Source organism: Pristiophorus japonicus, chromosome 19 (assembly GCF_044704955.1).
Source record: "Pristiophorus japonicus isolate sPriJap1 chromosome 19, sPriJap1.hap1, whole genome shotgun sequence".
In the NCBI taxonomy this organism is placed as follows: Eukaryota; Metazoa; Chordata; class Chondrichthyes; family Pristiophoridae; genus Pristiophorus; species Pristiophorus japonicus.
Window position 1 is genome coordinate 1070429 of NC_091995.1, and position 71514 is coordinate 1141942.

The 71514-nt window shown below is 48.9% G+C and overlaps 2 protein-coding genes and 1 non-coding gene across 4 annotated transcripts in view; all 3 read right to left on the reverse strand.

Moving 5' to 3' along the window:
• Nucleotides 1-8234, reverse strand: part of LOC139230324 (zinc-binding protein A33-like) — a 15388-nt gene extending 7154 nt beyond the window's left edge. The window contains exons 1-3 of one of the 2 annotated variants that reach the window (XM_070862151.1): nt 7762-8234; nt 5131-5226; nt 4805-5038 (exon numbers count right to left, since the gene is read on the reverse strand). In XM_070862151.1, the coding sequence (XP_070718252.1) occupies nt 4805-5038; nt 5131-5226; nt 7762-8172 (741 nt within the window). In that variant the 5' untranslated portion in view covers nt 8173-8234. The remainder of the gene's footprint in view (nt 1-4804; nt 5039-5130; nt 5227-7761) is intronic. The other variant, XM_070862152.1, reaches the window with a different exon arrangement.
• Nucleotides 6813-6885, reverse strand: trnak-cuu (transfer RNA lysine (anticodon CUU)). The gene has a single exon. It is a non-coding gene; the product is annotated as a tRNA-Lys (tRNA).
• Nucleotides 8235-25252: 17018 nt separating the features above from the next.
• On the reverse strand, nt 25253-51647 carry LOC139229607 (cytochrome P450 2K1-like). Its single transcript, XM_070861114.1, has 9 exons — nt 51453-51647; nt 46796-46958; nt 40663-40812; nt 32713-32873; nt 31968-32141; nt 30660-30801; nt 28575-28762; nt 26594-26735; nt 25253-25431 (listed from the first exon to the last, which is right to left on the reverse strand). The coding sequence occupies exons 1-9, from the start codon at nt 51645-51647 to the stop codon at nt 25253-25255; spliced, it is 1494 nt and encodes a 497-aa protein (XP_070717215.1).
• Between the last annotated feature and the right edge of the window lie 19867 nt (nt 51648-71514).

Sequence of the window (71514 nt, forward strand, 5' to 3'; positions counted from 1 at the left end):
ATTCACTGCCTCAGAGAGCTGTGGAAGCCGGGACATTGAATAAATTTAAGACAGAAATAGACAGCTTCTTAACCGATAAGGAAATAAGGGGTTATGGGGAGTGGAAAGTGGAGCTGAGTCCATGATCAGATCAGCCATGATCGTACTGACTGGCGGAGCAGGCTCGAGGGGGCCGTATGGCGTACTCCTGCTCCTATTTCTTATGTTCTCCGCAGAGTCTGGGGGGCTGAAATTTCCCCCCTACTGCCCCGCCCCCCCAGGTCTCTGGCCGCCTGAAAGCAGCGGCCAGGGGGGTGGCACGGAATGGCTGCCGATTCTCCTCGGAGGGGCCGCCATTTTTGAAAGTGCCCTTACTGAGTTTTGGAGCGGTGCCCGGGACCACTCCGCCGGTTTTTCCACGGCGGCGTGCCACGCGCTGACCCCTCTCCGACTGGCGAGGATCCCCTTGCGAAATTGTCCCCACGGCCAGCCGGTGCCCCCGACAGCTTTTTGTGTCGGTGCGCTCTCTGTGGCTTGGCGGCCCGGCCTCCCTTAATGGGGAATGCGCACTGCTGCGGCCACCATGATAATTGTTTTTGTGTTGGCCGACAATTATTGCCCCGGGTTCAGCCGGGCCGCCAACAGGCTGCCTGGCACACCCCCCCCCCCCATTGGGTGCCAGGCCGCTGGTCGTGCCAAAAGCCTCCCTGGTGGCCCAGTGTTTGCCACTGAAGTAGCTGCAGAGTTCGCAGCGGCCCTCCCCTTTAACTGAAGATGCCCCTGGTTTCCGACGGTGGGCACGCTCGGCCCCTTGATGTCCCATGATCCCCAAGGTTGAACAGGAGTTAACAGGACCACCATCCCTTGCATCTTACAACCAACACTGCAACATCCCCATTTGAGCTGTGCAACTGATAAAATATCGCTTCAAGCCATCTATCACAAGATCCCACTGGTTATGCACCATTCAGAAACGGTGCATAGAGTGCACATACCCCAGAGCTGAATTCAGCAAGAGCACAACATTGTCTGAAATTGTTTCCCAAATGCCAGAACACCTACTCAGATGATGCCATTGTTAAAGGTGTTGAATAAGGGCAGTAATAGTTGACCTTTCCTCAAGAGGTCACCCATTGACTTGTACAGTGATACTCATACTGTAGCATCTGAATGATAAGTATTAGCTGTCTATTTGACCAGAGGGCATCACAGAGAACACACAATATGTTCAACGGGGATCACGGCACAGTTACCCCAGTAGATGCACAGAGTAGCATTTACATTTAAATCAAAGTCGCACCAGTAAGTGCATTTCATTTTAGAAGATATCTTTATTTTCAAATTAGATTTTAATCTGAATATTGGTACACAAGTTCCCTGATTCTAAATCCATATTAAAAATGCAAATTGAAAAAATAATAAAATTATTAATTATTCAGGTTGCCTGTGACATGGAGGTATCCAGGTCCCACAGTGTGAATTAGTATTAGACAGTCCCTCGTATCAAGGATGACTTGCCTCCACACCAAAAAGGGATGAGTTCACAGGTGTTTCAATGAGGGATCTGACATTCTAGGAACGAACTACATATTGAAGGGTGGAAGATGGCTATGTGTGGATTCTTTTAATGTGGGGTGGCCGTTGCACACCAGCCACCACACGGGCTTGACAGAGCGAGGTCTTGATCCAGTGGCAAGGGTTAGCCAAGACGACTGGAGACCATACACACACACACACACACATACACAAACACAAACTCTCTCCCACACACGCTCACTCGCGCACAGACACACACACGCTCACTCTTTCTCACACACACACACTCTCTCTCTCACACACACACACTCTCTCTCACACACACACACACTCTCTCTCACACAGCCCTACCTCTCCATCACTTCTCTCGACCCCTCCATGGTCTCTAAATTGTCAGACTCCTTGTCCGACATCCAGTACCGGATGAGCAGAAATATTCTCCAATGAAGTATTAGGAAGCCATTGTGTTTGGTCCCCGCCACAAACTGCGTTTCCTAGCCACTGACTCCATCCCTCTCCTGAACATCTATCTGAGGCTAAACCAGACTGTTCATATTTGTCATATTTGACCCTGAAATAAGCTCCTGGCCACGTATCCACGGCATAGCTAAAACCGCCTATTTCCACCTACATAACATCGCCCATCTCCGCCCCTGCCTCAGCTCATCCGCTGCTGAAACCCTCACCCGTGCCTTTGTTACCTCTAGACTTGACTATTCCAACGCACTCCTGGCTGGCCTCCCACATTCTACCCTACATAAACTACAGGTGATCCAAAACTCGGCTTCCCCGTGTCCTAACTCGCACCAAGTCCCGCTCACCCATCACTCCCTGTGCTCGCTGACCTACTTTGGCTCCTAATTAAGCAACGCCTTAATTTCAAAATTCTCCTCCTTGTTTACAAATCCCTCCATTGCCCCGCCCCTCCTTATTGCTGTAATCTTTTTCAGTCTCAACCCCACCTCCCCACCCCTGCCCGAGATGTCTGCACTCCTCTAATTCTGCCCTCCTGACCATCCCTGATTATAATCGCTCCACCATCGGTGGCCGTGCCTTCAGCTGCCTGGGCCCCAAGCTCTGGAACTCCCTCCATAAACCATTCTTTCCTCCTTCAAGACGCTCCTTAAAACCTACCTCTTTAACCAAGCTTTTGGACATCTGCCGTAATTTCTTCTTATTTAGCTCGGTGTCAAATTTATCTGTTTTGTCTTATAACACTGCTGTGAAGTGCCTTGGGACATTTTACTACGTTAAAGGAGCTATATAGATAAAAGTTGTTGTTGTGGCATAGTATTCAAGAGCAGGGGGGGTTATGCGTGAACTGTATAAAACACTGGTTAGGCCACAGCTGGAGTACTGCGTGCAGTTCTGGTCACCACATTACAGGAAGGATGTGATTGCACTGGAGAGGGTACAGAGGAGATTTACGAGGATGTTGCCCGGACTGGAGAATTTTAGCTATGAGGAAAGATTGGATAGACTGGGGTTGTTTTCTTTGGAACAGAGGAGGCTGAGGGGAGATTTAATTGAGGTGTATAAAATTCTGAGGAGCCTAGATGGAGTGGATAGGAAGGACCTATTTCCCTTAGCAGAGGTGTCAACAACCAGGGTGCATAGATTTAAAGTTTTAAAGTAATTGGTAGAAGAATTGGGAGAGGGGGGAGCAGGAGTTGAGGAGAACTTTTTTCACCCTGATAGGGTGGTACAGGCAGAAACCCTCATCACATTTAAAAAGTACCTGGATGTGCACTTGAAGTGCCGTAACCTACAGGGCTACGGACCGAGAGCTGGAAAGTGGGATTAGGCTGGGTAGCTCTTTTTTGGCTGGCACAGACACAATGGGCCGAATGGCCTCCTTCTGTGCCGTAAATTTCGATGATTCTATGGTATATTGACCGAGATCTGGTAATTCCACCCAGACTCACCATCATCATAGGCAGTCCCTGAGATCGAGGAAGACTTGCTTCCACTCTAAAAATGAGTTCTTAGGTGACTGAACAGTCCAATACAGCGTTAAAGGGTGGAAGATGCCTATGTGAGAGTTCTTTTAACGTGGGGTGGCCATTGCACACCGGCCACCACACAGGCTTAGCTGAGCAAGGTCTTGGTCCAGTGGCTCGGGGGTCCAAGATGACTGGAGACCAGGCACTGCTGTATGAGCCTAGTTGCCTACGGCGATATGTTGGCCGTAAGCTCGGCACTGAGCAGTGCCCTTCGGTGAGAAGGTAGGTGATCCGAGACTTGGCTGGGGGCAGGCATTGGCAAGATCAGAGGTCCATTTTGTGGGGTGGAGGTCGGGGTGTTCAGAGTGAAAGGAGGAGAGGTCAGGGTGGAAGGAGGAGAGGTCAGGGTGTTCAGAGTGGAGGGAGGAGAGATCAGGGTGTTCAGTATGGAGGGAGGAGAGGTCAGGGTGATCAGAGTGGAAGGAGGAGAGGTCAGAGTGGAGGGAGGAGAGATCAGAGTGGAAGGAGGAGAGGTCAGAGTGGAGGGAGGAGAGGTCAGAGTGGAGGGAGGAGAGGTCAGAGTGGAGGGAGGAGAGGTCAGGGTGGAGGGAGGAGAGGTCAGAGTGGAAGGTGGAGAGGTCAGAGTGGAAGGAGGAGGTCAGAGTGGAGGGAGGAGAGGTCAGAGTGGAGGGAAGAGAGGTCAGAGTGGAGGGAGGAGAGGTCAGGGTGGAGGGAGGAGAGGTCAGGGTGGAGAGGTCAGAGTGGAAGGTGGAGAGGTCAGAGTGGAGGGAGGAGAGGTCAGGTTGATCAGAGTGGAAGGAGGAGAGGTCAGAGTGGAGGGAGAGGTCAGGGTGATCAGAGTGGAGGGAGGAGAGGTCAGGATGGAAGGAGGAGAGGTCAGAGTGGAGGGAGGAGAGGTCAGAGTGAGGGAGGAGAGGTCAGAGTGGAGGGAGGAGAGGTCAGAGTGGAGGGAGGAGAGGTCAGAGTGGAGGGAGGAGAGGTCAGAGTGGAGGGAGGAGAGGTCAGGGTGGAGGGAGGAGAAGTCAGGGTGGAGGGAGGAGAGGTCAAAGTGGAAGGAGGAGAGGTCAGGATGATCAGAGTGGAGGGAGGAGAGGTCAGAGTGGAGGGAGGAGAGGTCAGGGTGTTCACACACATTGTGCTCACTGAGGGCTGGAACTTTAGACATTCTTGAAATTTATGGCCCATGAACATAGTACATGTGGGTCAAGCATAAATATATTCTTCGTCATTAGTTCAGCAAAATCAGAGCTCAGCTATTACATGGTTTATCAATGATTATTCTGCCAATGCGTGCCACTGCATTAACATTAAAGGTCGTGTTTTACCTTGAGAAAAGCCAATACATCCTGTTGATCCATCCGCGTGCGAAACTCGGACAGCATCCGCTCAATGGAATCAAGAATATCTTGAATCCTTCGCAGGTTTTTGTGCATTTCTTCCAAAATTCTCTCCTCGCGGCCCTGGAGGTCTCTGCTCAGGTGTTGCTCTTTCTCATTCAGAATCCGGTGCATTTTAGCAAACTCGTACCGAATGTGGGTCTGCAGGCTGCTAGACTGTTCCTGCAGAATGAAATGTGAAACGCAATTAACGCACCACGCCATCAAGGGAACAGAACTAACCCAGATCCCTGGAAATCAGCATCAGATCTTACCCGCACTTCCAAAATCTGCTGTTTCTGCTTAAATTTGGCCTTGAGAACACTGGCCTTCTGTTTGGATGCCGAATCCAGGGATAATTTCAGCTTATCCTAGAATTAACAACACCATGTATTTATATAGCGCCTTTAACGTAGCGAAACGTCCCAAGGAACTTCACAGGAGGGTTAGGAGATTAAAAATGTGACACCAAGCCGCATAAGTCGAAATTAGCGCAGGTGACCAAAAGCTTGGACACAGAGGGAGGTTTTAAGGAGCGTCTTGTAGGGGGAAAGAGAGGGAGAGAGGTTTAGGGAGTTCCAGAGCTTGGGGCCCAGGCAGCTGAAGGCACGGCCACCGATGGAGCGATTATAATCAGGGATGGTCAGCAGGGCAGAATTAGAGGAGCGCAGAGATCTCGGGGGGGGGGGGGGGTTGTGGGGCTGGAGGATGTTACAGAGATAGGGAGGGGCGAGGGGCTGGAGGAGATTACAGAGATAGGGAGGGGTGTAGGGCTGGAGGAGATTACAGAGATAGGGAGGGGCGAGGGGCTGGAGGAGGTTAGAGAGATAGGGAGGAGTGTAGGGCTGGAGGAGATTACAGAGATAGGGAGGGGCGAGGGGCTGGAGGAGATTACAGAGATAGGGAGGGGTGTAGGGCTGGAGGAGATTACAGAGATAGGGAGGGGTGTAGGGCTGGAGGAGATTACAGAGATAGGGAGGGGAGAGGGGCTGGAGGAGATTACAGAGATAGGGAGGGGTGTAGGGCTGGAGGGGGTTACAGAGATAGGGAGGGGAGAGGGGCTGGAGGAGATTACAGAGATAGGGAGGGGTGTAGGGCTGGAGGAGATTACAGAGATAGGGAGGGGTGTAGGGGCTAGAGGAGATTACAGAGATAGGGATGGGCGAGGGGCTGGGGGAGATTACAGAGATAGGGAGGGGCGAGGACCATGGAGGGATTTGTAAACAAGGATAAGAATTTTGAAATAGAAGGGTTGCTTAACCGGGAGACAATGTAGGTCGGCGAGCACAGGGGGTGAGGGGTGAGTGGAACTCGGTGTGAGTTAGGACACGGGGCAGTGAGCACAGGGGGTGATGGGTGAGCGGGACTTGGTGCGAGTTAGGACACGGGGCAGTGAGCACAGGGGGTGAAGGGTGTGTGGGACTCAGTGCGAGTTAGGACATGGAGACAGCAACATTTTGGACCTCTTCTAGTTTGCGTGGTAATGAGTGAACATAAGAAATAGGAGCAGGAGTCGGCCATACGGCCCCTTGAGCCTGCTCCGCCATTTAATAACATCATGGCCTCAGGTCCATTTCCCTGCCCGCTCCCCATAACCCTTTATCGATTATGAAACTGTCTATCTCTGTCTTAAATTTATTCAATGTCCCAGCTTCCACAGCTCTCTGGGGCAGCGAATTCCACAGATTTACAACCCTCTGAGAGAAGAAATTCCTCCTCATCTCAGTTTTAAATGGGCGGCCCCTTATTCTAAGATTATGCCCCTAGGAATTTAGATAGGTTAAGCGAATGGGCTAAAGTTTGACAGATGGAATACAATGTCGGAAAGTGTGAGGTCATCCACCTTGGGAAAAAAAACAGTAAAAGGGAATATTATTTGAATGGGGAGAAATTACAACATGCTGCGGTGCAGAGGGACATGGGGGTCCTTGTGAATGAAACTCTTTTAGGAAGAAATAGACAAACGTGGGGCTCGAACCCACGACCCTGAGATTAAGAGTCTCACGCTCTACCGACTGAGCTAGCCAGGCTTTAAATTTCAGGCAGCGAGCTAATTGACCGCAGCAGGACTCGAACATGTAATCTTCTGATAACTTTGTGGTTATAATCGAAGTCAGACGCCTTAACCATTAGGCCACGCGGCCCCAAAAAGTTAGTGTACAGGTGCAGCAGGTAATCAGGAAGGCGAATCGAATGTTGGCCTTCATTGCGAGAGGGATGGAGTACAAAAGCAGGGAGGTCCTGCTGCAACTGTACAGGGTATTGGTGAGGCCGCACCTGGAGTACTGCGTGCAGTTTTGGTCACCTTACTTGAGGAAGGATATACTGGCTTTGGAGTGGGTACAGAGACGATTCATGAGGGGGTTACCTTATGATGATAGATTGAGTAGACTGGGTCTTTACTCGTTGGAGTTCAGAAGGATGAGGGGTGATCTTATAGAAACATTTAAAATCATGAAAGGGACAGACAAGATAGAGGCAGAGAGGTTGTTTCCACTGGTCGGGGAGACTAGAACTAGGGGGCACAGCCTCAAAATACGGGGGAGCCAATTTAAAACCCAGTTGAGAAGGAATTTCTTCTCCCAGAGGGTTGTGAATCTGTGGAATTCTCTGCCCAAGGAAGCAGTTGAGGCTAGCTCATTGAATGTATTCAAATCACAGAAAGATAGATTTTTAACCAATAAGGGAATTAAGGGTTACGGGGAGCGGGCGGGTAAGTGGAGCTGAGTCCACGCCCAGATCAGCCATGATCTTGTTGAATGGCGGAGCAGGCTCGAGGGGCTAGATGGCCTACTCCTGTTCCTAATGCTTATGTTATTATGAGTTAAAGTGGAAGTTCACAGAGGTTTAACATTTAGAAAGGATCGGGGGTGAGATAAAGTGACTCCGGGCTGGTTAGCTGTTACCTTGTAAAGCTCCACGGCCTCGTTGAGCGGAATGAAGTCGTGATATTTGTGTTCCCGCCCGTCTCGACAAATGCCACAAATCAATTGCTTGTCGGTTTCACAGAACAGCTTGAGTTCTTCCTGGTGCAGGTCACAGCGGAGTTTGCTCGCTTTCTTCCTGCGGTTTCGGTTCAGGTTGCGGGCCCGATCGGCCAGGTTGGCCAGAGCCCGGTTGCGTTTGAGGTTGGTTTCTGGAAACACGTCCAGACACTCTGGGCAGAAGTTTGACTCCTGCGAGTCCCAGCAGCTGACGATACAGGAGCGGCAGTAGTTGTGGCCACAGTTCAGGGTGACCGGGTCCTCGAATATTTCCAGGCACACCGCGCAAATTAACTCGTCTTTCCAATTCTCGCTTTGCTGCCTGGAACCCATCTCCTGCCAACCAGTTTTTAACTGGGGGCTGAATGTATATCGTTCAGGGCGGACTGGGCTGCTTTCCAATTACTTCCTGTTCAGGATGTGTCCTCTCCGTCAACACACAACGTAGGGACGTACAAGGAGGTGTGTTTCGAAACCAAACCCCATGCACACTGTAATTTGATCCAGTCAGACTGCAGGCTGGCAGAGCAAGCTTTCAACCTGTGCTTGACTATTGAGCATCTTCAAAGCCTCCCTGATAAAGTGCAACATCCCCACCGACACCTGGGAGTCCCTGGCCAAAGACTGCCCTAAGTGGAGGAAGTGCATCCGGGAGGGCGCTGAGCACCTCGAGTCTCGTGGCCGAGAGCATGCAGAAACCAAGCGCAGGCAGCGGAAGGAGCGTGCGGCAAACCAGACTCCCCACCCACATAAAAGGTTACTGCACAAGATAAAAGTTCACAGGGTTGGGGGTAATATATTCGCATGGATGGAGGATAGGCTAACTAACAGAGAACAGAGAGTCGGGATAAAATGTTCATTCTCTGGTTGGCAATCAGTAACTAGTGGGATGCCGCAGGGATCAGTGCTGGGACCCCAACTATTTACAATCTATATTAACGACTTGGAAGAAGGGACTGAGTGTAACGTAGCCAAGTTTGCTGACGATACAAAGATGGGAGGAAAAGCAATGTGTGAGGAGGACACAAAAAATCTGCAAAAGGACATAGACAGGCTAAGTGAGTGGGCAAAAATTTGGCAGATGGAGTATAAAGTTGGAAAGTGTGAGGTCATGCACTTTGACAGAAAAAAATCAAAGAGCAAGTTATTATTTAAATGGAGAAAGATTGCAAAGTGCCGCAGTACAGCGGGACCTGGGGATACTTGTGCATGAAACATCATCATCATCATAGGCGATCCCTCGAAACAAGGATGACTTGCTTCCAAGGATCAGTTCACAGGTGTTTCAATGAAGGACCCAAACTACATCCTGAAGGGTGGAAGATGCCTGTGCGTGGATTTTTTTAACGTGTGGTGACCGTTGCACACCAGCCACCACCCGGGCTTGACAGAGCTCGGCCTTTATCCAGTGGCAAGAATTACCCAAGACAACTGGAGACCTGCTCTGTTGCATGGACCGAGTGTGCACACATATCACAATGTGGGCTGGTCCGTGCTGCCCCTGGGCCCCGATTCCATTTGCCTTCCTGATCACTTGCTGTACCTGCATGAAACACAAACGGTTAGTGTGCAGGTACAGTAAGTGATCAGGACGGCAAATGGAATCTTGGCCTTTATTGCAAAGGGGATGGAGTATAAAAGCAGGGAAGTATTGCTACAGTTATACAGGGTATTGGTGAGGCCACACCTGGAATACTGCGTGCAGTTTTGGTTTCCATTTTTATGAAAGGATATACTTGCTTTGGAGGCAGTTCAGAGAAGGTTCACTAGGTTGATTCCGGGGATGAGGGGGTTGACTTATGAGGAAAGGTTGAGTAGGTTGGGCCTCAACTCATTGGAATTCAGAAGAATGAGAGGTGATCTTATCGAAATGTATAAGATTATTAGGGGCTTGACAAGGTGGATGCAGAGAGGATGTTTCCACTGATGGGGGAGACTAGAACTAGGGGGCATAATCTTAGAATAAGGGGCCGCCCATTTAAAACTGAGATGAGGAGGAATTTCTTCTCTCAGAGGGTTGTCAATCTGTGGAATTCGCTGCCTCAGAGAGCTGTGGGAGCTGGGACATTGAATAAATTTAAGACAGAGATAGACAGTTTCTTATCCGATAAGGGAATAAGGGGGCGGGCAGGGAAGTGGAGCCAAGTCCATGATTGGATCAGCCATGATCGTATTAAATGGCGGGGCAGGCTCGAGGGACCATATGGCCTACTCCTGCTCCTATTTCTTATGTTCTTACGTTTTCCTCCAACAATTGTCTGACCCACCTGTGACAGAGACTGTAATTCCCGTATTGGACTGTTCCGTCACCTGAGAAGTCACTTTTAGAGTGGAAGCAAGTCTTCCTCGATTGTGAGGGACTGCCTATGATGATGATTATGACTATTCAGCAATGCCAGTGGAACTCAGAGTTCAGATAACGCACAGCGCTATAGTCTGGACTGCCGCTTGAGGACATTTCTGAGGTCAACCGTTTCTGCACCATCGGAGGTGCCATCCTTTGGATCAGACTTTAAACGGAGGATCCGTGTGCCTGCTCGAGTGGATGTAAAAGATCCCATCGTACAATAGGAAGAAGAGCAGGAGCACTGTCCCGATGTCCTGGCCAACATTTATCCCCAACCACTGCCACCAACAAACAGATAAATGACCCGTTAATCTCACTGCTGTCTGGGACCTTCCCACATGTCCATTGGCTGCTGTGTTTGCTTGTATATAACAATGGCGACACTTCCAAAGTAACTCGTTGGCCGTGAAGTGATTGTGGCTGTCCAGAGGATGTGAAAGGTGCTATATAAATGCACACAAGGGGTTGTGTGAGGTGCTGCAAAGGTAGACATTAACGCAGTCAGAATACGCGTGGAAGTTTTTCCTAACGTAGCTGAGGAAGAGGAGGCTGAGGAAATGGATTCTTAGCAGAGCTTCACAACTTACCATTCTTGCACTATCATTTAAAGTAGATACCTAGGGACCAAAATTCAGCCTCCCAATAAGGCCTGTTACCACCGAAAAACTACAGTGGTAGAGGCAGAAACCCTCACCACATTTTAAAAGTATGAAGTGCTTGAAGTGCTGTAACCCACAGGGCTACGGACCTCGAGCTGGAAAGTGGGATTAGGCTGGATAGCTCTTGGTCGGCCGGCGCAGACACGAAGGGCCGAAATGGCCTCCTTCCGTGCTGTAAATTTCTGTGATTCTAGGTTCTCATCCAAGTTTCACACACCATCCTTACTCGGAAATATATCGGTCGTTCCTTCATCGTCGCTGGGTCACAATCCTGGAACTCCCTCCCTAACAGCACTGTGGGAGCACCTTCACCACACGGACTGCAGCGGTTTAAGAAGGCAGCTCATCCCCTCCCCTCCTTCTCAAGGGGCAATTTGGGATGGCCTTGTCAGTGACACCCACATCCCATGAACAAATAAAAAAAGAGGAACAGATTATTCACTGTCAACTGTCAGCTTTCCTTGAACATTTTTACTGGCTAGTTTCACAGCAATAAGACTGATCCTCCAATCACAGCTCTCCCTGATTCTCCAATCACAGCTCTCCCCCTCTCACTGATCCTCCAATCACAGCTCTCCCTGATTCTCCAATCACAGCTCACCTTGATTTTCCAATCACAGCTCGCCCCCCTCTCGCTGATCCTCCAATCACAGCTCTCCCTGATTCTCCAATCACAGCTCGCCCCCTCTCGCTGATCTTCCAATCACAGCTCTCCCTGATTCTCCAATTACAGCTCGCTCCCACTCGCTAATCCTCCAATCACAGCTCGCCCATCGCTGATCCTCCAATCACAGCTCGCCCTTCACTGATCCTCCAATCACAGCTCTCGCTGATCCTCCAATCACAGCTCTCACTGATCCTCCAATCACAGCTCTCCCCTCTCACTGATCCTCCAATCACAGCTCACCCTTCGCTGATCCTCCAATCACAGCTCACCACCTCTCGCTGATCCTCCAATCACAGCTCTCCCTGATCCTCCAATCACAGCTCTCCCCCTCTCGCTGATCCTCCAATCACAGCTCGCTCCCTCTCGCTGATCCTCCAATCACAGCTCTTGCTGATGCTCCAATCACAGCTCACCCCCTCTTGCTGATCCTCCAATCACAGCTCATCTCCTCTCGCAGATCCTCCAATCACAGCTCGCTCTCTCCCTGATCCTCCAATCAAAGCTTGCTCTCTCCCCGATCCTCCAATCACAGCTCGCCCTCTTGCTGATCCTCCAATAGGAACAGTTTCTTCCTTTTTAACCTATCAAAAGTCCTCATTATTTTGGGCCCCTCGATCAAATCTCCTCTCAACCCTCTCTACTCTGAGGAGAACTCCAGCGTCTCCAGTCTTTCCATGTAACTGAAGTCCCTCATCCCTGGGACCATTCTCGTCAATCTTCACATCCTTCCTAAAGTGCAGTGCCCAGAATTGGACACAATACTCCAGTTGAGGCCGAACCAATGTTTTATACAGGTTCATCATAACATCCTTGCTTTTATACTCAATGATTATGAAGCCCAGGATCCCGTAAGCTTTTTTAACCATTTTCTCAACCTCCCCTGCCACCTTCAATGACATGTGCATATATACCCCCCAGGTCTCTCTGTTCATGCAGCCCCTTTAGAATTCTACCCTTTGGTTTATATTTCCTCTCCTCATTCTTCCTACTGAAATGTATCACATCGCACCTTACTGCGTTAAATTTCATCTGCCAAATGTCCACCCACTCACTCCATCAGCCTGTCTGTGTCCTCTCCTCCTCACTGTTCACTATCCTTCCAAGCTTCGTGTCATCTGCAAATTTTGAAATTGTGTCCGATAAACCAAATCTAAGCCATTAATATATATCAAGAAAAGCAGTGGTCCCAGTACTGACCCCTGGGGAACACCACTGTATACCTCTCTCCAGTTCACCACTACTCTGTTTCCTCTCACTCAGCCGATTCCATATCCATGCTGCCCCTGTCCCTTGTATTCCACGGGCTTCAACTTTGCTGGCAAGCCTATTATGTGGTAGTTTATCAAACGCCTTTTCGAAGACCATGTACACCACATCAACCACATAGCCCTCATCAACCCTCTGGGAGGACAGACGCACCAACATTAGCGTCCTCGACCAGGCCAACATCCCCAGCATCGAAGCAATGACCACACTCGACCAACTCCGCTGGGCGGGCCACATTGTCCGTATGTCAGACACGAGACTCCCAAAACAAGCGCTCTACTCGGAACTCCTTCACGGCAAACGAGCCGAAGGTGGGCAGAGGAAACGTTACAGGGACACCTTCAAAGCCTCCCTGATAAAGTGCAACATCTCCACCGACACCTGGGAGTCCCTGGCCAAAGACCGCCCTAAGTGGAGGAAATGCATCCGGGAGGGCGCTGAGCACCTCGAGTCTCGTCGCCGAGAGCATGCAGAAACCAAGCGCAGGCAGCGGAAGGAGCGTGCGGCAAACCAGTCCCATCCACCCCTTCCCTCAACGACTATCTGTCCCACCTGTGACAGGGACTGTGGTTCTCGTATTGGACTGTTCAGTCTCACCTGAGAACTCATTTTAAGAGTGGAAGCAAGTCTTCCTCGATTCCGAGGGACTGCCTATGATGATGACGATGATGATCAACCCTCTCTGTTACCTCATCAAAAAAACTCAATCAGGTTAGGTAAACACGATTTGCTTTTAACAAACCCATGTTGACTTTCCTTAATTACTCCACACTTGTCCAAGTGAGTGCTAATTTCTAAATGCTTCCCCAATACTGAGGTTAAACGGACTGGTCTGTAGTTGCTGGTTTTATCCTATTGTGTGCAGTTTTGGTCTTCTTACCTAAGAAAGGATATACTTGCCACAGAGGGGAGTGCAGCGAAGGTTCACCAGACTGATTCCCGGGATGGCAGGACTGTGGTATGAGGAGAGATTGTGTTGACTAAGCTGTGGAGAAGGGTACAACATTTGTAATTCTCCAGTCCTCTGGCTCCACCCAGTATCCTTACGTGACAATTGTTATTGCAAACTTTCTGCCTGCTCTCCAAATGATTCTGGAAAAACACCAGGAAGCAGATCGAACCTCCCGTGTGTCTGACAGCTCAACAGAGCAAAGTGTAGAGAGGGCGGAGGTGGCAGCGAACGTGCCGAGAGTGAGAGAGTGGCCATGGGGTCGGGGAGGGTGTGGCTGACCCGGAGCTGCTCCAGTCCGGTTCCTGGTTTGTGAGGAAGGGGCCCCATCCCGGCTGATCCTTCCCCTCCCCGAGGCCCGCACTCCCCTCTCCCATTCCCCACCCATTCCATTCGCTCCATGCATTGGCAGCACCATCCTGTCTGCGCCCAAACCTTCCGCCCCACCAACTGGCCCGACTGAAAATCGCTGCCCCAAAGTCTGCCCTTGGGGTGGGCGCGGCACTGAATTGGAGCGACTCACTAATAAATTCCTCTGCTTTCTGCGGGACAAGTGGGTACACAATGCCAGGAAGCAGGCAAGGACATGGTCAGGGTCTGTGCCATTTTAATCCCTGGCACATTTACTCCCCATTGGGAACATTCAAAATATCTTCATTTTTGGTTGGGATTTTCTCCGTGGCCTGGCCCTTTCTATCTTCGGTATGTCATTCTGTCCGGTGTGTTAGCATGTATGCAACACTGTTATCACGTGGTGATCGCTGTTATCACTCCAGCCTCCTTTACATAGAAACATAGAAAATAGGAGCAGTAGTAGGCCATTCGGCCCTTCGAGTCTGCACCGCCATTCAATATAATCATGGCTGATCCTCTATCTCAACACCATATTCCTGCTTTTTCCCCATACCCCTTGATGTCTTTTATATCTGGAAATCTATCTATTGCCCTCTTAAATATATTCAGTGACTTGGCCTCCACAGCCTAGTCAACCCAAACTCTCCTCATACGACAGTCCTGCCATCCCGGGAATCAGTCTGGTGAACCTTCGCTGCACTCCCTCTGTGGCAAGTATATCCTTTCTTAGGTAAGGAGACCAAAACTGCACACAATACTCCAGGTGCAGTCTCACCCAGGCCCTGTATAACTGTAGTAAGACATCCTTGCTCCTGTACTCAAACACTCTTGCAATGAAGGCCAACATACCATTTGCCCCTAACTGCTTGCTGCACCTGCAGGTTTGCTTTCAATGACTGGTGTACAAGGACACCCAGGTCCCTCTGTACATCGACACTTCCTAAGTCATCACCATTTAAATAATACTTTGTTCTTGTGTTTTTCCTACCAAAGTGGATAACTTCACATTTATCCACGTTATACTGAATCTGCCATGTTTGCCCACTCATTCAACCTATCTAAATCGCCTTGCAGCATCTTTGCATCCTCCTCACAACTCACAATCCCACCTAGTTTTGTATCGTCAGCAAACTTGGAAATATTAAATTTGGTTCCCTCTTCCAAATCATTTATATATTTAGTGAATAGCTGGGGCCCCAGCACTGATCCCTGTGGTACCCCACTAGTCACTGCCCGCCACCCTGAAAAAGACCCGTTTATTCCTACTCTCTGTTTCCTGTCAGTTAACCAGTTTTCAATCCATGCCAATACATTACCCCCAATCCTATGTGCTTTAACTTTGCAGACTAACCTCTTATGTGGGACTTTATCAAAGGCCTTCTGAAAATCCAAATACACTACATCCACTGGTTCTCCCTTATCTATTCTATAAGTTACATCCTTAAAAAACTCCAGTAGGTTTGTCAAACATGATTTTCCTTTCATAAATCCATGTTGACTTTGTATAATCCTGTTGGTATTATTTAAGTGCGCTGTTATCACATCCTTTATAATAGAATTATTACAGGTATCATCATTGTTGTGTATCTGTAAAGCATGCACTCCCATGTTCCACCACCAGGGAGCTCATCCCCTGAAGTCCCAAGGGATCCCAGCATCCCTTGGGAGCACTCGATATAAGCCGGCCCCTAAGGCCTGTTCCTCACTCTGGAGTGTCTTATTAAAGACTGAGGTCACTGTTACTTTAACCTCCCTGTGTGCAGCCTCATCTGTGTTAGGAACACAATAACTGGCGACGAGTATATGAATCCAACGCAAAGATGCAGCAAACTGTGGGCATCCTGCAGAAGTTCTCGGAGGGTGAGGACTGGGAAGCCTATGTCGAACGGCTAGACCAGTACTTTGTAGCCAACGAGCTGGACGGAGAGGAAGTGCTGCAAAAAGGAGAGCGGTCCTCCTCACAGTCTGCGGGGCACTGACCTACAGCCTCATGAAGAATCTTCTGGCTCTGGTGAAACCCACAGATAAGTCATATGAGGAGCTGTGTACACTGGTTCGGGAGCATCTTAACCCGAGGGAGAGCGTGCTGATGGTGAGGTATCGGTTCTACACGTGCCAGCGATCTGAAGGTCAGGAAGTGGCGAGCTACGTCGCCGAGCTAAGGCGACTTGCAGGACAATGTGAGTTTGATGGCTACCTGGAGCAAATGTTCAGAGACTTTTTTGTACTGGGCATTGGCCACGAGACCACCCTATGAAAACTTTTGACTGTAGAGACACCGACCCTCAGTAAGGCCATTGCGATAGCACAGGTGTTTATGTCCACCAGTGATAACACCAAACAAATCGGTCAGCACACAAGTGCCAGCAATGTTCATAAATTAACTGGAACTGTGTTTGCGAGCAGAAATGTACAGGGCAGAATCCACGAGTCTGCAACTGCCAGCAGGTCTCAGATGACCCAGATGACTCAGAGTCCCCAACAAAGGATGAATGCAAGGCAATTCACACCTTGTTGGTGTTGTGGAGGCTTCCATTCAGGCTATTCATGCCACTTTAAAGGGTATGGTTGCAAGAGCTGTGGAACAATGGGGCACCTCCAACGAGCTTGCAAATGAGCTGCAAGCTCTGCAAAACCTGCTAACCACCACGTGGCAGAGGAAGATCGGTCCATTGTGGATCAAAGCAATTTCGAGCCTCAGAGAGAGGAGGCAGATGCTGAAGTACATGGGGTGCACACATTTTCGACAAAATGTCCACCTATAATGCTAAATGTAAAATTAAATGGCTTACCCATAGCCATGGAACTGGACACTGGCGCTAGCCAATCCATCATGAGTAAAAAGATGTTTGAGAAATTGTGGTGCAACAAGGCATTCAGACCAGCCCTGAGCCCCATCCACACAAAACTGAGAATGTATACCTTAGAGCTTATCAATGTCCTGGCCAGCGTCATAGTCAAGGTCACCTACGAGGGCATGGTGCACGAACTTCCACTCTGGATTGTCCCGGGCGATGGCCCCACACTGCTTGGAAGGAGCTGGCTGGGCAAAATCCGCTGGGACTGGGATGACATCCGAGCGCTATCACATGTCGATGAGGCATCATGTACCCAATTTCTTCACAAATTTCCTTCCCTTTTTGAGCCAGGCATTGGAAACTTTTCCGGGGCGAAGGTGCGGATCCACTTGGTCCCACAGGCACGACCCATTCACCACAAGGCGCGAGCGGTACCTCACATGATGAGGGAGAGAGTGGAAATCGAACTGGACAGGCTGCAACGCAAAGGCATCATCTCCTCAGTGGAATTCAGCAAGTGGGCCAGCCCGATTGTTCAAGTACTCAAAAGTGATGGCACAGTCAGGATTTGCGGCGATTATAAAGTAGCTATTAATCGTTTCTCGCTACAGGACCAATACCCGCTACCTAAGGCAGACGACCTATTTGCGACGCTGGCAGGAGGCAAGATGTTCACCAAGCTCAACCTGACTTCGGCCTACATGACGCAGGAGCTGGAGAGTCTTCGAAGGGCCTCACCTGCATCAACACGCACAAGGGACTGTTCATCTACAACACATGCCCGTTTGAAATTCGGTCGGCTGCAGCAATCTTCCAGGGAAACATGGAGAGCCTACTCAAGTCGGTACCACGCATGGTGGTCTTTCAGTACGACACATTGGTCACGGGTCAGGATGCCGCCGAGCACCTACAAAACCTGGAGAAGGTCCTGTCGGCGGCATCCTGACCCGTTTTTGGGGAGAAAGATCGCGGCGGACGGCATTCGACCCACAGACACCAAGACAGAGGGTATCAGGAACGCGCCCAGGCCACAGAACATCACGGAGCTGCGGTCGTTCCTGGGACTCCTCAACTATTTTGGTAAATTCCTAACGGGGTTAAGCACCCTTTTAGAGCGCCTACATGTGTTATTGTGCAAAGGTGAGAACTGGGTATGGGGAAAAAAAAACAAGTAATTGCTTTTGAGAAAGCCAGAAACATTTTATGCTCCAACAAGCTGCTTGTATTGTATAACCCGTGTAAAAGACTTGTGCTAGCATGTGACACGTCGTTGTACGGAGTCAGGTGTGTATTACAACAAGCAAAAGTTGCGGGGAAGTTGCAACCTGTCGCCTATGCTTCCACGAGATTGTCTAAGGCCGAGAGGGCCTACAGCATGATTGAGAAAGAGGCATTAGCGTGTGTGTTCAGGGTAAAGAAAATGCATCAGTACCTGTTTGGCCTCAAATTTGAGCTGGAAACTGATCACAAGCCCCTCATATCCCTGTACGCTGAAAACAAGGGGTAAATACTAATGCCTCAGCCCACATACAAAGGTGGGCACTCGTGCTATCAGCGTATAACTATACCATCCGCCACAGGCCAGGCACCGAGAACTGTGCGGATGCTCTCAGTCGGCTACCATTGCCCACCACGGGGGTGGAAATGGCGCAGCCTACAAACTTGTTAATCGTGGCGCATTCCGCAGACTTGTTGATGGTCATGGAAGCGTTTGAAAATGATCAATCACCTGTCACAGCCCGTCAGATTAGGACTTGGACCAGCCAAGATCCTCTGCTGTCCCTAGTAAAAAACTGTGTACTGCATGGGAGCTGGGCCAGCATCCCCGTTGAAATGCAAGAGCCAATCAAGCCGTTCAAGTGGCGAAAGGACGAGCTGTCCATTCAAGCAGACTGCCTGTTTTGGGGTAACCGCGTAGTGCTACCCAAAAAGGGCAGGGAGACGTTCATCTCGGATCTCCACAGCACACACCCGGGTATAGTAATGATGAAAGCGATAGCCAGATCCCACGTGCAGTGGCCAGGTATTGACTCTGACTTAGAGTCCTATGTACGGCAATGCAGCTTATGTGCTCAGTTGAGCAACGCGCTTAGAGAGGCACCACTAAGTTTGTGGTCCTGGCTTTTCAGACAATGGCCGAGGATCCATGTCGACTATGCGGGCCTGTTTCTCGGTAAAATGGTGGATGCTTTTTCAAAATGGATTGAATGTGAAATAATGTCGGGAAGCGCCACCACCGCCACCATTGAAAGCCTGAGGGCCATGTTTGCCACCCATGGCCTCCCTGACATACTGGTCAGTGACAACGGGCCATGTTTCACCAGTGTCGAATTTAAAGAATTCATGACCCGCAATGGGATCAAACATGTCACCTCGGCCCCATTTAAACCAGCCTCTAATGGGCAGGCAGAGCGGACAGTACAAACCATCAAACAGAGCCTTAAACGAGCCACAGAAGGCTCACTCCAAACCCGCCTGCCCCGCGTACTGCTCAGCTACCGCACAAGACCCCACTCGCTCACAGGGATGCCCCCGGCTGAGCTACTCATGAAATGAACACTTAAAACCAGACTCTCGCTGGTTCACGGTGTCTCACGGTGTAAGTGATCCCGGGATCGGATCTCACCGTGTAAGTGATCCCTGGATTGGGTCTCACGGTGTAAGTGGTCCCTGGATTGGGTCTCTGGGTGTAAGTGGTCCCTGGATTGGTTCTCTGGGTGTATGTGATCCCTGGATTGGGTCTCATGGTGTAAGCTCTCCTGGGATCGGGTCTCACAGTGTAAGTGATCCCAGGATCGGGTCTCATGGTGTAAGTGGTCCCAGGATTGGGTCTCTGGGTGTAAGTGGTCCCTGGATTGGATCTCACGGTGTAAGTGGTCCCAGGATTGGGTCTCACGGTGTAAGTGACCCCGGGATCGTGTCTGACGGTGTAAGTGACCCCGGGATCGGGTCTGACGGTGTAAGAGATCCCGGGATCGGGTCTGACGGTGTCAGTGATCCCGGGATCGGGTCTGACGGTGTAAGAAATCCCGGGATCGGGTCTGACGGTGTAAGTGACCCCGGGATCGGGTCTGACGGTGTAAGTGACCCCGGGATCGGGTCTGATGGTGTAAGTGACCCCGGGATCGGGTCTGACGGTGTCAGTGATCCCGGGATCGGGTCTGACGGTGTAAGCGATCCCGGGATCAGGTCTGACGGTGTCAGTGATCCCGGGATCGGGTCTGACGGTGTCAGTGATCCCGGGATCGGGTCTGACGGTGTCAGTGACCCCGGGATCGGGTCTGACGGTGTAAGTGACCCCGGGATCGGGTCTGACGGTGTCAGTGACCCTGGGATCGGGTCTGACGGTGTCAGTGATCCCGGGATCGGGTCTGACGGTGTCAGTGACCCCGGGATCGGGTCTGACGGTGTCAGTGATCCCGGGATCGGGTTTGACAGTGTCAGTGATCCCGGGATCGGGTCTGACGGTGTCAGTGATCCCGGGATCGGGTCTGACGGTGTCAGTGATCCCGGGATTGGGTCTCTGGGTCGAAGCTCGGTGTCTCCACCTCCTCAGCCCGGCCCCTTTCACTCACCAGCTCAACATTTTCTCTCTCTCCTCTTTCTGTTATTGTGTCCTTCCGCTTTTGCTGCTGTTAATGCTGAGACTTCCCCCAGACCCAAACTCTCTGCTTTTCCATTTCCCTCTGGCACCTTCCATTAATGCGGAAACATCTCATTATAAACTGAGCGGGAGCGGGAGCGGGAGCCAAGCGCCCGCCAATGGCGCGGGCTGGTGGTGGTGGGGGGGGGGGGGGGGGTTGGCGAGCTGTGATTGGAGGATCAGCGAGAGGGAAGTGCTGTGATTGGAGGATCAGCGAGAGGGAGGCGCTGTGATTGGAAGGTTAACCCACCACGTGGGGCAGCGGGGCGGTGGAACGGTTGAGCGCTCAAAGCCCAACGGTCAGAGCGCGAGCGGGCCGGGGAGAGAGAGAGAGAGAGGTGGCGAGCTGTGATTGGAGGATCAGCGAGAGGGCGGTGCTGTGATTGGAGGATCAGCGAGAGGGCGGCGCTGCGATTGGAGGGTACCCCACCACGTGGGGCGGGCGAGAGGGGGGGGTGGGTGGAATGTTTGAGCGGTCAAAGCCCAACCGTCAGAGCGCGAGCGGGCCGGAGAGAGAGAGAGAGGTGGCGAGCTGTGATTGGAGGATCAGTGAGAGGGAAGTGCTGTGATTGGAGGATGCTCCGAGCACGTGGGGCAGGGGGGGGGGCGTGGTATTTGAGCGCGCCAAGCCCCAGGGTGAGAGCGCGGGGCTCTGGGGCGGGCGGCGGAGGAGCTGGAGCTGCGGCTGTCGGAAGCTCGGACGCTGCGAGAGAAGAAAAGGTGCGATGGCGGCCGGAGAACGAGCGGGTTGCAGCGGGAGGGAGGGAAAAACCCCCATTCCCCCGTCCCGCTTCCCAACCCCCGCGGGTACAGCCCACACACCCGGCTCTTTCCCCATCACCCTCACCTCCATCATTTTTACTGCACCTCCAATTGGAGGGAGGGACTGGGGGGGAGAGGGTAGTGAGAGGGGGGGAGAGAGGGAGGGAGGGAGGGAGTGACTGGGGGGGGGAGAGGGAGGGAGGTGAGAGGGAGGGAGGTGTGGGGGAGGGAGAGGGTAGTGAGAGGGGGGGAGAGAGGGAGGGGAGGGAGTGACTGTGGGGAGGGAGAGGGTAGTGAGAGGGAGGGAGAGGGTAGTGAGAGGGGGGGAGAGGGTAGTGAGAGGGGGGGAGAGAGGGAGGGGGGGAGAGAGGGAGGGGGGGGGAGAGGGTAGTGAGAGGGGGGGAGAGAGGGAGGGGGGGGGAGAGGGTAGTGAGAGGGGGGGAGAGAGGGAGGGGGGAGAGAGGGAGGGGGGGGGAGAGGGTAGTGAGAGGGGGGGGGAGAGAGGGAGGGGGGGGGAGAGGGTAGTGAGAGGGGGGGGGGAGAGAGGGAGGGGGGGAGTGACTGGGGGGGGGAGAGGGTAGTGAGAGGGGGGGAGAGAGGGAGGGGGGAGAGAGGGAGGGGGGGGGAGAGGGTAGTGAGAGGGGGGGGGAGAGAGGGAGGGGGGAGTGACTGGGGGGGGGAGAGGGTAGTGAGAGGGGGGGAGAGAGGGAGGGGGGGGGAGAGGGTAGTGAGAGGGGGGGGGGAGAGAGGGAGGGGGGGAGTGACTGGGGGGGGGAGAGGGTAGTGAGAGGGGGGAGAGAGGGAGGGGGGGGAGAGGGTAGTGAGAGGGGGGGAGAGAGGGAGGGGGGGAGTGACTGGGGGAGGGAGAGGGTAGTGAGAGGGCGGGAGTGGGGGAGGGAGGGAGTGACTGGGGGAGGGGGGAGTGAGAGGAGGGAGGGAGTGGGGGAGTGAGAGGAAGGGAAATGGAGGGAGGGAGAGTGAGGGGAGCGGGGGAGGAGGGAGCGGTGGAGCGGAGAAAGGCCCAAGCTGTGGGGATGGGGCAGCAGCCACAACAACAACAAGCTGCATTTATAGAGCGCCTTTCACGCAGCGAGACGTCCCAAGGGTGCTTGGCAGGAGGATCATGGGTTAAAGATGTGACCCCGAACCGCACAAAGGGTCAGGGGTTGGAAAGCGGGGTCACAAAGGGAGGGTTTAAGGAGGATCTTGTAGGAGGAAGAGAGGCGCAGAGGTTTAGGGTGGGAGTTCCAGAGCTTGGGACCCAGGCAGCTGAACACCGATGGTGGAACGATTATAATCAGAGATGGTCAGGAGGGCAGAATTAGAGGAGCGCAGACATCTCGGGGGTTGTGGGGCTGTAGGAGATTACAGAGACAGGGAGGGGCGAGGGCCATGGAGGGATTTGTAAACAAGGGCGTGAACACTGCGTGCAGTTTTGGTTTCCATATTTACGAAAGGATATACTTGCTTTGGAGGCAGTTCAGAGAGGGTTCACTCGGTTGATTCCAGGGATGAGGGGATTGACTTAGGAGGAAAGGTTGAGGAGGTTGGTCCTCTACTGATTGGAATTCAGAAGAATGAGAGGTGATCTTGTCGAAACTTATAAAATTATTAGGGGGCTTGACAGGGTGGATGCAGAGAGGATGTTTCCACTGATGGGGGAGACTAGAACTAGGGGGCATGATCTTAGAATAAGGGGCTGCCCATTTAAAACTGAGATGAGGAATTTCTTCTCTGAGGGTTATCAATCTGTGGAATTTGCTGCCTCAGAGAGCTGTGGAAGCTGGGACATTGAATATATTTAAGACAGAGATAGACTGTTTTCTAACCGATAAGGGGTTATGGGTAGACTGGCGGAACATGAAACTTCAGTACCCCCTTTTCCTAATCTGTCACCATTCAGATAATAGTCTGTCTCTCTGTTTTTACCACCAAAGTGGATAACCTCACATTTATCCACATTATACTTCATCTGCCATTCATTTGCCCACTCACCTAACCTATCCAAGTCACTCTGCAGCCTCATAGCATCCTCCTCGCAGCTCACACTGCCACCCAACTTAGTGTCATCCGCAAATTTGGAGATACTACATTTAATCCCCTCGTCTAAATCATTAATGTACAGTGTAAACAGCTGGGGCCCCAGCACAGAACCTTGCGGTACGCCACTAGTCACTGCCTGCCATTCTGAAAAGTACCCATTTACTCCTACTCTTTGCTTCCTGTCTGACAACCAGTTCTCAATCCACGCACAGGCATCTTCCACCCTTCAAGATGTAGTTCAGTATCTGGAATATTAGATCCTTCATTGAAACACCTGTGAACTCATCCCTTTTCGGCGTGGAAGCAAGTCAGCCTCACTTCGAGGGACTGCCTATAATGATGATAGAAACATAGAAACATAGAAAATAGGTGCAGGAGTAGGCCATTCGGCCCTTCTAGCTTGCACCGCCATTCAATGAGTTCATGGCTGAACATGCAACTTCAGTACCCCATTCCTGTTTTCTCGCCATACCCCTTGATCCCCCTAGTAGTAAGGACTACATCTAACTCCTTTTTGAATATATTTAGTGAATTGGCCTCAACAACTTTCTGTGGTAGAGAATTCCACAGGTTCACCACTCTCTGGGTGAAGAAGTTTCTCCTCATCTCAGTCCTAAATGGCTTACCCCTTATCCTTAGACTGTGACCCCTGGTTCTGGACTTCCCCAACATTGGGAACATTCTTCCTGCATCTAACCTGTCTAAACCCATCAGAATTTTAAATGTTTCTATGAGATCCCCTCTCATTCTTCTGAACTCCAGTGAATACAAGCCCAGTTGATCCAGTCTTTCTTTGATAGGTCAGTCCCGCCATCCCGGGAATCATGATGGTGGGTGAGTGGGACTTGGTGCGAGTTAGGACATGGGGCAGTTGAATTTTGGATCACCTCAGATTTATGTAGGGTAGACTGGCGGCTTCAGAAAGTTCGAGTGCTGCAAATTCATCAGTCAAGGGTGGGGCGAGACACTCAGGAAATTTCCCGATAGCAGGCTGTATGTTTCACAGACACCCCCACCGTATAGACCCAAAAATCCATTTCTCTCACTTTTTAAAAATAATTAGACACCCGTTTCTTTTCTCGTCAGCCGTGGCTCAGTGGGTAGCTCGCTCTCTCTCTCCCCTCTGCGTCAGAAGGTTTTGGGTTCAAGTCTACTCCAGGGACATGAGCACAAAAATTTAAGCTGACACTCCCAGTGCAGTGCTAAGGGAGTGCGGCACTGTCTGAGGTGCCATCATTTGGATGAGATGTTAAACCGAGGCCCCATCTGCTCTCTCAGGTGGAGCTAAAAGATTCCATGGCACTATTTCGAAGACGAGCAGGGAAGTTATCCGCAGTGTCCTGGGCCAATATTTATCCCACAATCAGCATCGCACAAAAAAACAAATGGTCTGGTCATTATCACAGTGCTGTTTGTGGAAGCTTGCTGTGTGCAAATTAGCTGCCGTATTTCCTACATTTCAACAGTGACTACACTCCAAAAGTACTTCATTGGCTGAAAGGTGCGATAGAAATCCATGTCTTTTCGTCATCTCATTTGTCATTTTATTGCAGTTCCAATTCATTTTTTGTTTGCAAATATATTTAAAAAAAATAATTCTGGCTGTGACTTAACTGTAAATCAGGTTAAAAAAAAGGGGGCCTTAATTAACGTGAAAAGTTTTGACCAAGAGATTAAAGGTGAGTTTGTACTGGAACCTGAACCATTATGAGCCAGCCGGCAGCCTCATTGGTGAGATCACGGAGTCGGGGGGTTGTGGGTGTGGGGGAGGGGGGTACATCAGGTGAGTCCGCCTGCCTGCGATAACCCAAACCACAGGATGTGCAGGCAGGGCATTGAATGGGTTCCAATGTACACCCGGCAGTGTGTGGCCGGTATTCAGGGGCAGTCCATCACATCCACCACCATCAGCACCATGCACGGTGTCAGCGGAGCGCAGCGCACAGCTTGTGGGGCTTCGGGGCAAGTGTAATTCCCACCACGGCTGTGAGGTCCAGGGCTGTAGCACCAGGGGGAGCGTGGAACCGAAACTTCTGCAGCAAAGCGGTGAAGAACAGAAAGAGCTCCGCCTTGGCCAGACTCTCTCCAGCACATATTCTCCGACCTGAAACAATAAGGTGCAAAACACCATTAATACCACAAAAGCGAAGTGTGTCCTTGTCCCCTGAAACATCAGTGTTGGTGGTAAAATTGTCCCGGCACGTGGTGCAACAAGATGTTAAATCCCCGAAATAGAAACAGAAAATGTTGGGAAGCATTCAGCAGGTCAGGCAGCATCGGTGGAGAGAGAGAAACAGAGTTAATGTTTCAGGTTAATGACCTTTCATTGGGACTAGAAGTAGTTAGAGATTAACAGTACAGAGCCAGGAGGAATGGAGGGGGCAGGAAAGAAGAAAATATATGATCTATTGTCTTAAATCCCTGACTCATGCTCACAAGAATACAAGTTACAATTTGTGATGGTGTCTGTCCATTGGTGCCCATCAGTGTTCAGCCTGCCTGTTGGAGGGACCTATGTGATGTGCTGGCTCACTCCCTGATGCTTGAAGCAAAGAAAATCCTGGGCAAATCCCAATTCTTCTTACCGACGGTTAAACCACTCTGCCTAATAGCCAGGCACAAAGTTCCATCCATGCTGGGATTGGAGAAGCCAGTGGTGTAGACTTCTCCAAAGAGCTTGACCAAAGGTGGAGAGAAATACATCAGAGAGACAGGTGGCTTATTGAAAATAAATCATCGTGGGGTCAGCTGGGTCATTGAATGTATTTAAGGTGGAGATAGATTTTTGAAAGATAAGGGAGTCAAGGGTTATGGGGAGCGGGCGGCGAAGTGTTGAGGCCAGGATCAAATCAGCCATGATCTTATTGAATGGCAGAGCAGGCTTGAGGGACCAAATGGCCGACTCCTGCTCCTATTTCTTATGTTCTTATGTAAGAAAGTCAGGAATTGCATAACTTCTGCTCATCATGCCAAACTGCATGAGACAACTGATTTCTGCCACTGTCTTAGATCCAACATATCATGTTCTGGACCATTTCTGTAATAAAGTCCCTTTACATAGCAGGTTGATTGATAGCTTGACTCAGAACTGCCTACCATTGCTAGTTGCAATGAAGGGGGAGAGGGATGTCACCACTCCACTCCCATCAGCTGGATGTCAACCCACTCTTCAGAGGTTGGGTTCCTCCAGGTTTCCCTCCAAGATTATATTTCTCACTTTGTTTCTTTAAAACCACATTTCCTGAGCCAGTGTATTCACCCATTACCTGCAGAGAAAGGCATGAAGGCATCTCTCTTCACAAACTTTCCCTCAGCATCCAGAAAGTGCATCGGGTTGAACTCGTTTGGTTTCTCCCATTGAGTTTTATCGTACAACACTGAGGTCAGTGATGGAATGATATGAGTCCCCTGTGAATCAGAAAGCAACGTCAGTCAGTCCAAGATCACGGTGAAGTTTCGGGTTGATGGGATTGGAAGAGCCACTAATGTAATGAAGGGTCTCCTGTTATCATCATCATCATCATAGGCAGTCCCTCAGAATCGAGGAAGGCTTGCTTCCACTCTAAAAGTGAGTTCTTAGGTGACTGAACAGTCCAATACAGGATTTACAGTCTGTCGTAGGTGGGGCAGACAGTGGTTGGAGGAAAGGGTGGGTGAGACTGGTTTGCCGCACGTTCTTTCCGCTACCTGCGCTTGATTTCTGCATGCTCTCAGCTACGAGACTCGAGGAGCTCAGCGCCCTTCCGGATGCACTTCCTCCACTTAGGGCGGTCTTGGGCCAGGGATTCCCAGGTGTTGGTGGGAATGTTGCATTTGTATCAAGGAGGCTTTGAGGGTGTCCTGTTACCAATGGTGTATGACACCCTTTTCTGCCTCTTTGGTTCCGACAGGGTGATTCATTGAACAGAACATCTTCAAGTAAACTTAACCACCATGCAGCCTATTTCTTCCTAAAGAGGCATTGCTGCTATGTAACCAGACCCCTGCCAATGGTCATCTCTCACTAGTTGGCAATTGCACAAGGGGCCCTGGGTTCTCCAGCTCTCTCACTTTCCTTGTAATGAATCACATATACTCTGCTCTGAATTTCTGTACTGATCCCATTAAGACAGAACGATTTTGGATGTTCCACCAATCTGTGCCTTGACCCAGTAATACACCACATGGAGGCCTGGAGTTTCCACAGCAGCAATACTGCCTTCTTGGCATAACTCAAGTAGTTCTTCTGGCACTGAAGTCAGAACTCATGGTGGGTGTATCACAAGTATGCTGGGACTTTATAATTAGATGTAAATATGTTGTGGGATATACTGGAACAATACTGGGGTCCAAGGAATGCTATTGAGTTCCCGGCGGTCAGTGTTGCTATGGATGTTGCAGGGTAGATTTCAAAAATGAAAGGGTCGAGAAGTCTATTCAATTAATTGCAAGGTGACCATTACATAAATCAAGCTGCTTTTGTGCCACTTTTCACCAGCCTCAAGTCTGTTGGTCACATGGCATTTGTGGCATGTGTCTGACGCCTACTGAGCCAATCTTGGCTTCTTCCAGACAGACTAACACTAGAGCTATTGAAACATCGACGCTGGAAAATCAACTGGGGCCTGGGGGCATTCTTGTGGTGGGTAGAACACCTGCCTCACCTCACTTCCATTGGCATTCAAGGCCAAACGGAGGTTCTCGGCCAATGGAAAACACGGAAGAGCCATTCAGGCTGCTCGATTGTGGAATGTACCCAACCCATTTAATGTCCTGAGAGAGATTGTACCAAGTTTCACCCTGCAAGGCAAACCAAATGTAACTGCAAACTATTTATCTGCCCTTATATCTTCAATTGGAGGAGTGAGCCTGTGGCTCAGTGGCAGTATTCCCACCTCTGATTCAGAAGGGTTGGGTTCTGGCCCCATTGCAGAAAGCCCAAAGAGTGGAGACTTGAGTGTCAGCTCTGACTACTGGGCTGATGTCAAGTGAGGATTGTGTTTGACTTCAATGGAGAATAAAAAGCGGCAGGGTGTAAAATGGGCGCCTGATCTGAACTCAACCTATTCTAGGTCAAGGTCAAAATCTGCACTTCAGCTATTTGAAAATAATCAATATATGCCACATAGTTTTTCTCAGTCCTCCCCTCCCCATTGCAGTGACAATCTCCCTCCCATTAAATTAACAGAAAGGGGCCGAATATTCAAATTGATCATAAGTTGACAGCTTTTAAAAGTATTCTAGATCTTGACCATTTTCATACTCAACCTTAGGAATGAAATATCCTCGGAAGTTAGTGTCCACAGTGGTTGAATGAGGAAGGTTCAATGGAATAATGTTACCAAACCTCTGCGTTTCATGTATCACAGCATCAGTGTACGGCATGTGCTTACGGTCTTCAAGGCTTGGATATCGTTCTGTTCCAATAACTTGATCGATTTCTTCATGGACTTTCTCTAACAGAAGGGAGGACCAAGATCTTTAGGTAAGATTATGTTCCAGTCTCGTCCTCACATCTGCATTCCCTCCTCAATATTACTAATATCATCCTGGGACAGCTCTTACACACCTTATATATAGATGCTGGTTATAGAGCAGGATCAGCCTGTAGCCTAGCAGTATGACTGGGAAATGGTGAGTGATTCGAGGATGAGTATGAAAAGAAAGACAGGGTTGTTAGTAGTGTGAACCACTGGCTCATCTCGGGAGCCTATTATCATCAAGGGCAGACATCGACGACGAGGTTCAACACCACCCCCAGTGCATCAGCGCAGCCTTCGGCCGCCTGAGGAAGAGAGTGTTCAAAGATCAGGCCCTTAACCCTGGCACCAAGCTCATGGTCTACAGGGCTATAGTGATACCCACCCTCCTGTATGGCTCAGAGATGTGGACCATATACAGAAGACGCCTCAAATCGCTGGAGAAATACCATCAACGACGTCTCCGCAAGATCCTGCAAATCCCCTGGAAGGACACATGCACCAATGTTAGTGACCTCGACCAGGCTAACATCCCCAGCATTGAAGCACTGACCACACGCAACCAGCTCCACTAGGCGGGCCACATTGTTCACATGCCTGACACAAAACTCCCAAAGCAAGCGCTCTACTAGGAACTCCTACACGGCAGGCAAGCCCCAGGTGGACAGAGGAAACGTTTCAAGGACACCCTCAAAGCCTCCCTGATAAAATGCAACATCCACACCGAGTCCCTGGGAGTCCCTGGCCAAAAACTGCCCTAAGTGGAGGAAGAGCATTCGGGAGGGCGCTGTGCACCTCGAGTCTCGTTGCCGAGAGCATGCAGAAATCAAGCGCAGGCAGCGGAAGGAGCGTGCGGCAAACCTGTCCCACCCTCCCCTTCCCTCAACGACTATCTGTCTCACCTGTGACAGGGACTTTAATTCCCGTATTGGACTGTTCAGCCTCCTAAGAACTCATTTTTAGAGTGGAAGCAAGTCTTCCTCGATCCCGAGGGACTGCCTATGATGATGATGATGATGATGAACTACTGGCTGAACTCCTTTAATTATCAGTCACTTTTTTCTTACATTATATATCACCCTTTTCAAACTGGTCTAATTTCCGCTGGTGCTCTTGACCAATAATATTAAATGGTGACACCCTACCAAACAGTAGACAATATTAGAAAATATGTTTCTACAGTCCAGTGCTCTCAGCCGAACAACATTAACCTCAATATTCCCTGAGGGAAAATTCACTTCCTTGTGTAAACACTAACCCCACATGATTTGTGCGTATCCCATTATTATCAGAGATTACAACAATCACAGATCAGCTCAGCGTGTATAAGCATCACCTGGTGTGGTACGGAGTTAAACAGAGCAGAAAGATCCCAGGTTTGATCCCTGTGCTGGGCTGAGGGAATGGGACAGAAACACAGTTGGGTTCAGTATCTCTCCTTGGGTTGGAGAAAATATAACTTTTTTTCCTGCTCTGGACGACTACACAGTGGCTTTTATGGAAATGTACATGTGTGTAGATGTCCCATGAGAACAGGCCAAGCATGTGGCTGTCCTGTGAGATAACCATGTGTGGTAACCAGGTAGCCAGACAGACTCTACCAACCCAGTGCAGCAATCATCAGGCATTACAGAATGGTGAATGTATTAGTTGGAAAGAGCAACATCATACTTGAAAACTGTCCAGGAAGCATCAGTATAATTTGATAAGGACAAGCTCGGCCAAACCCCAGTCCATATTGGACCAGGTATTGGATTTTTCAAAATAAATTGGCCCAGTTCCATTTGCTTCACTCAATAGGACAACATTTGGTGTAAATCCATTTTTCTAACTTGTCCAACAATTTCAAGAAATTAAATAAATAAGTTCTCACTCTGAATATCGGGGTTTTTCACCATGAGTAGAAGACCCCAGCGAAGGGTAGTAGAGGTGGTCTCCATCCCAGCAATAAACAGGTCATTTGTTGTCATTAACAAGTTATTTTCATGGAAATGTGTGTTTGGGTTTCCTGATTCCTTTGAAAGAAAAACATGCGAGTACAATCAGACAGGAGTAGAAGTTTGACCAACTCTGGTTACAGTGATAGCTGGCTAGACAGGACCACAGTCATTTAACCATGAGATGCAAGATCAGCCTCACACATTGGGAATATTACATCCACCGCCTTAAACATTCTCTCCCTCCACCAACGGTGTACCATGGCTGCAGTGTGTACCATCTACAAGATGCGCTGCAGTAACTAGCCAAGGCTTCTTCGATAGTACCTTTCAAATCCACGACCTCTATCGCCTCGAAGGGTAGCAGGTGCATGGGAACACTGCTCGCCACCTCTGAGTTCCCTTCCAGGTCACACACCATCTTGACTTGGAAATATAGCGTTGTTCCTTCACCGTCTCTGGGTCAAAATCCTGGAACTCCCTCCCGACCAGCACTATGGGAGTATCTTCACCACAGGGATTGCAGTAGTTCAAGAAGGCATGACCTTCTTAAGGGAAATTTGAGATGGGCAATAAATACTGGCCTTGCCAGTGATGCCCACATCCCAGGAACGATAATAAAAACATGCTCTGTGGATAGCTATTGTCCTTCCCAAAGTGCCCAGGTGATAGTTTCCCCTCAGACAGTTAGACCCCAAGATGCAGGGTTTATTCTCAGGAGCAACTTCATTTCTTAAATGAGACTGCAGATGGGTGTGGGATGAAAATGGCATTTTGCTTTTTGTTATTTTATTCTGGTTTTGATGCTGGGGTGCTCTGTTTCAGATAAATGGTGCCCTCTGTTACTTCACCAAAGTGATCAGTCTGAATGAGTGAGCCAACACAATAAGTATTGGCATGTCATTCAATCATCGGGGCATCATAGCTAAGCTCTATCCTGTCCCATCCTAACATCACACAACTGTGCACTTCAGTATTACTGGACAATGATCATCAGCAGAAACACAGGAAATTTCCCCTTCTTGAACATTGGTACCAAGTTGCTCCGTACTCTTCTCAAGCTCATTTGCTAATCTTCCCTATCATAGTAATAGTCTTCCATTTCATGATGTAGAAGAGACCACTAGCTTGAATAGTGATGCTGAATTCCCCATGGTGTTTGCTAATCCCCACTTCACTCCTGCCTCACTATCACTCTTCAATGCAGGCTGCAATTACTCGACGCGGTAGTATTGATTCTTTACCTCCTGCTGCTTGACCATGAAGACGTCGGTGAAACACCGAATGTCGTTCTCGTTCAACTCCCGCCACTTCTCTTCGAGGAATGTTTTCAGAAAATGTTGCACCTTCTTGATGTTCGTTAAGAGCTTCTGATGGGACCCTGGCAGATATCCCAGAAACGGGAAAGAATTGAACAGCTGAAAATACAAGAATAGAAATAGACAAATGAAATGGTTCTCAGGTCAGGCAGTGGTGAAGCGAGTGGTTTAATGATGATTTGGAAGCAGAGGTGGGTGGTAGAAACATAGAAAATAGGTGCAGGAGTAGGCCATTCAGCCCTTCTAGCCTGCACCGCCATTCAATGAGTTCATGGCTGAACATGAAACTTCAGTACCCCCTTCCTGCTTTCTCACCATACCCCTTGATCCCCCGAGTAGTAAGGACTACATCTAACTCCCTTTTGAATATATTTAGTGAATTGAAAGTGGAAATAGGCAATCTTGGTGAGCGATAGGATATCGGGTTAGAAGCTCAGCTCAGGTCAAATAGATCATCGAGGTTGTGTAACTTCTGGTTCTGGGGAAGGGGATGGACTGTAACCTGCTGCGACAATGCATCTCATCCCCAACCCCAGAACATATGGGTTAAACTTGAACCCCACCACCCAATCTCCCATTTTAAGTCTATTATTGAAGGTGGGGGTTCATCGTTACAACTACAACCATTGTCTTTAACTGTTGGCTAACTTTGCTAATTTGAGAACCTTACCTGTACCAGTGGGGATGCAGTAAGCTGAAGGTTTTCATTGACCAGTTTTATGAGGGTAACAAAAGTTTCATCCCCGTAATTAAATCGTTTTCCAAGTACAATTGCGCAGATAACATTGGCCACAGTGGAATTCATTGCAATAGTCGGATCGTAGGGCTGACCTGCAAGCAATAAAATGTAGCTTAGAAAGCAGATTAGGGATCCTTGTTGATCTGTTTTTAAAGAAAGTGTGTAACTGAACCATACAGACCAGGAGGATCCCAAGTTGAGTCCCTGGTCTTTGCCGAGTTGTCTGACCTCAACTGGGGAGATATATTGGGTTCTACTATTGACTGGCACTCAGGAAGGGAAAGAAAATCACTCATGGTTTCGCTCTTCATTGATATCCAATGCGACCCTTCAGCCACTGAATCTGCTGGTCACTATGCTTTTTTATGCCGCTCTTTTCTCTTCTGCATCTCTCTCCCTAACTCATCTTTGAGCTCCTCCTTTTGTGCAATTGTGCTTCAATCTCAGGCCCTAAAATTCCATGGAAGTTGTCCCTGTCTCTCATCGTAAGTTCAGCAGCAAACCAGCAGAATTCCCGAGAGGTACCTTGCAAATGGCCTTTTTGAGTCATTTGCCTTGTTTTTCTGAGAGGTTCCTTATAGCTGGCAGCTAGTTGGTGGTTGGTTTTGTTATATATGTAAACCTGTAAATACCTTGTTTAATCACCAAAGGGCTCATCCCCTGGAGCCCCAAGGGATCCCACAATCACTTGGGAGCATCTGTACATAAGGAGGCCTCACAGGCTGGAGAGGCACTTTGGAGACCTGTAATAAAGGACTACGGTCACACATTACTTGAAGCTTACAGTATCTGGTCAGATTCTTTATTCAAGACATAACAACTGGCGATGAGATACAGATGACGAACCCCACCGCAACAATGCAGAGAACCGTGGGCATCCTGGAGAAATTTTCGGAGGGAGATAATTGGGAAACCTTTGTGGAGCGACTCGACCAATACTTTGTGGCCAATGAGCTGGAAGGAGAAGTGAATGCTGTCAAACGAAGCGTGATCCTCCTCAACGTTTGCGGGGCACCAACGTATGGCGTCATGAAAAATCTGCTTGCTCCAGCCAAACTCACAGAGAAGTCATACGATGATTTGTGCACACTGGTCCGTGAGCATCTAAACCCGAAGGAAAGCATTCTGATGGCGAGGTATCGGTTCTACATGTACAAGAAGTCTGAAGGACAGGAAGTGGCGAGCTACGTCGCTGAGCTAAGGCGCCTTGCAGGACATTGCGAATTTGAAGGACACTTGTAGCACACGCTCAGGGACTTCTTTGTGCCTGGCATTGGCCATGAAGTAATACTTCGCAAACTTTTGACTGTAGAGACCCCAACCATGAGTAAAGCTATAGCGATGTCATAGCAGTGCATTTGGAAAGAGGTGACATGATAGGTCCAAGTCAGCATGGATTTGTGAAAGGGAAATCATGCTTGACAAATCTTCTGGAATTTTTTGAGGATGTTTCCAGTAGAGTGGATAAGGGAGAACCAGTTGATGTGGTATATTTGGACTTTCAGAAGGCGTTCGACAAGGTCCCACACAAGAGATTGATGTGCAAAGTTAGAGCACATGGGATTGGGGGTAGTGTACTGACATGGATTGAGAACTGGTTGTCAGACAGGAAGCAAAGAGTAGGAGTAAATGGGTACTTTTCAGAATGGCAGGCAGTGACTAGTGGGGTACCGCAAGGTTCTGTGCTGGGGCCCCAGCTGTTTACACTGTACATTAATGATTTAGACGAGGGGATTAAATGTAGTATCTCCAAATTTGCGGATGACACTAAGTTGGGTGGCAGTGTGAGCTGCGAGGAGGATGCTGTGAGGCTGCAGAGCGACTTGGATAGGTTAGGTGAGTGGGCAAATGCATGGCAGATGAAGTATAATGTGGATAAATGTGAGGTTATCCACTTTGGTGGTAAAAACAGAGAGACAGACTATTATCTGAATAGTGACAGATTAGGAAAAGGGGAGGTGCAAAGAGACCTGGGTGTCATGGTACATCAGTCATTGAAGGTTGGCATGCAGGTGCAGCAGGCGGTTAAGAAAGCAAATGGCATGTTGGCCTTCATAGCAAGGGGATTTGAGTACAGGGGCAGGGAGGTGTTGCTACAGTTGTACAGGGCATTGGTGAGGCCACACCTGGAGTATTGTGTACAGTTTTGGTCTCCTAACCTGAGGAAGGACATTCTTGCTATTGAGGGAGTGCAGCGAAGGTTCACCAGACTGATTCCCGGGATGGCGGGACTGACCTATCAAGAAAGACTGGATCAACTGGGCTTGTATTCACTGGAGTTCAGAAGAATGAGAGGGGACCTCATAGAAACATTTAAAATTCTGACGGGGTTAGACAGGTTAGATGCAGGAAGAATGTTCCCAATGTTGGGGAAGTCCAGAACCAGAGGTCACAGTCTAAGGATAAGGGGTAAGCCATTTAGGACCGAGATGCGGAGGAACTTCTTCACCCAGAGAGTGGTGAACCTGTGGAATTCTCTACCACAGAAAGTTGTTGAGGCCAATTCACTAAATATATTCAAAAAGGAGTTAGATGTAGTCCTTACTACTAGGGGGATCAAGGGGTATGGCGAGAAAGCAGGAATGGGGTACTGAAGTTGAATGTTCAGCCATGAACTCATTGAATGGCGGTGCAGGCTAGAAGGGCCAAATGGCCTACTCCTGCACCTATTTTCTATGTTTCTATGTTTCTATGATAGGCCAGGCATTCATTGCCACCAGTGACAATACGAAACAAATCTCTCAGCACACGAGTGCTGCTGCAAGTACTGTGAACAAAGTAACGTTGTTTTCGAATCGTAACGTACAGGGCAGGACTCACATGCCTGCAGCTGCACGTCAGCAGATGTCTCAGAGTCCACCACCAAGGATGGTGAAGGCAAGGCCATTAACACCTTGTTGGCGGTGTGGAGGTGATCATCATTTTTATTCATGCTGCTTCAAAGGATACGTTTGCAAGGGCTGTGAAACAATGGGACATCTTCAATGTATGTGCAGGCGAGCTGCAAACTCTGCTAATCCTGCAAACCACCATGTTGCAGAGGAGGATAGATCCACGGTGGCTCACGACGAACCAGAGCCTCAGACTGAGGAGGCAGAGATATATGGGGTGCATATATTCACCACAAGGTGTCCCCCCGATAATGCTGAAGGTTGAATTAAATGTACTCCCAGTGTCAATGGAGCTGGATACGGGTGCGAGCCAGTCCATAATGAGCAAAAAGACTTTCAATAAATTGTGGTGCAGCAAGGCCAGTCCTGACTCCCATTCGTACTAAACTGATAATGTACACAAAGGAACTGATTCCCATAATGGGCAGTGCTCCTATAAAGGTCTCCTACGATGGAGCGGTGCACAAGTTACCACTCTAGATGACACCGGGTGATGGCCCACGCTGTTCAGCAGGAGCTGGCTGGGAAAGATACGCTGGAACTGGGATGACGTCCGAGCGCTCTCGTCCTTCGACGACACTTCATGTGCCCAGGTCCTAAATAATTTCCCCTCGCTGTTTGAACCGGGCATTGGGAAGTTCCAAGGAGCAAAAGTGCACATCCACTTGATTCCGGGGGCGCGACCCATCCATCACAAGGCGAGAGCGGTATCGTACATGATGAAAGAGAGGGTGGAGATCGAGCTGGACCGGCTGCAACGAGAGGGCATCATTTCACTGATCGATTCAATGAGTGGGCCAGTCCTATTGTTCCAGTCCTCAAGGAAGACGGCACTGTCAGAATCTGTGGTGATTACAAAGTAACTATCAATCGTTTCTTCCTGCAGGATCAATACCCGCTATCAAAGGCAGATGACCTATTTGCGATGCTGGCGGGAGGAAAAACGTTCATCAAGCTGGACTTGACCTCAGCCTACATGACACAGGAGCTGTAGGAATCATCGAAGGGCCTCACCTGCATCAACACGCACAAAGGTCTCTTTATTTACAACAGATGCCCATTTGAGATTCGATCAGCCGTAGTTAATCGTTACTTTATAGCCCCCACAAATTCTGACTGTGCCGTCGCCTTTGAGAACTGGAACAATCGGACTAGCCCACTCGTTGAACTCCACCGGCGTGATGATGCCATCTCGCTGCAGCCTGTCCAGCTCAATTTCCATTTTCTCTTGCATCAGATATGGCACTGCCCGTGCCTTGTGGTGGTTGGGTCGTGTACCGGGAACCAAGTGGATCTGCACCTTCGCCTCCGAGAAACTTCCAATGCCTGGCTCAAACAACGACGGAAACTTGCTCAGAAGCTGGGCACATGAGGCGTCGTCGACAGACGAAAGTGCTCGGATGTCATCCCAGTACCAGCAGATTTTTCCCAGCCAGCTTCTGCCGAACAGTGTGGGGCCATCTCCTGGTACTATCCATAGTGGGAGTTCGTGCACTGCTCCATCATAGGAGACTTTTACTTCTGCACTGCCAATTACAGGGATCAGCTCTTTAGTGTAAGTTCTCAGCTTGGTGTGAATGGAGCTCAGCTTGGGCCTGTGTGCCTTGTTGCACCACAGCCTGTTGCAGGCCTTTTCACTCATGATAGACTGACTCACACCCATGTCCAGTTCCATGGATACTGGAATTCCGTTTAGTTAAACTTTTAACATGATCGGTGGACATTTCGTGGTGAACGTGTGTACACCGTACACATCTGCTTCCTCGGTTCGAGTCTCTAGCCTGATCCGCCATGGATCGATCCTCCTCTGCAACGTGGTGGTTTGCAGGGTTTGCAGCTCGTCTGCACATTCGCTGGAGGTGTCCCATTGTTCCACAGCCTTTGCACTCATAGTGTTTGAAGCGGCATTGATGGGCTCGATGATTACCTCCGCAGCACCAACAAGGTGTTAACTGCCTCGCATTAATGTTTGATGGCGGACTCTGGGTCATCTGAAGTCATGCAGCGGCCGGCGTGTACGTTCTGCCCTATGCACTCCTGCCTGAAAACAACGTTACTTTGTGTACAGTACTAGCCGAATCCTCTTTATGCTGCAAAATTTGTTTGGTGTTATCGCTGGTGGTCATAAATGCCTGGGCTATCGTTATGGCTTTGCTCAGATTCGGTGTTTCAACAGTCAATAGTTTGCGAAGGATAACCTCACGCCAATACCATGCATAAAAAAGTCTTTTAGCATTTGCTCAAGGAATTCATCGAATTCACAATGTCCTGCAAGGCGCCTTAGTTCGGTGACGTTGCTCGCCATTCCTGGCCTTCAGACCGTTGACATGTGTAGAATCGATACCTTGCCATCAAAACGCTTTCCTTCGGATTTAGGTTCTCCCCGACCAGTGTACACAGTTCTTCATAGGATTTGGTTGTTGGTTTCACCGGATGAGGCCATAGGTTGTTGCCCCACAGATGGTAAGGAGGATCGCTGTTTGTTTGGCAGCATTCCCGTCCCCTTCCAGCTCGTTGGCCATGAAGTATTGGTCGAGTCACTCCACGAAGGCCTCCCAATCGTTCCCTTCTGAGAATGTCTCGAAGATACCAACAGTTCTTTGCATTTTCGTGTGGTTGTTCCTTATTTCATCGCCAGTTGTTAAGCTCATAATAAAGTAATGCAACTGAGTACTGTAGACAATGAGTAAGTGTGACCTTAGCTCCTTCATTCAAACTCCAGAGTGCTGGTACAGCATGGGAGGCCTGTCATATACAGTGCTCCCAAGGGATCCCTTGGGATTCCAACAGATGGTGGTGTGATACAGGTTGCCTAGCGTTGTATACATAACACCATCCTTACCCCAATCACTCATCCATTCTCCCATTGCCTTTCACATTCCCAAAACCACTTCCTCTTATCCCCTTACTCCCACCACTATCATACCTCTTCCTCTTTGAACTACTCACTCAACTCCTGTCACTCATCTTACTCCTAACACTCCATCCATTCCACCCCCCGCCCCACCCTCCCCCCACCCCCACTTTCACTCATTTTCCCAAAAGCTGCGTAGCAGGAGGCCAGAAGGCCCCTCAACATCAACCACTTTACTTCTTCCTGTAATCCTCTGGGCCCAACCCGCATTGCCCATATAGCCTCAATTCACCACTCCGATTGTTGGGCCTGATGCCCCCTCCCTACATCTTTAATATATACATTTTTTAAATATTCACTTTAGTCTCCTAAAATTGATTTTAAGTGCTATTTGTCCCAAAATTAATAGTCATTTTCTTAAGAGATTGGGTCCCAAGACCCACCAATCTTGTCACATACCTCCCACTCATCACCCGATTGGATGGTGTCCCTCACTGCTGCCAATTATGGTCAGGATTTATACATTTTTATTTTATATGAATATTTTTTATCTTTATATTTTTTTAATGTTCAAAATTTGACCTCTGGACTCTTCATTGTTGTCCCTCCACTTGCCCAGTGTTTTATAAAAAACAATTTGTAATCTTTATCAATGGATTGTGAATATTTATCTTTTTTTATCTGTCTTCCTCTCCCTCCCTCTGACACTGCTCTACATTGCCCCTCACCCCCAGCCTCTAGCCATACATGTCTTAGGAACATAGGAACAGGAGTAGGCTGTTGAGCCCCTCGAGCCTGTTCCGCCATTCAATGAGATCATGGCTGACCTGCGACCTAACTCCATATATCCCTAATATCATGAAAACATTGATCAGATCACCCCTTAACCGTGTAAATTATCGGAAATACAATCCTGATATGTGTAATCTCTTTTCATAGCTTAACCCTTGGGGCTGGATTTTCAGCTTTGATATTTTTGGGGCGATAATGGTGGCGGAGCGGGAAAGTTAGTGCCTGGGAATAGTTGTCGCCTCAGAGGTAAGTTTGGGCAGCTAGGCCCTGAGTCACAGCTGCCATTGCCACCGCTCCTGAGCAAAAAACGGAGTGGGGAAGAACCACAAATCCAGCCATTGGAGTCTAGGTATCATTCTGATAATCCTACACGACACTCCCTCCAAGGCCAATATATTCTTCCTCAGGTGTGGTGCCCAGAACTGCTCACAGTGTTCCAGATATGGTCTACCCAGGGTTTTGTACAGCTGCAGCATAACTTCAGCCCCTTGTATTCTAGTCCTCTCGATATAAAAGCCAGCATTGCATTCGCCTTTTTGATTATTTTCTGTACTTGTTCATGACATTTTAATGATCTAAGTACCCCAAGCCTCTTTGGACCTCCACTGTTTTTAGCTTTTCACCATTTAGAAAATACCTGGTTCTAATCTTTTTAAGTCCAAAGTGGATGACCTCACATTTGCCTACATCGAAGTCCACTTGCCACAGTTTTGCCAATTTACTTAATCTATTGGTATCCCGTTGTAATTTTATGCTTCCATCTGCGCTGCCTGCAATGCCACCTATCTTTGTGTCATCGGCAAATGTCGATATATGACTCTCTGTGCCATCATCTAAGTCATTAATAAATACTGTGAATAGTCAACACAGATCCCTGCAGGACAGCACTTGTCACATCCTGCCAACAGGAGTATCTATTCATTATCTACTCTCTCCTGCCACTCAGCCAATTTCCTAAGTATGTCAATAATTTGCCCTCAATTCCATGGGCTTTAACATTCTCTTATTTGGAATTTTATTAAATGCCTTCTGGAAGTCCAAATAAATATCATCCATAGACATTCCCCTATCCACTACTTTTGTCAGCTCTTCAAAAAAATCAATCATGGTTGTCAGGGCCAATATACAAGGGTAATAGAAATCTGGGACTCTCACTCCCAAAAGGCTGTGGATGCTGGGAAAATTGGATTTACAAGACTGAGATGGATAGATTTTTTTAAAGTAAGGGTATTATCTAATTTAATGGCAGGACAGAATGGCCGACTGCTCTTATGTTCCGAAGGACACAGAGGACCTCTCCCCTATTACAAAGGCTCAGTTCAAATCATGACTTGTGACACTCACCTTTAAAAGATTCAATCAGGTCCCTCAAGTGGGAGGCTTCCTCTAATATTTTCTCTTCAATAGATTTCTTGCCCATCCCGAAATCACGCAGAGTTGATATTGTGAACCTTCGCATCTGTTTCCATGACTCACCTTCAGCCATAATAACACCTTGGAGACAATCGAAGAAGAAGGTTGGGATAAAATTGGAGCTTGGGCGAATGTTTGGCTTTACAAGTCAGAGAATTCTTTTTAAAACCTTGGTACAGTACAAGTAAATCGAATAAGAATTGTTTGAAGTGTTTGAAGACCAGGTCCTCAAAAGTGCCACCAAGCTCATGGTCTACAGGGCTGTAGTAATACCCGCCCTCCTGTATGGCTCAGAGACATGGACCATGTACAGTAGGCACCTCAAGTCGCTGGAGAAATACCACCAACGACGTCTCCGCAAGATCCTACAAATCCCCTGGGAGGACAGACGCCCCAATATTAGCGTCCTCGACCAGGCCAACATCCCCAGCAGTGAAGCACTGACCACTTGATCAGCTCCGCTGGGCGGGCCACATTGTTCGCATGCCAGACACGAGACTCCCAAAGCAAGCGCTCTACTCGGAACTCCTTCACGGCAAACGAGCCAAAGGTGGGCAGAGGAAACATGACAAGGACACCCTCAAAGCCTCCCTGATAAAGTGCAACATCCCCACTGACACCTGGGAGTCCCTGGCCAAAGACCACCCTAAGTGGAGGAAGTGCATCTAGGAGGGCGCTGAGCACCTCGAGTCTCATCGCCGCAAGCATGCAGAAATCAAGCGCAGGCAGCGGAAGGAGTGTGCGGCAAACCAGTCCCACCCACCCCTTCCCTCAACCACTGTCTGTCCCACCTGTGACAGAGACTGTGGTTCTCATATCGGACTAGAAACATAGAAAATAGGTGCAGGAGTAGGCCATTCGGCCCTTCTAGCTTGCACCGCCATTCAATGAGTTCATGGCTGAACATGCAACTTCAGTACCCCATTCCTGCTTTCTCACCATACCCCTTGATTCCCCTAGTAGTAAGGACTTCATCTAACTCCTTTTTGAATATATTTAGTGAATTGGCCTCAACAACTTTCTGTGGTAGAGAATTCCACAGGTTCACCACTCTCTGGGTGAAGAAATTCCTCCTCATTTCGGTCCTAAATGGCTTCCCCCTTATCCTTAGACTGTGTCCCCTGGTTCTGGACTTCCCCAACATTGGGAACATTCTTCCTGCATCTAACCTGTCTAACCCCATCAGAATTTTTAACGTTTCTATGAGGTCCCCTCTCATTCTTCTGAACTCCAGTGAATACAAGCCCAGTTGATCCAGTCTTTCTTGATAGGCCAGTCCCGCCATCCCGGGAATCAGTCTGGTGAACCTTCGCTGCACTCCCTCAATAGCAAGAATGTCCTTCCTCAGGTTAGGAGACCAAAACTGTACACAATACTCCAGGTGTGGCCTCACCAAGGCCCTGTACAATTGTAGCAACACCTCCCTGCCCTTGCACTCAAATCCCCTCGCTATGAAGGCCAACATGCCATTTGCTTTCTTAACCGCCTGCTGTACCTGCATGCCAACCTTCAATGACTGATGTACCATGACACCCAGGTCTCTTTGCACCTGCCCTTTTCCTAATCTGTCACCATTCAGATAATAGTCTGTCTCTCTGTTTTTACCACCAAAGTGGATAACCTCACATTTATCCACATTATACTTCATCTGCCATGCATTTGCCCACTCACCTAACCTATCCAAGTCGCTCTGCAGCCTCATAGAATCCTCCTTGCAGCTCACACTGCCACCCAACTTAGTGTCATCCGCAAATTTGGAGATACTACATTTAATCCCCTCGTCTAAATCATTAATGTACAGTGTAAACAGCTGGGGCCCCAGCACAGAACCTTGCGGTACCCCACTAGTCACTGCCTGCCATTCTGAAAAGTCCCCATTTACTCCTACTCTTTGCTTCCTGTCTGACAACCAGTTCTCAATCCATGTCAGCACACTACCCCCAATCCCATGTGCTTTAACTTTGCACATTAATCTCTTGTGTGGGACCTTGTCGAAAGCCTTCTGAAAGTCCAAATATACCACATCAACTGGTTCTCCCTTGTCCACTCTACTGGAAACATCCTCAAAAAATTCCAGAAGATTTGTCAAGCATGATTTCCCTTTCACAAATCCATGCTGACTTGGACCTATCATATTACCTCTTTCCAAATGCACTGCTATGACATCCTTAATAATTGATTCCATCATTTTACCCACTACCGATGTCAGGCTGACCGGTCTGTAATTCCCTGTTTTCTCTCTCCCTCCTTTTTTAAAAAGTGGGGTTACATTGGCTACCCTCCACTCCATAGGAACTGATCCAGAGTCAATGCAATGTTGGAAAATGACTGTCAATGCATCCACTATTTCCAAGGCCACCTCCTTAAGTACTCTGGGATGCAGTCCATCAGGCCCTGGGGATTTATCGGCCTTCAATCCCATCAATTTCCCCAACACAATTTCCCGACTAATAAGGATTTCCCTCAGTTCCTCCTCCTTACTAGACCCTCCGACCCCTTTTATATCCGGATGGTTGTTTGTGTCCTCCTCAGTGAATACCGAACCAAAGTACTTGTTCAATTGGTCCGCCATTTCTTTGTTCCCCGTTATGACTTCCCCTGATTCTGACTGCAGGGGACCTACGTTTGTCTTTACTAACCTTTTTCTCTTTACATATGTATAGAAACTTTTGCAATCCGTCTTAATGTTCCCTGCAAGCTTCTTCTCGTACTCCATTTTCCCTGCCCTAATCAAACCCTTTGTCCTCCTCTGCTGAGTTCTAAATTTCTCCCAGTCCCCGGGTTCGCTGCTATTTCTGGCCAATTTGTATGCCACTTCCTTGGCTTTAATGCTATCCCTGATTTCCCTTGATAGCCACGGTTGAGCCACCTTCCCTTTTTTATTTTTACGACAGACAGGAATGTACAATTGTTGTAGTTCATCCATGCGGTCTCTAAATGTCTGCCATTGCCCATCTACAGTCAACCCCTTCAGTATCATTCGCCAATCTATCCTAGCCAATTCACGCCTCATACCTTCAAAGTTACCCTTCTTTAAGTTCTGGACCATGGTCTCTGAATTAACTGTTTCATTCTCCATCCTAATGCAGAATTCCACCATATTATGGTCACTCTTCCCCAAGGGGCCTCGCACAACGAGATTGCTAATTAATCCTCTCTCATTACACAACACCCAGTCTAAGATGGCCTCCCCCCTAGTTGGTTCCTCGACATATTGGTCTAAAAAACCATCCCTTATGCACTCCAGGAAATCCTCCTCTACCGTATTGCTTCCAGTTTGGTTAACCCAATCTATGTGCATATTAAAGTCACCCATTATAACTGCTGCACCTTTATTGCACGCACCCCTAATTTCATGTTTGATGCCCTCCCCAACATCATTACTACTGTTTGGAGGTCTGTACACAACTCCCACTAACGTTTTTTGTCCTTTGGTATTCTGCAGCTCTACCCATATAGATTCCACATCATCCAAGCTAATGTCCTTCCGAACTATTGCCTTAATTTGCTCCTTAACCAGCAATGCTACCCCACCTCCTTTTCCTTTTATTCTATCTTTCCTGAATGTTGAATACCCCTGAATGTTGAGTTCCCAGCCCTGATCATCCTGGAGCCACGTCTCCGTAATCCCAATCACATCATATTTGTTAACATCTATTTGCACAGTTAATTCATCCACTTTATTGCAGATACTCCTTGCATTAAGACACAAAGCCTTCAGGCTTTTCTTTTAACACCCTTTGTCCTTTTAGAATTTTGCTGTACAGTGGCCCTTTTTGTTCTTTGCCTTGGGTTTCTCTGCCCTCCACTTTTCCTCATCTCCTTTCTGTCTTTTGCTTTTGCCTCCTTTTTGTTTCCCTCTGTCTCCCTGCATTGGTTCCCATCCCCCTGCCATATCAGTTTAAATCCTCCCCAACAGCACTAGCAAACACTCCCCCTAGGACATTGGTTCCGGTCCTGCCCAGGTGCAGACCGTCCGGTTTGTACTGGTCCCACCTCCCCCAGAACGGGTTCCAATGCCCCAGGAATTTGAATCCCTCCCTGTTGCACCACTGCTCAAGCCACGTATTCATCTGCACTATCCTGCGATTCCTACTCTGACTATCACGTGGCACTGGTAGCAATCCCGAGATTACTACTTTTGAGGTCCTACTTTTTAATTTAGCTCCTAGCTCCTTAAATTCGTTTCGTAGGACCTCATCCCTTTTTTTACCTATGTCGTTGGTACCAATGTGCACCACGACAACTGGCTGTTCTCCCTCCCTTTTTAGAATGTCCTGCACCCGCTCTGAGACATCCTTGACCCTTGCACCAGGGAGGCAACATACCATCCTGGAGTCTCGGTTGCGGCCGCAGAAACGCCTATCTATTCCCCTCACCATTGAATCCCCAATCACTATTGCTCTCCCACTCTTTTTCCTGCCCTCCTGTGCCGTAGAGCCAGCCATGGTGCCATGAACTTGGCTGCTACTGCCCTCCCCTGATGAGTCATCCCCCTCAACAGTACCCAAAGCAGTGTATCTGTTTTGCAGGGGGATGACCACAGGGGACTCCTGCACTACCTTCCTTGCACTGCTCTTCCTGTTGGTCTTCCATTCCCTATCTGGCTGTGGACCCTTTCCCTGTGGTACGACCAACTCACTACACGTGATACTCACGTCATTCTCAGCATCGTGGATGCTCCAGAGTGAATCCGCCCTCAGCTCCAACTCCGCAACGCGGTCTGTCAGGAGCTGGAGGCGGATACACTTCCCGCACACGTAGTCCCTGAGTTCCCAAATGGTACAGGAGGAGCATAACACCCGACCGAGCTCTCCTGCCATGACTTAACCCTTATATACACTTAAATTGGCAACAACGTTAAAAGTTACTCACTGATTTAGAAAGAGAAAAAAGAATGACTACTCACCAATCACCAGCCAATCACTTACCCTCTTGGCTGTGACGTCACCTTTTGATTTCTTTCTACTTCTTTTTTGCCTTCTCCCTGTAGCTGCACAAGTCCCGCCTTTTATAGGCCTTTCCACGCACCTCCTCGACACTGCTCCCGACTGCCGCCGACGCTGGGCCCCGGACTCCCTGCTGTGCCTTTATAGGCCTCTCCACGCACCTCCTCGACGCTGCTCCCGACTGCCGCCGACGCTGGGCCCCGGACTCCCTGCTGTGCCTTTATAGGCCTCTCCACGCACCTCCTCGACGCTGCTCCCGACTGCCGCCGACGCTGGGCCCCGGACTCCCTGTTGTGCCTTTTATAGGCCTCTCCACGGACCTCCTCGACGCTGCTCCCGACGCTGGGCCCCGGACTCCCTGCTGTACCTTTTATAGGCCTCTCCACGCACCTCCTCGACACTGGGCCCGACTGCCGCCGACTGTTCAGCCACCTCATGTTAAGAGTGGAAGCAAATCTTCCTCGATTCCGAGGGACTGCCTATGATGATGATGATGATTAAAAGGACCACTAACATTGCTGAGAAAGAGGCTACAAGAATATGTATAAACGATTATTTCAATGCTGTACAAGCTTTCAAAAGTCATGATTGGCGTTGCTATTAAACAAAGAAATACCTTGCATTTATACAGCACCTTTCATGACCTCAGCATGTCTCAAAATGCTTCACAGTCAACTAACTACTTTCGAAGTGTCATGACTGATGTAATGTATGGAAACACAGAAGTCAATTTGCACACAGCAAGGCCCCACTAACAATAATGAGATAAATGACCAGATAATCTGACTTTAAGTGGTGATATATGAGAGATAAATATGGGCAATGACATTGGGAGAACTCCCTTGCTCTTCATTGAGCACTGCCATGGGATCTTTATGTCCACCTGAGAAGGCAGACACCTCGGTTCATCATCTCATCCGAAAAATGGATTACTTCTACTTTTTTCGTCTTTTCTTTCCACTATTTTTAAGTTTGGAGATGACCAGCATTATGGGCCTTGGACCTAAATTAGGCTTGCACACTTAAAAAATAATCTGGCTACACATAAAATCACTTAAATAATGTGCAATAAGCTGTACATCAATACAGTGACAGGAAATATTATCTGAGTTTACCATTATTTTTTCTGGCAATCTTCGTCAGTGCACTCTGGTGCCGGCCCACAAATTCATCCGCATGGTTGACAAGGGCATCTTTCACCACCTCATACCCCATCAGTACCACTGTTTTCTGCTGCCCCAGTTGGAGAGAAAATATCGAGCCATATTTCTCAGATAACTGTAAAAAAGGAAGATAAAACTTAATGGGCTAGAACCTCCACTTGTTTTACCTGCTTAACGCCCACTTAATGCCCATTTTACTGCTGAAATGAAGTATAACGCCCAGATAGCGCCCATTTTGGCATAATGGAAACTGACGGGCTTTTTTAGGAGACTTATCGCCGAGCATTATTTTCCCAATGGGCTTAACGGCGAGAAAAAACATGACCACCCGCCCACTTTTTGGGGGCGGAATCAGCAGGATGAGCAAATTCAACGCCCATAATATCGGCCAGCGTTACTTTCCGTACGGAAATAACGCCGAGATTCAATATTAAAGCCCAGCGACTGTTTTTTCTCGTAAACAGCACTTTTACCCAAACTAGCGGCCATGGAGATCGCCCATCGTCAATTTCACAACTTCGCACACGCATCGCCCACAATATCGCTCGCTCAAAAAGCCGCCCACGAAAAGTGGAACTAACCAGGATGAATCACAGTGTTATGGACGCCATATTGTAGATCACATGGCGCGTACTTTAAAAGGCTGCTGTGCTTCAACCTCGGCGGAGTTCGGATGTACTCTGCAGGTCGTTGGAGTTGAAGTGAACATCTCTGAAAACATCTTGACCACACTGTGACCGATTGGAATTGAAGAGGTGTGCTCGTCGTGTGCTTGTTTGTGTGCAATCGGTGGCAAACAGAGAGCTGCTGCAATGGGGCCTGTCCTTTCTCGCCCTCTCTTGGTGACCATAAAAAATACAGCAGAGTAGACATCGCCGAAGGAACGCTACATGTGCCCAGTGTACAAAGTGACAGACAGATGAGGAGGACCAGACATTACACCCCCCCACAAGTACAAGGAGAAGTATTCTCACCTCGACTTGCCTGACACCACCTGCCTTCGGAGACTGCGCTTCCACAAAGAGGTTATCACTTAGCTATGCCAGCTGATAAGGGCAGACCTGCAGCCTGCCAGCACCATCAGAACTGCGCTGTCTGTCGAGGTCAAAGTTACCATGGCACTGTCGTTCTATGCCTCGGGTTCTTTTCAGGCCACAGCTGGCGACATTTGCGGACTTTTTCAGCATGCCGCACATTGCTGCAAATTAGACTGGCAGTGAATGCTCAATTTCCAGGCAGCATCCATGATGCGCACATCCTGCGTGAGAGCACTATATCTGACTTGTTTAACAATCAGCCACAAGGTCAATGCTGTTTGCTTGGGAACAAAAGATATAGCCTCGCCACCTAGCTGATGAACCCCATGCATGACACCCACACCAAAGCCGAGAGGCGATACAACGAGAGCCACAGATCCACTCGCAATATCGTCGAGAAAAGCATTGGAGTGCTGAAGCCGCGCTTCAAATGCCTGGACCACTCAGGAGGCGAGCTCCAATACCATCCTGAGCAAGTGGATCAATTCGTGGTAGTGTGCTCCATGCTACACAATTTGGCTATCGGGAGGGGACAAGAATTGCCAGAAGAATCTGACAGTCCACCTCAGCAGAGAGAGGAAGAGGAGGACAAGGAGGCGGGCGCTGACATCAGGCCAGACAATCAGGCTGATGCTGAAGCCATGACCCCGCCCCCCCTGTAGACCGCATGAAAGGGCCCATGGTGGCATGATAGCTGCAAGAGCTTTACATCAGGAGCTCATCAATGATCACTTTGCCTGAAAGAACGCTGGTATTATTTCCAAGGCTGACACACTGATGGGTGTGCAGCTCATACATCAATGGTGCACATCATCTTGGTGACAGTTAAAGTTTACTTTGATTGAAGTTAAGTGTGATTATACCCTTTGATGTTAAGGAATCACCAGCGTGTAATGGTGGAGCTATCTGAGCCAATGTGCTGCAAGGTACTGTTAAATAAAAAACATTTCAACTGAACATTAGTCTGAAATCATCAGTATTTCTGTAAAGACCAACCCTTCTCCCCCTGCTTCTCCTCCCCACCTCTACCCCTTCCTCTTCCCCTCCTGACTCCAAGCCGCCTGGCCGAGGTACTCCTCAGGTGTTGCTTCATTTGTGGGAGCGTGGTGATGGGGGGGGGGTGCCGACTGAAGCGTTGCTTGGACGGATACGGGAGAGAATGGGCCCGAGGTGGTAGCGTGCTCCGAGCCAGAAGCAAGATGTTGCTCCTGGCTCTCATGTGTGGTTGGCAATGGGGGTGCGTCACCTTGGGGTGCATTGCGGTGATGCGGGACCACTGGGAGCCCTCTGCCATCAGTGCTTCTGGCTACAGCTCCAGGGTCTCCTCCATCCTCCATCCCTTCCATTTTATATGTTATTTGTTGGTCAAAAACTCGGTGCCAGCTATGTTCTTGGTGCTTAGTGGGCTTTTTGCTGCCTCCCACAACAGCCAAACAAGCACACACCACAGCCACACACATTTTCAGTCCCTCTAAGCTCCCTCTCTCTCTGTCTCCCCATCTGCACATGTCATGATGACCCTTGACCTCCAGAATTGCGGGAATCGAGCATTACCATGCCGTTGCTAAAGACGGCCACACTTTATGGCAGAAGGTCAGAAAAATTTAACGCTACCGCCCATTTGATATCGCTCGCGGTAATGCTCATTTTCAAAAATGTAAATGAGGTGTGTTGAGAATGGGCGAGAAGCTGGTGATCTGAAAACCCTTTTTTACTGCCCACGCTGGAAATAACACCCATTTTTGGGCGATAAGCACAAAAGTGGGGGTTCTAGCCCAATGTGGATTAAGTGATGTCTGACTTAATAACTTCAATATAGGTCACTTTCTTGTCATTTTTCTTTAAACTAGGGTTTACAAATTTCCATTTAAACCTGATCTCTCTGATCCAGAAACCAACTCAGCCTTACAAGAATTACTCAAAAGTTTCCTCTCACTGATAGCTGCAAGGGTTTGAAATGAAAGGGATTATAAGAATTGTTACCCAGATACCATTGAAGGCAGTCGTTCATTGTAAGTCTTCCCTTATCCGCAAGATCCTGCAAATCCCCTGGGAGGACAGACGCACCAACATTAGCGTCCTTGACCAGGCCAATATCCCCAGCATCAAAGCACTGACCACACTCAACGGCACACATTGTTCGCATGTCTGACATGAGACTCCCAAAGCAAGCGCTCTACTCAGAACTCCTACACGGCAAGCGAGCTCAAGGTGGGCAGAGGAAACATTTCAAGGACACCCTCAAAGCCTCCTTGATAAAATGCAACATCCTCACCGACATCTGGGAGTCCCTGGCTAAAGACCACCTTAAGTGGAGGAAGAGCATCCGGGAGGACGCTGAGCACCTCGAGTCGTCGCCGAGAGCATGCAGAAACCAGGCGCAGGCAGCAGAAGGAGCATGCGGCAAACCAGACTCCCCACCCACCCTTTCCCTCAACGACTATCTGTCCCACCTGTGACAGAGACTGTAATTCCCGTATTGGACTGTTCAGTCACCTAAGGTCTCATTTTTAGAGTGGAAGCAAGTCTTCCTCGATTCCGAGGGTCTACCTATGATGATGATCCCTTATCCATAGTTAACTGTTAGTCTCACTAAAAGATAGCTGCTTTAGGACAAGCAAAATCTGACAGTTGTTTGAGAGGGTTTTGGTTCTGGGTCAACGGGCAAATTTTCAAAAAATCCCATTCCACAGCAATGAAACAGCTATCTTGAGGGGAAGGAATGTCTAAGAAGGCAACATCCTGTTGAACGTGTTCCCACAATTCTACAAACATATTGACTTTAAAAAACAAACTACAGTTTTTCAACTTGATGTAGACCTGCCATTTTGGTTCTCCTTTTCTCTTGTAATGTTACTATTGGGCGGAACCATCTGCAACCAATCACATTATTGGGGACCAGAACAGTGGACCAGCCTGGGAGTCAATTTCCTGGTCCCTGAACCTATTGAATTCTGGGGCAGAGCATGTAGCAGTAGCCATTCATTGTTGACTAATTCCATTCTGATTGGCTGCCACATTCTGTAATATTTATTTTACACATGCCATGTATGAAGAGAACCAAAATTCAACAATAAATGTCCTTTCCAAATAGAAGCGGGCAATGGAATTCAGTGTCCAGTTTCGACGATTGATTGACATCAAATAGGTTCTGCAAGTTCTGGCTGACAGCTTTTAATTACTACTTTAATTACAACGTGGACCATTTCCCATATAAGATTATGAGGGGGCTTGACAAGGTGGATGCAGAGAGGATGTTTCCACTGATGGGGGAGACTAGAACTAGGGGGCAAGATCTTAGAATAAGGGGCCACCCATTTAAAACTGAGATGAGGAGGAATTTCTTCTCTCAGAGGGTTGTTAATCTATTCTGAGGGACTGCCTATGATGATGACTACTTTATCGACTAGATCACCGAATTTTCACGAAGATATTTTCTAGAGTTCACGGTTTACTTAGAAAACAAAACACTCACCATTCATTAAGTTCTCCATAGAGTTCATTGTTAGAATAAACTATGATCAAATGAATCAGTGACCTTGACTAAATTCTCGAGTGATTCTCTCCCTTACCTCCATGAGAGACAGGTGGAGCTTATTCAGATTCAACTGGTGCAGGTTGCCGATATATGGGAGTCCAGTTGGGCCAGGAGGGTAGTTGGGCACAGTCTTTGGTTTTGTCCTGAAGTAAAGTAGTATGGTGATAAAGAGCACACACAGCAGCATGGTGGTGGTGATGTCGAATGCAAGCAGCCCAGACAGAGCCATTGTCCTTTGTAGTCTGCAATCTCTCTCTCTCTGGGAGTTCCAGTATCTGCACCTTTATAAAAAGGAGAATCACCTGACTCTGTTAATCTGTACAATCACCTAGCCTTTCCTCTTTCACCCACATAGTCACTGGCAGTCAGCTTGAACTGCAGTCGTCAATTATTTGCACTGAAGTTAATAACTAACAGGAACTTTAACTCAGGTTTTTCAATTTTGCTTCATAAAGCTCTCTTATTCATAGATTACACATTATCTGCATTGACACAGGAAACATAATTTGTTTATGTATGGAATATGTAGGTAAAAGAGGAAAAGATTGCACTCCCAAAGCAAGCACTGCACTCGGAACTCCTACACGGCAAGCGAGCCCCAGGTGGGCAGAGGAAATGTTTCAAGGACACCCTCAAAGCCTCCCTGATAAAGTGCAACATCCCCACTGACACTTGGGAGTCCCTGGCCAAAGACCGTCCTAAGTGGAGGAAGTGCATCCGGGAAGGTGCTGAGCACCTCGAGTCTCGTCGCCGAGAGCATGCAGAAACCAAGCGCAGGCAGCGGAAGGAGCGTGCGGCAAACCAGTCCCACCCTCTCCTTCCCTCAACGTCTGTTTGTCCCACCTGTGACAGAGACTGTAATTCCCGTATTGGACTGTACAGTCAACTGAGAACTCAGTTTTAGAGTGGAAGCAAGTTTTCCTCGATTTCAAGGAACTGCCGATGATGATGGTAATTGTAGTCAGGTCATTCTCAACTGTATAAAAGCTGTGGGATACTGGAACAGGCTGTGGATTTTTGTGAAGGGGGTGGGGGCTGAGGGAAGTTATTTTGTGATTTTAACTATCATCAGGAAAGATCTTCCCTAATCCCCCTCACTCAAATCTCCAGCCGATCCTCTGGCTCTTGGTCACCAATCCTTCTCATAACTCAAAAATGCAACTCCTTCATATAACTCATTGCTCTTTGATTTACAGTTAAGTTAATGGTCCACTGACCATTGGCAGCCCTGCATTAAATGAGACAATTGTGTAGATTTTCAATTTGCCAACGAGGCTGCAGATCAACTGCTCAATAATGGTCATCCATTTCAACATTGCACATTGCACATTCAGAGGCTGAACTCCAGAATATAGTCAATGTATTCACTGAGGCATATGAAAGCATGGGCTTTACGCTTAACATCTGTAAGACAAAGGTCCTCCACCAGCCTATCACCGCTGCACAGCACTGCCCTCCAATCATCAAGATCCGCGGCGCGGCCCTGGACAACGTGAACCATTTCCCATATCTCGTGAGCCTCTTATCAACAAAGGCAGACATTGATGCGGAGATTCAGCATCGCCTCCAGTGCGCCAGCGCAGCCTTTGGCCGTCTGAGGAAAAGAGTGTTTGAAGACCAGACCCTCAAATCTACCACCAAACTCATGGTCTACAGGGCTGTAGTAATACCTGCCCTCCTGTATGGATCTGAGGCATGGACGATGGAAAGAAGGCACCTCAAGTCGCTGGAGATATATCACCAATGATGTCTCCGCAAGATCTTGCAAATCCTCTGGGAGGACAGACGCACCAACATCAATGTCCTCGACCAGGCTAACATCCCCAGTATTGAAGCACTGACCACACTCGATCAGCTTCGCTGGGCAGGCCACATAGTACGCATGCCATATACGAGACTCCCTAAGCAAATGCTTTATGCGGAGCTCCTTCATGGTAAACGAGCCAAAGGAGGACAGCGGAAACGTTATAAGGACACCCTCAAAGCCTCCCTGGTAAAGTGCGACATCACCACTGACACCTGGGAGATCCTGGCCACAGACCGCCCGAGGTGGAGAAAGTCCATCCGAGAGGGCACTGAGCTCTTCGAGTCTCAACGCAAAGAGCATGAAGAGGCCAAGCGCAGGCAGCGGAAGGAGCGCGCGGCAAACCAGCCCCACTGACCCCTTCCCTCGACGACTGTCTGTCCCACCTGTAACAGGGTCTGTGGCTATTGTATCGTACTGTTCATCCATCAAAGTACTCACTTTGGCAGCGGAAACAAGTCCTCCTCGATTCCGATGGACTGCCTATGAGACAACCTATCGGCAGTCTATCTACTGACTAGGGTCGGAAGTGAAACACCGAGTAAATCCACTGCAAAATTAGACTGCATGTAGTTAGCTGGTCAACTCCTGCAACTACAGGAAGACTTCAAATTCCGCAGATTTCACCCATGTCCTCAGCATTGAATTTAATTGCACCAGGCCAACATCCCCAGTATTGAAACACTGACCACACTTGATCAGCTCCGCTGGACGGGTCATATAGTTCGCATGCCACACACAAGACTCCGAAAGCAAACGCTCTACTCGGAACTCCTTCACGGCAAATGAGCCAAAGGTGAGCAGAGGAAACGTTACAAGGACACCCTCAAAGCCTCCCTGATAAAGTGCAACATCCCCACTGACACCTGGGAGTATCTGGTCAAAGACCGCCCTCAGTGGATGAAGTGCATCTGGGAGGGCACTGAGCACCATGAGTCTCAACACCCGAGAGCATGCAGAAATCAAGTGCAGGCAGCGGAAAGAGCGTGCGGCAAATCTGTCCCACCCACCCTTATCCTCAACGACATCAATCCCACCTGTGACAGAGTCTGTGACTCTCATATTGGACTGTTCAGTCACCTAAGGACTAATTTTTAGAGTGGAAGCAAGTCTTCCTCGATTCCGAGGGACTGCCTATGATGATGATCTTTGGTCAGGGACTCCCAGGTGTCGGTGGGATGTTACATCTTCTCAAGGAGGCTTTGAGGGTGTCCTTGTAACGTTTCCTCTGCCCACCTTTGGCTCGTTTGCAGTGAAGGAATTTCAAGCTTGCTTTGGGAGTTTTGTGTTTGGCATGCGAACTATGAGGCCTGCCCAGAGGAGCTGATCAAGTATGGCCAGTGCTTCAATGCTGGGGTTGTTGGCCTGGTCGAGGACACTAACGTTGGTGCGTCTGTCCTCCCAGGGGATTTGTAGGATATTGCGGAGACATCGTTGGTGGTATTTCTCCAGCGATTTGAGGTATCTATTGTATGTGAACCATGTGCAGAATTAGACCACATGTAGTTAGCGGTTCAATTCCTGCAACTACAGGAAGACTTCAAATTCCACAGGTTTCACCCATGTCCTCAGCATTGAATTGGATAGGGTCAAATTATAGGGAGTCTACTTTAGTCCCAATATCACCTGTGTGCTGGAGTGCACACAAACCATCAGCCTGACTTGAACACAACTGTTGTGTTTTCCCAACAATGGCCTGGCCTATTGGCAGGGGCCTATGCACAAAAGTGGGATCAGAAAGTCAACCACTGCTGCAGGCCTGAGGGGCAATGGTCACCAGCTGGTCCTATTTGGCAGTTGTGTAAAAACAGCGGATAGAGGGCTCCAGTCATTGGGTATTCCTGCTCGTCCTATCTTTTTGCTCCCTCCAGGACTTTGCTCCCAGCGTTTTCTCAGATCCACTATGCTGAGGGAACTTGCTGTGGGTGCCCTAAGTTTGGGTCTCCACCAAGCCGAGAGACATATTCTAAACACAATGCCCTACTCAGGAAATCCTTGTATGTACATGGGCATTACAAAGAGCGTGAAGACCCAGTGTTCTGGATCAATCTAAGTGAATCTCCTGTTGTAACTCCCCCCTTGGAACTCTCCCCTTGTAACTCCCCCCTTGTAACTCTCCACTTGGAACTCTCCCCTTGTAACTCTCCCCTTGTAACTCAATCCTTGGAACTCTCCCCTTGGAACTCCCCCCTTGTCACTCTCCACTTGTAACTCAATCCTTGGAACTCTCCCCTTGTAACTACCCCCTTGTAACTCCCCCCTTGTAACTCTCCACTTGGAACTCTCCCCTTGTAACTCTCCCCTTGTAACTCAATCCTTGGAACTCTCCCCTTGGAACTCCCCCCTTGTCACTCTCCACTTGTAACTCAATCCTTGGAACTCTCCCCTTGTAACTCCCCCCTTGTAACTCTCCCCTTGTAACTCTCCACTTGTATCACTCCCTTTGTAATTCAATCCTTGGAACTCCCCCCTTGTCACTCTCCACTTGGAACTCTCCCCCTGTAACTCTCCCCTTGTAACTCTCCCCTTGTAACTCAATCCTTGGAACTCTCCCCTTGGAACGTTCCCCTTGTAACTCCCCCCTTGTAACTCTCCCCCTGTAACTCTCCCCCTATAACTCTCCCCTTGTAACTCTCCCCTTGTAACTCTCCCCTTGTACCTCTCCCCTTGTAACTCTCCCCTTGTAACTTGCAACGGGGGCGGTCTCTATGATGGGGTCAGGTTCCCTTCTGACCAACTTGAGCGGTTCGAATCACTCCCACTCTCTTGGGTTCTGTACTCTGAATTTATTTGTGGGGTGTGACAAAAGTGCAGAGGACTCTGGTTTGATGCAAAGAACTTTGTTTTTATTACAGTCAAGGTAATACAGACTTATTACTCTAGTAAGATAATATAAGGCCAAACTTACAATCACTCTAATAAAGGACAGTACAAGGAAAGGTACAAGGTCAAACTTAAAATTACGAATAAAGTATCATACACTACACATTCAAAGGGGGTTACAGTAAAATTATACCTCCCACTTCCCAATCCCTAATTCTAGCTAGGTTAGACTCCAGGGCATGCAGGGACTATGCTTACCCATCCTTTTGATAGTTAATGGTAGATCGCGGTTGTGTTTTCCCTTGATACCACGTTGACTGTGGTCGGTCGCTGCGGCGATGCTAATGTTCTTCCTTCCTTCAAGACTTCAGGACTTTGAGGCTGGAGAGGTTAGCTTACAACTGTCGCGATGGTTTCTCTCCTTGTCTTGATGAGGTAGTGGCAGCCTTGTAGCTACCTAGCAACCACCTCTCAAACCTCTGTTGAAAACAGGGGCCAGTTATAACATTTCAGTGTTCTAATCTTGGCCCCAAATCTCTTCAAAATCCTTTGTATAATTTTGGCGGGCTTGGTTCTTCTTTGTAATATTTTGTCAGGCTCGTTAAAAGTTGATATGTTTTGGGTGAGTTGATGTAAGGAAACTGTTTCCTGGTGGAAATATTAGTTTAGTAATGGCAATGTCCTTTTGTGCTTAGTCTTTTGCATACAGACTGGATTGGGCCTCTTTGTGATGTATATGCTGAAATGGTTGTCCAGACCCATGTTGATGAGTAGCTATTTTGTAATGTTAATGTTCCTTGTGGAGAAAGATTCTTGACTACTCAATTCTCCAGACAAAGTTACTTCAGTTCCAACACCTAGGCAGACCCATTAATCAGGGTGTCTCCTGTGGGTTCTTTAGCTCTGCCCACAGCCTTGAATTTGTCTTGTAAAGGTTCATAATTCTATTAAAGTTCGTAGTTTCTTCCATAAGCACTTTAGAGTTGCAAACATTTTGGTAGATAGTCCCAAATTAAATTTCCTTTCGAATGAGCCCAAACACAGGGGGGTTTCTTGTGAATTTTGCATTCCTTCATTCCCCCCTGTTGACACTCCACACTCTTGAGTGTCAATCAAGGTAAGCAAAATTCCTGCTCCTGAGAGTCAACCTTCCCTGCATTTTATACTAGCTAAACATTACCCTGCATCACCCGTTGAAATGCAATGCAATATACAGGTGAATACAGTCATTACAATTCGGTTATAGCATAAAGGGGGTATGATGTCCCTCTTTTACTCGGTTTTCACAGTAAAATAACGGTATACAGTCAAACAAAGTAAAATAAAAACACATAGTAACACATTCTCAAATAGCATAAAGGTCCATAGTCAAACACGTTTTAAGTTCAGTAAAACAAAGGTACATAGTCAAAACATTTAAGTACCACTCTTACAACACTCGAATGTTGCGGTTTACAGCAGGTAAAATCAAACACAAATTAAACATGGTAGTATGGTGTCACCCCTCCCTGCGCGATTCCCAAGTTCGGCCAAGGAGCGTATAACACCCTTAGGTGCCTGACCTGACGGCCTCTGCGTTTCACTCGGCAAGTGAGACACCATAAGTAAAGTATAATCGCGAGTTGACAAATAACTAAAAGTGTGGGAAGTGATTCGGATCCAGACTGGGACCTCTATATTTCTGAGAAGGTCCCACCAAGGTGGAATGGTGATCGAGAATCTTTTTCCCTATCTCAATGGTTTTCTGTTCCAGAGTATAGAAGTGTTTCTGTGAGATAATTACAGCTTTCAGCAGAGCGGTAAGATGTTCGGGTAGAGGGGGAATTGCATAGCCAAAATGTACAACATAATCCTGCAGGTTTGTAATGTTTTCCTTCACAGTGAGGTGGACAGTGGAGGGTTCAGGAATGGGGACAATCCGTTCCTGGGCCACTTGAACTGATGCCTCAGGTTTAAAGCAAAAACTGCTGTCACTTACCGAACACCAGAAGTGTCCATGTTAGTAGTGGGGCGCACTGGTGGTGACACAATATGTCCCACCCCCTATGTATGCTACCTGTGGAGGGACCTGGTCTTGTGTCATTACCTCCATGGTGCATTTAATAGGCTGTGCGCCAGCAGCTTTAAACCCACAGTGTGACTTTGAATGGGCACTCAAGTACTGGGGACACAGTATTACGTGTGCACCCCGGCTCCGGCACCCGGAGAGGTCAGTACCCGTTACAGCGTGCTCCCACTTTATGACATAGGGTGGGACCGCTGTGAAATGTGTACACCTCCCTGAGTAACTCCAATGTTTTCCACCCGGCATACCGGTGCGGGTCGGGCTGTCCCACCCATGACCTGTATCCTTAATACTATCCCCATAATAGTGTGGTTAGATTTCCCACAGTCTACTGGGACAGGGTAGGCTTCAGAGGCTAGGCGGAGCTGGCACGGGCTTAGTGAATTGCTGTGCAGGTGGAGGGCTGCGATGTGCTTGTTCCTGATCCAAGAGGGGACTACACCTTGTGTTAAATCCTCCAGGTTGTTGCTGCCCTCGCCCAACAACCATGCCCCATACAATACGCGCACCTCGTTCTGTGCAGCCTGGTCAGAAGCGTTTCTATCCTCCCGTATGAATGCATTCACTGTCTGTGCATGTTTTTCCAGCTCAGCCACTATTTCTTTTAAATGGACAGTCATAGCCTGGTCCTCGTGTAGTTCTGAACCTACTATGGTGTTCTCCTGTTTCAGAATTTTTCTCAATTGGGTCTTTAAACTATTTATCTGTGTTTACAGCTCTATGTCATCTAGGCTATTTATTACAGAGGATGCTGTATTGCAGGTAGTGAAAACATCGTTTATGATTCCCCTTTCTAGTTCTCCCTGAGCCCATGGTATCCTTAGCATTTAGGGTGTATAGGTCTACTTTGTCTACATTTCCAAAGTCTAACTCATAAAATTTCTTGAACGTGTCTCTAAGTAGGGCCTGGTAGAGCAGCTCTGTTTCCTTCGGGCACCATGCAGGCAGGTGTACCTCGGTAAGGTTTAATATTACTGAAGCTACTGAATAATGTACCCCCTGATATAACAGCTTTTCAGTCGGTACCAATACTAATCCGTTCCCAGGTCCCTTGGTGGTGCTAGGACACCTTTCTATTACTGTGTGTATTGGCGGGGTTGGGGGCAGGGGTTTCTCAATGTATGCTCTTAGTTCGGTGCCGTTAATTGGGAATGGGGAGTGTGGGACCGCGCACTCGTGTAGGTTAGAATCCCACCCCATCCCTTCCCCTACATCTTGCCATTGCCTGGCGAAGGCGATCGATATACCTGTGGGACAAATACTCTCTGATCCCCACATGCAAACATAAATTCCTTGTTCGGATTCCCACCATTTGTCCCAACGCACTTTTACTCCTCCCCGTGTCCCCGTGATGGTGCGGTATGTATCATTACCGAGTCTTTCCCAGTCTGATTCCTGGTCCCATGTGTCCTTGCTGAGTTTTCTGAGCCACCACCATTCCCAGGGGAATGTTCCCTTTGCAAGTCAAACATACACGTTTCCCCTCTAACACTGACTCGGGCAGCGATGATCCGTATCCGGGGGCATGGAACTGAGGCCTCCCCGTAGGTAAAGCCTTCCTGGCTGGAGTAGCGGGTAGAATTAGATACCAGCCACCCTGGCCATCTTCCCTCGTGGGCGTAAACGGTGAGTTCTTCCTCGTCTCGGGGGCCACCCCCGGCGGTTACGATCGGTGCTCACCCTCCTGAACACCCGTAGATGAGGGATTCTTCCACCTCTCCTCGGTCACCGCTGCTGCTCATCCCTATCAGGGCGAGCAGGAACAGGATCCTTCTCATGCTGCTCTCTTTCCTGTAGGGGCTCATAAAACAGATTGTCTAACCCTGAGAAAGCTCTCTGGCTTGACAAAGGTGACCGAGTTGCAAAATGGGCTCATAGCCTTTAATTGACTGACTGTCTTATTCAGTTCCTTGTGTACTGATGTCTGCTTTTAACTTTATCTCACAGTCATTTTGCTTGTTATCTTACCGGTGCTTCCTTAATAGCTATACCGGTAGATTCTTCTTACTCCCGGATGTTACCCGGCCTGTGCCTCTTTTAACTGCTGCACAGGTAGATTCTTTTCCTTACCCCAGTTAACTAATACATATATACTTCTCATTACACAGATAAATCTTACACTATTCTAAACATACTTAAATTCATATCGTTATATCCTTAAATTCACATCACTATATATGTACATCTGCCACCCGTCTCTGGATGGCCAGGTTAATTCCTGCCTTCTCTCTTTCTTCTTCTCCCGCTAGGTGTCCAGCGAGGTAGGTGATAGGTCAGTCTGCACCGCCTAACCCTAAGTACCCTGACCGGACGAGGGTTTTGAGTCTCACAATATCGGGGGAACGTTCCCTCCGGTGCTGCAGCACACCGCTCCTTTGGGGATGGCTGCCTGGTTCCTTTCTTCCCCCGGGGGTTCTGCCTGGTCGAGGGCTACGGGCTGGGGACTCTCACTTGGTGGCTGTTCCATCGCTATCTCTTCTGGGGGTCCCTTGTTTCCTGAGGCTACCGGATGGGTGTCCCTTCTCGCGGGCTGGTCTCTGACCTTCGGTGCCCTTTTGCGGCTGGCCCCTTTCCCGGGGCTGAACCATTTAAATTGGAGCGCTGGTGACCACGGTGTCTTTGGCCGTGGTGTGCGGGGAGTCCTTCTTAAGGCTCCAGCTGCAGGGGGTGCGTCCGAGTCCCAAATGATTGGTGGGACAGCTCCTCCAGTAACACAGTCCACCGCCCCTCTAGGTACAGTCTGTGGGTCTGCCACGTTCCCTGTGGGATTCCACAGTCGGGGGCTGTTGGCTGGGGGTCCCTGTCTTTAGTACGGTTTACAGGTTTTGGCTGTCCCTTATGTTTAGCTGCTGTCCCGGATTGAAAAGTTTGCACTGATTTATGTGGAACCACTTTGTTCGGCGGGACAGTTTTATGGCATAGACCATGGGGCTTGTCTTGTCGACAATGTGGTACGGTCCCATGTACAGTGCCTCAAAGACCCCTACTCTAGGGTAGTTCCTTACCATGACCTGGCCCCCTATCTCCCACTCGTGGTGTTTGCGGGGTTCTAGCAGCAGTCAGTTGCTCCGATGCTGTTTTCCCATGTTGTTAGCAGCCTGCCAGTGAATCTGTTTAAGGTGTTCAAACAGATTCCTAACAAAGCTGTCCCAGTTCGCTTCCCTCCGCTGACTTTCTGTGAGTACCGGGGCGAACACATGGGTGGGGGTTCACATGGCTCTGCCGGTCATGAGCTTGTACGGGGAATACCCCGTGCTCTTTGACTGGCTGGCCCAGATCCCTATGAGAACCAGTAGTAGGACCTCTACCCACCCCTTGGGTGAGTCCCCTGTCTCTTTGCGCAGCCTTTCTTTGATAGTACGGTTTAAACGCTCCACAGGTCCGGATGACTGTGGGTTGTGGGCGACATGCCATTTTCCTTTGATGCCGAGTATCTTAAGGGTCTCCTGCATCACCTGCCCGGTGAAGTGACTCCCTTGGTCAGACTCCACATATTGTGGTAGTCCCCATCGGGAGAACACTTCTCTGACCAGGATCCTAGCTGTCCCCAGGGCAGTGGCTGTTCGGCATGGGAAGGCTTCCACCCATTTGGTGAATACATCCGCCAATACCAGGCAGTACTTATAGCCTCCCTGGGCTGTGGGTGGGGGCCCGATGTAATCGATCTGCATATGTCCCATAGACACCTTTCTTTTCTGGGAGCCGGGGTTGTTGGCCGCGCACACCAGACAGCTAGTGTAGAACTCACGGACATCTTCCCTGAGTCCTGGTCACTACCCTGCCTGTTCCACTCATTGCCAAGTGGTCTCAGGTCCGGGGTGTCCTGCTCCTGGACCCTCGTGGGCCAGCTGGAGGAATTCTCTCCGATGCTGTTGCGGTACTACCCATTGCTCCCCCCTGAACAGCATGCCTTCTTTAATGGCAATTGCTGCAGTGCCGTACGGGCCGTCTATCCTTTCCCCTTTAGCTAGTATGTTCAGGACAGTTTTGAGGGTGGGGTCTTGGGTCTGGACCATTTTTAGGTCCAGGGGCAAAGTTATCCCTGCCTTCCCTGCCGTCCCTATCCTGCCCCTGACTGCTGCAATGGGTCCTGGGTTGTATGGATCCCAGAGCTTGCCTGTGTAGGCCCCCTGCTTGGCCAACATGTCAGCCTGCTGGTTTCCCTCGCTATGGGGTTCTGTGGTGGAATGTGCCTTCACCTTATGTATGTAGATATTCCCTTCCTTCCCTATGGCTTTCATGATCTTTTCCAGTAGGGGCTTAATTGCCAGGGGTCTCCCGTCTGTGGATGTGTATCCACGGCGGGACCAGATAGCCAGGAACTCCGTACACGAATTGCATGTGAACATGCTGTCTGAGCAAATCGTGTATGGGGTAGGGAATTCTTTGGGGTGTGTGACTATGTACACCACCGCAGACAGTTCAGCGTGCTGGGCGCTCATAGTACTGGGGAATTTAATAGCCAGGGCAATGCCTGCCTCGGGGTCATAAACTCCGCAGCCTGTGAGTTGTTCACCTGCAGATACCGTGCTTGAACCGTCCATATAGATCTCTCGGCCTGTGGGGTGTAACCCAGCCCGAAAGCCTATGTTAATTTCCCATACCCCTTCTATGGAACACCGGTGGGCTGTCCCTGGATAAATCATGTTGGCTGCGAGTCTTGGCTCGCAGAGACCCTTTACCTGTAGGTCCATTTGAGAGAGGAGCAGGGTCCAGTGAGCAATGCGGGCACTGCTCTGTCCCGTCCAGGAGCATTTGGGTGGGCGTATGGTGGGTAAGGAGTGTGATAGGGGACCCCCCTGTGAAGATCAGTGATCTTTTCACAGCCCAGTGAGTGGCTAGGAGGTGACTCTCACAGTTGGAGTATCCCTTCTCCACGTCCATGAGTATCCTGGAGGAGTAGACCACTGGTCTCAGCCGGCCGTGCTGCTCTTGGATCAGTACTGCACTCAGGCTGTCCCCACTGGCTGCTACCTCCAGGAAAAACTCTTTACCCCCTCTATGGCCCCTAGAGCTGGCGTGGTCTGCAGGTCTTTCTTGAGTTAGATAAATGCTGCCTCGCAACCTTCGTCCCATTCCCACTCCAGTCCCTTGTGTAGGAGTCGGAGCAGAGGGGCTGCGGTGGCTGCATAATCCTCAATGAAGTCTCTGCAGTACCCGGTTCGCCCGAGAAAAGACCTTACTCCTGTCACTGTGTTGGGGATGGGTAACTTCTGCACTGCTTCCCTTCTAGCTTTGTCTATGGCTCTTTCCCCAGCGCGCAAAGCCAGTCCCAGGAATTTTACTTCCTCAGGCCGATCTGTGCCTTCTTGGGTTTACTTTAAATCCTTCTTTTTTCAGCAGCTCCAGCAGTTCAGCCAGCAGTGGGCCATGCTCCTCCCCCTCATCGGTGAACAGGAGCAGGTCATCTACATACTGTACTAATTGCTGGGGTCTGCTGAAACTCTTTAAACAGTTGGCCATACACTGATGGAAAATACTGGGGCTGTTGTGGAAGCCCTGAGGGAGACAGATCCAAGTGTATTGCTGTCCTTTAAAGGTAAAAGCAAACTTGTACTGATCTTCCCTTCTTAAAGGTATGGACCAGAACCCGTTGGAAATATCCAGCACCGTGAAGGTGATCACGGAGGCTGGGATACTTCCAATGAGGTGACAGCAGCAACAGTGGGTGCACAGGCGGGGATGTTATGGTTGAGTACTCGATAGTCCACTGTGGCTCTCCAGGAGTTGTCCGGTTTCTTAACCAACCACAATGAAGAGTTCACATGGGTAGCTATTGGTCTCAATACCCCGTTTAACCAGCGAACCCAAGGCTGTTTCCATGTCTGCCTCCGCCTCCCTGGGGAAGTTGTACTGTTTCTGTGGCCGGGTCATGGTGTCCTTATCTAATACTAACATCGACCCCATTTATTCTCCCACAGTCGTGTTTGTGAGTGGCAAAAGCTGCAAGGTTTTTCCTCACATATTCTTGGTATTCTACAGGGGTGTTACTGACCAGTGATTCAAGGTCGTATCCCTCCTTTGGTTTCATGGTGCACCGTCCCTATTCCCTGTTTTCCCGGGATAACCATCACCTCACTCTCCTGTCCCGTACAGACTGACCCCCAAAGGCAGTGGTTTCTTAAATCCACTAGGATCCCGTGGCCTAGGATGAAGTCAGCCCCCAGGATCCCTCTCCCTTCCTGCTCCCACTTCATCAGGACACAAGTCCACTTAGTGTGGAGTGTACCTAAATGAATGGAGAGTCTGTTTAGTGCCTATGAAACCCACCAAGCTGTAGGGGACCCAGTTAGACAGAGGTGAGGTGGCGGGGTTAACTGCGTAGACAAGGATGCTTGAGGCACCGGTGTCCAGCAGGTAAGTCCCTTTCACCTTTTCCACTTCCATCTGTCCAGTCGGTCTCCTCCACGCATCATAGGGCACACAAGTGGACGGGCTGTGCCTGTCCTAGTCACGGTTTTGGTTGGGAGGGGGCAGATGGGATGGCGGTGGCTACCTTCCCAGGGCCATCGAACATAGCTCAGAGTGCAGTTAAAAAGATATCAAACCAGTTGGGGGGCGGGGGGGGTCTGGCTTATCTGTCTCGGTCTTTTGGGCAGGGGCTGGAGAATTCTTTCCTGCGCTATTCTTCCAAGGATTTCTACAATCCCTTCTCCAGTGCCCACTCTTTCCACACCCAAAGCAGGTATGTTTTGTCTCGGAGGGGTTGCCCCCTCATGGCGCCATTCCCTCTTATCTTAGTTAGGTCGGATTTCATGAACCCTTCCCTTTTGTGGGTGCTCTTCTGTCCCTCTGCCATTTCTGTAAGCTAGGGTCAGTTGCCTAAACACTCCCTGTTCTGTGGCTTCGGGATCTCTGGGGTCGAACCAGGCCTCAGCCTTGGTTCTTATTCGGGGTAAACTGTTAGCTACTCGGCTTCGGAGCCAGTGGGCTAACTCGTCCGGGTTTAAGTGATCCCTGTCTATGTCCCCACTACAGGCGCTTTTGTACGCCGGCCACAGTCGGTCTGCGAAAGCCTGTGGGGTTTCTCCTGTGAGCTGCATCGTTTTCTCTACTCTAGAGAAGGGACTCCCATCATTGCAGCCCATAGCTTCTAAAATGTCTTTCTGGATGGCAGCAAGTGTTTTCTGTCCTCTTTTTCTCTCAGTAGAGAGGGACTGGTACAGTTTGCTGTCTAGAGATAGGAGAAGCATCTTTGCCATTTCTGCATCATCACACCCATTAATATCCCCTGCTTGTTCCACCTCCACAAAGTGAACCGAGGGGTCTCCCTTTGGAGTTAGCTTTCCTAGGTGGCTTATCATAGCCCTAAGCTGGTGGGGAGTGTGGGGGACCACAAACTGACTTTCCAGGGGCCCTTGACCCCCGCCAAGGGTGGGCAGGCCAAACTTCTGTTGCCGGACCGGGCGCACTGGCCCTGGTTCTGGCTCTCCCTGTTCTGGCTCACCTCCCTCTCTTCCCTGCGGCCAAGCCGAGCTGAAACTCGGTGCTACAAGTGGTGGTGTTTCACTATCTCTGTCCGCCCCACAACTGATTTGCCTCCTGCTGCTGAACCGCTGTAGTCACCGGTGCCACAGATAGTGGCCAGGTAGTTTCGCCCGTCTCTTCCAGGTTTACCTGGGGCAGACCCGGGCTTATTAGGCATACCATGCCTTTTGCCTTGGACAGAGCAAGGTTTAAACTTTTAATTTGTTGCTGGCAGGGACCGTGGTCTCCCGATTCAAACCCTAGCTACTTTATACGCTGCTTGCACATCTTTTAATCTTTCCTGGAGCTCTACTACTTGTAGGGTGAGGCGAGTGCTTTCCTCCCTCAGTGACTTTTCATTACTTTTGGCCTCGGTAACCTGACATTGAAAATAGTCCTGACTGTTTTTAAACCTTTCCATTTTTTGGGTCCTGTCCTGTTTTAGACAACGGAGTTCTCCTGAAAATCTTTCTTCTGACATAACCCTTTCCTGGTAGTTCTCTGTGCATTCCCATAACTCTGCATGTAATGTTTCATTCATTCTATCTAGGAGTTGGACCTGTCGCTGTAGACAGACCAACCAGATTGCCTTCTCTACTGCTTCTTTGTGACCTTTGCTTGCTGTCCACTGGGCTGCAGCGTCAGCTGGACGCTCAGCACACAATAGACTAAGCACCCATTCCTTAGTTACATTCACTTTCTTATACACATAGGAGGAAATCTTCTCTTCCATTTTGGTTCTTTGCCCCAAACCAGCACTCTGCACATCACGCCCCTTGTACCAGAGTCCTGCTACAGTCACCATTTTGGAAGGGGGTGGTCTCTATGATGGGGTCAGGTTCCCTTCTGATCAACTTGAATGGTTTGAATCGCTCCCACTCCCTTGCGTTCTGTACTCTGGATTTATTTGGGGGGTGTGACAAAAGTGCAGAGGACATTGGTTTGATGCAAAGAACTTTGATTTTATTACAGTCAAGGTAATACAGGCTTATTACTCTAGTAAGATAATACAAGTCCAAACTTACAATCACTCTAATAAAGGACAGTACAAGGAAAGGTACAAGGTCAAACTTATAATCACTCTAATGAAGTACAATATACTAAACATTCAAAGGGGGTTGCAGTAAAATTATACCTCCCACTTCCCAATACCTAATTCTAGTTAGGTTATACTCCAGGGCATGCAGGGACTATGCTTACCCATCCTTTTGATAGTTAATGGTAGATCGCGGTTGTGTTTTCCCTTGATACCACGTTGACTGTGGTCGATCGCTGCGGCGATGCTGATGTTCTTCCTTCCTTCAGGACTTCAGGACTTCGAGGCTGGAGAGGTTAGCTTACAACTGTCGTGTTGGTTTCTCTTCTTGCCTTGATGAGGTAGTGGCAGCCTTGTAGCTACCTAGCAACAGCCTCTCAAACCTCTGTTGAAAACAGGGGCCAGTTATACCATTTCAGTGTTCTAATCTTGGCCCCAAATCTCTTCAAAATCCTTTGTATAATTTTGGCGGGCTTGGTTCTTCTTTGTAATATTTTGTCAGGCTCGTTAAAAGTTGATATGTTTTGGGTGAGTTGATGTTCGAAAACTGTTTCCTGATGGAAATATTAGTTTGGTAGTGGCAATGTCCTTTTGTGCTTAGTTTTTCATATACAGGCTGGATTGGGCCTCCTTGTGATGTATATGCTGAAATGGTTGTCCAGACCCATGTTGATGAGTAGCTATTTTGTAATGTTAATGTTCCTTGTGGGGAAAGATTCTTGACTACTCAATTATCCAGACAAAGTTACTTCAGTTCCAACATCTAGGCAGATGCATTAATCAGGGTGTCTCCTGTGGATTCTTTAGGTCCGCCCACAGCCTTGAATTTGTCTTGTAAAATTTCTTAATTCTATTAAAGTTCGTAGTTTCTTCCATAAGCACTTTAGAATTGCAAACTTTTTGGTAGATAGTCCCGAAGTAAATTTCCTTTTGAATGAGCCCAAACACTGGGGGGGGTTTCTTGGGAATTTTGCATTCCTTCAAACTCTCTCCTTGTAATTCTCCCCTTGTAACTCTCCCCTTGGTACTCTCCCCTTGTTACTCTTCCCTTGTAACTCCCCGCTTGTAACTCCCCCCTTGTAACTCTCCCCTTGTAACTCTCCCCTTGTTACTCTTCCCTTGTAACTCTCCCCTTGTAACTCTCCCCTTGTAACTCTCCCCTTGTTACTCTTCCCTTGTAACTCCCCCTTTGTAACACTCCCCTTGTAACTCTCCCCTTGTAACTCCAAGCCTTTTAACTCCCCCCTTGTAAATCGCCCCTTTTAACACCTCCCTTGTAACTCCCCCTTGTAACTCTCTCCTTGTAACTCCCCTATAAATCCCCCTTTGTAACTCTCCCCTTGTAACTCTCTCCATGTAATTCCCCCCTTGTAACTCTCCCCTTGTAATGCTCCCCATGTAACTTCCCCTTGTAACTCTCCCCTTCTAACTCTCCCCATGTAACTCTCCTCTTGTAACTCTCCCCTTGTAACTCTCCCCTTGTAACTCCCCGCTTGTAATTCTCCCCTTGTAACTCCCTGCTTGTAACTCTCCCTTGTAGCTCTCCACTTGTAACTCTCCCCTTGCAACGCTCCCCTTGTAACTGCCCTTGTAACTCTCTCCCTGTGTCTCCCGTTGTAACTCTCCCCTTGTAACTCTCCCCTTGTAACACCACCCTTATAGCTCCTCACTTGTAACCCTCCCCTTGTAATTCTCCCCTTGTAACTCTCCCCTTGTAACTCTCTCCTTGTAACTACCCCCTTGCAACTCTCCCCTTGAAACTCTCCCCTTGTAACTCTCCCCTTGTAACTCACACCTTGTAACTCTCCCCTTGTAACTCTCCCCATGTAACTCTCTCCTTGTAACTCCCCCTTGTAACTCTCCCCTTCTAACTCAATCATTGTAACTCTCCCCTTGTAACAAACCCCTTGTAACTCTCCCCTTGTAACTCTCCCCCTGTAACGCTTCCCATGTAACTCTCCCCTTGTAACTCTCCCCTTGTAACTCACCCCTTGTAACTCTTCGCTTGTAACTCTCCCCTTGTAACTCTCCCCCTGTAACGCTCCCCATGTAAGTCTCCCCTTGTAACTCTCCCCTTGTAACTCCCCCCTTGTAACTCTCCCCTTTGGACCTCAATTCTTGTAACTCACCCCCTGTAACTCTCCCCTTGTAACTCCCTCATTGCAACTCTCACATTGTAACTCTCTCTTGTAACTCTCCCCTTGTAACTCCCCCCTTGTAACTCTCCCCTTGTAACTCAATCATTGTAACTCCCCCTTGTTTCTCTCCCCTTGTAACTCCCTCATTGCAACTCTCATGTTGTAACTCTCCCTTGTAACTCTCCTCTTGTAATTCTCCCCTTGCAACTCTCCCCTTGTAACTCCCCATTGTAAATCTCCCCTTGTAATTCCCCCTTGTAACTCTCCCCTTGTAACTCAATCATTGTAACTCCCCCTTGTAACTCTCCCCTTGTATCTCTCCCCTTGTAACTCCCCCCTTGTAACTCTCCCCTTGTAACTCAATCATTGTAACTCCCCCTTGTAACTCTCCCCTTGTAACTCAATCATTGGACTCTCCCATTGTAACTCTCCTCTTGTAACTCTTCCCCTTGTAACTACCCCTTGAAACTCAATCCTTGTAACTCTCCCCTTGTAACACCCTACTTGTAACTCCCCCCCTTGTAACTCACCCCTTGTAATGCTCCCCTTGCAACTCTCCCTTGAAACTCAGTACTTGCAACTCCCCCTTCTCATAGGCAGTCCCTCGAAATTGAGGAGGACTTGCTTCCACTCCCAAAGTGTGTTCTTTGAAGGCTGAACAGTCCCTATGAGAGCCACAGACCCTGTTACAGGTGGGACAGACATTCTTCGAGGGAAGGGGTCGGTGGGGTTGGTTTGCCACGCGCTCCTTCCGCTGCCTGCGCTTGGCCTCTTCATGCTCTTTGTGGTGAGACTCGAAGAGCTCAGCGCCCTCCCGGATGGACTTTCTCCACCTCGGGTGGTCTGTGGCCAGGGTCTCCCAGGTGTCAGTGGTGATGTTGCACTTTACCAGGGAGGCTTTTGGGGTGTCCTTATAACGTTTCTGCTGTCCTTCTTTGGCTCGTTTACAATGAATGAGTTCCATATAAAGTATTTGCTTAGGTAATCTCGTATCTGGCATGCGTGCTATGTGGCCTGCCCAGCGAAGCTGATCGAGTGTGGTCAGTTCTTCAATACTGGGGATTTAAGCCTGGTCGAGGACACTGATGTTGGTGCGCCTGTCTTTCCAGGATGCGGAGACATCGTTGGTGATATATCTTCAGCGACTTGTGGCGCCTTCTTTTCATCCCCCTTCTAACTCTCCCCTCGTAACTCAATCCTTGTAACTCCCCCTTGTAACGCCCAACTTGTAACTCTCCCCTTGTAACTACCCCTTGTAACTCTCCCCTTGTAACTCTCCCCTTGTAACTCCCCCCTTGTAACTCTCCCCCTGTAACGTTCCCCATGTAACTCTCCCCTTGTAACTCTCCCCTTGTAACTCTTCCCTTGTAACTCTCCCCTTGTAACTCTCCCCTTGTAACTCTTCCCTTGTAATTCTCCCCTTGCAAATCTCCCCCTGTAACTACCCTTTGTAACTCTCCCCTTGTAACTTCCCCTTGTAACTTTCCCCTTGTAATTCCCTCCTTGCAACTCTCCCCTTGTAACTCAATCCTTGTAACTCTTCCCTTGTAATTCTCCCCTTGTAACTCTTCTCTTGTAACTCCCCTTGTAACTCTCCCCTTGTAACTCTCCCCTTGTAACTCAATCATTATAACTCAATCCTTGTAACTCTTCCCTTGTAATTCTCCCCTTGTAACTCTTCTCTTGTAACTCTCCTCTTGTAACTCTCCCCTTGTAACTCAATCATTGTAACTCTCACCTTGTAACTCCATCCTTGCAACTCTCCCCTTATAACTCCCCCTTGTAACTCTCCCCTTGTAACTCCCCCCTTGTAACTCTCCCCCTGTAACGCTCACCATGTAACTCTCCCCTTGTAACTCTCCCCTTGTAACTCTCCCCTTGTAACTCTTCCCTTGTAATTCTCCCCTTGCAAATCTCCCCCTGTAACTACCCTTTGTAACTCTCCCCTTGTAACTCCCCCTTGTAACTCTCCCCTTGTAATTCCCTCCTTGCAACTCTCCCCTTTTAACTCAATCCTTGTAACTCTTCCCTTGTAATTCTCCCCTTGTAACTCTTCTCTTGTAACTCCCCTTGTAACTCTCCCCTTGTAACTCTCCCCTTGTAACTCAATCATTGTAACTCTCACCTTGTAACTCCATCCTTGCAACTCTCCCCTTATAACTCCCCCTTGTAACTCTCCCCTTGTAACTCTTCCCTTGTAACTCTCCCCTTGTAACATTCCCCTTGTAACTCTTCCCTTGTAATTCTCCCCTTGCAACTCTCCCCCTGTAACTACCCCTTGTAACTTTCCCCTTGTAACTCCCCCTTGTAACTCTCCCCTTGTAATTCCCTCCTTGCAACTCTCCCCTTGTAACTCAATCCTTGTAACTCTTCCCTTGTAACTCCCCTTGTAACTCTCCTCTTGTAACTCTCCCCTTGTAAATTAATCATTGTAACTCCATCCTTGCAACTCTCCCCTTATAACTCCCCCTTGTAACTCTCCCCTTGTAACTCCCCCCTTGTAACTCTCCCCCTGTAACGCTCCCCATGTAACTCTCCGCTTGTAACTCTCCCCTTGTAACTCTTCCCTTGTAACTCTCCCCTTGTAACTCTCCCTTGTAACTCTTCCCTTGTAATTCTCCCCTTGCAAATCTCCCCCTGTAACTACTCTTTGTAACTCTCCCCTTGTAACTCCCCCTTGTAACTCTCCCCTTGTAATTCCCTCCTTGCAACTCTCCCCTTGTAACTCAATCCTTGTAACTCTTCCCTTGTAATTCTCCCCTT

What these genes read in the sequence shown, in the direction of transcription:
- LOC139229607 (XM_070861114.1), bottom strand. Translation starts at nt 51,647, where the DNA reads ATGGCTCTGTCTGGGCTGCTTGCATTCGACATCACCACCACCATGCTG. An exon ending in GATTGCCAGAAAAAATAATG is followed by an intron (nt 40,813 to 46,795) that starts GTAAACTCAGAT and finishes ATTGTCTCCAAG; the next exon opens with GTGTTATTATGGCTGAAGGT. An exon ending in CTTCATGCCTTTCTCTGCAG is followed by an intron (nt 25,432 to 26,593) that starts GTAATGGGTGAA and finishes TTATTGTTTCAG; the next exon opens with GTCGGAGAATATGTGCTGGA.